The following is a 72,089-nucleotide window of genomic DNA, read 5'->3' as shown; positions in this document are numbered from 1 at the left end:
GGTAACTATGCACTAATGCCAATAGCAACAGGCCGCCTCCACGTCCTTGAACACATCTTGTTTTTGCTAACCCACATCATGTGCACTCTCAGAACTTTCTCAATGGCTATTCTTAGCTGTCTTTTCCAGCGGCCTGTCCAGTTACGCTGTTTTGCTTAAGCGGCCTAGTCGTGCTAACTCTCAAGCTACATTGACCCCAACATTGGCCCTTCTTCTGGTGGCTACCTTTAGGTTTCTGCAGCTTTCAGTGTAAATCCAACTCTGACTTTAATAAATGCAAGGACTTTTGGAGCCCACTCTCTCACCGGAGGCTTTATGTAAGCCTGAACTAGACACTTTATCTCTAAAAGTTAGCTTCCAGTTCATCAGATTTTATTCCTTTAATGTTATTAACCCTAACCTGTTGTTAATATTAATGTTACCAAGTAATAGTCACATTAAGTTGAAACTACTGCTCTGAGACTGTGGGAGGAGAAACAGAACTTGAAAGATCTCTGTTGCCAAAAAATGTAGTTAGCTCTCAGAGAGTGAAACAACAGCTATTGGTGTTCAGATCAGTGTTCTGCACTCTCTATAATTACTCTTAAAGGCCTTGGGAAACATTCAAATCAAATAATTAAATCTGAACCCCAGAATTCTGAATCATACTCTACCAGTACCAACAAAACAAGTCACAGGAAATTTGAATGCAATGGAAATAGTAGCTCCTGATTTATTCTTCAGTTATGATGGCCTTCTGCACAAAATGCCACTGCAGCTGTGCTGCTGTATGACATCTTGGTGAAAAAAGGGATTTTATAAAAGCCAAGGTAAAAGTACTATTTTAAATTTTCTTTGCAAGTGTATAAAGCTTTAATTAGCACTGCTCAGCTGGAAAGCTTATAAATATTGAAGAGCAGTAAGATGCAGTTTACTTTTACATACATCTTGACATAAATTGGGGTCACATGTGATTATCAAAATGACAGTATGCTCACTCTCTGAGATTGTTTTAAGAGAATCACATTTCCTGATCAGTGTTGCGAGTAACTAATTTTAATGAAAGCCACCGAACCTTTAATGTAGTGCCTTTTTATTCTTTTAAAGGGTTACTTCTGTTCAGAGCTTCATTCATATTGACATAGGCTGTTCCATATCATTTTTTGTGACAAGTACTAGAGTTCTGTTTTATTCTGTGGTTCCAAAGACAATTGGCAATGTTTAACTAAATATTAAATATGATTCCCCATGAAGGTTTTAAACCTGAATTTTGAGTGAGTATATAATGTGAGAGTTGTTTTGACTATTTTATTTGAGATGTTCTACACTACCGCTGAACACCATATTTACCTGTTGAAGTTGTCAGTTTGTCTTTAAATGCTACCGAGGTTAAAAGGTTTTCCCGTGGGAAATGTTTTCCAGTGGAAAACCATTAGCTATAATTAAAAAAAATAGAAAATATTGTAACTTATCACAATGCAGTCTTTCTGATTTGCTCAGGTTTCTTGCATACCAGACATCATTTAGAAGAATTTTGGGCTGAGTAAAACTCCTTTGTGACTGCATATGCACTAACTACAGGGGTTGTAAGGATTCCCTTAAAAATACTGTGTTATTCCCAGTTGCTGTGATGATTCATGTAAGACTCTTGTGCCATTATGACTCGCTAAAATTTAGTGTACCTCCAACTCCAGAGCCAGACAACATTACCACTGTGAACACACCAGTGGGGATCTCCTTCTGAAAAGAAATCAGGTGTTCCAGATTCTATTAATTTCATTCATAATTATCAAGGGATGAGATCCTCAACCTTGTATGTCTGTTAATAGCTTCTTGGACATTTCTCACTGTACTGTTTTGTACAGACTAATAGCTAGTCCAGCACAAGCTAAAGTGTTTTAATTGATGCCTGATTTCGAGTGAAAGGGGATCTCCAAATGCTGAAGATTTACTTGTATGAGCATGCTTTTCGCTGTAAGACACAGAGTAAAATAAATGTGAATTAAACTCAGCAGAATTCCCTGTCACTCAAGAGGGTATTTTAATTGACATTACTGTATTCCTGTTATGCCTTGGTATTGCTCTTATCAAGGTTTTGCATTTTGGTTGCATGAATTTCCTTATCAAGAATACTTTTTTAATTTGCTTCAGATCCCATGGCAACTATGGCAACAATAGGATGAGCAGTCAGGATTTCCAGTTCAAACTAAGCACCAAACACAGCCTCAAATTTGTTATACATCTGGAAGGTAGACATTTGAAACAAATGCTTCATGAAGAAGGACAATATCCTACACAGGACAATTTCCAACTTCTACTGAAGTAACACATCTGTTTTTTAAAGCATTCTAGAAAAAAATATTCAAGAAACACCAGACTGATCCAGCAGGAATTCACTGCACAAATGCTAAGATTTTATATCATCGGTCTAAAGAAACTACTGTAACAATAATTTCACTGTAGACATTAACATAATTGCATGTTACAGATACCTTCTCCTCCTGCTTTCTTTTCATTCTCACATACCCAACGTTGCAATGAAAGTCAGTCAAGTTCAGTAACTAAAAAACTACTCCAAATGCTCGGTTAGATCAGAATTTCTATGTTTCTAAGTAATGATAATTGTTGATATAAAAATAAACAGTTAGGAACTGTATATTAGATATATTAGAACTTGATTTATTAGAAGCCCTTCAAAATGGTGGATAAACGCCATACTACAGGAGTTTTTCACATCTCTTGGAAGGAGACAGTTAAATTAAAATGGAAGTAATACTGAAGCACAAACACAAGCCATTTACCCATTTTGGCAGCCGGAGATGTGCTTTTGACTCCAGTAGCTCCATAAGCCTTAGCTAAGCTCGCTATGTGTTGTCTTTCCTTTTTTTTTTTTTTTTCTTTTTTTGTTTCCAATGTGTGTTTTCCTGTTGGTGAAAAAGGAAAGGATTGGCATGTGATATGCTGCAACTTGTTGCCATCCTTCTGGGTTTAGGACAGAGGGTCTTGCACTGAGGAAGCATCTGTGCTGTGCTCTTAGCAGAGTGCAAGCTTTCTCACTTGGATTTTAACAGCATATTCCTCAATGTTACTTCAGGGTACAGTGTACTGTGAGCAGTGTCCTGAGAGTTCAAGACAAGTCCCAGTCTTGTAACACTTACTTTGCTGTAACTTCTGGTGCTGTTACATACACATATTTCCATTTCTATTGCATCCATACCAATATTAGTACTTCACTTACGAAACTCTACACCATGAAGTGTTACTGATTTAATTCCAGTCTGTTGGAAGCAGATCATTTCTATCAGTACCTCCTGTCGAGTCCTCCACTCCAAAACCACCACTTCCTACATGGTGCAATCCGGAAAGTAATTTACGAGACAGACACCAAATCTGGGGACAGAACCCCTCCTTCCAGCAGACAAGGGTTTTACTATTAGCTGAAGAGCTGTCACTCTTCCATGTGGCTCCCAGTGCTTAAATGAGACTCTATAGATTCCATTGGACTCTTATTCAGGATGGATTAATTTTACATTTTTCCTGTTTGTTTGATTTCTGTCACGGTAACCATGGTGATAAGCTCTGCAGGAATGAACAGAATCATTTCTAATATATTAAATAGATAATGTCACCCAATATCCATTTTAATGTGTACCATCCTTCAGATATTAGCTCAGAATACTGTCAGTGTTGAGGTCCAATGGACTTCTATAAATACTATTAAAGTAATTGATCCATCTACCAGTATCAAGAGACATTTGCTAAGTATAGTATTTTGCTTTTTTGGACCAGTTCCAAAATATAGCATCACATATGGGCAAGTCCCATAGCTTTCTATTTATTTATTTGAGATGAGAATTAAATCGTAGAACTAAAGCATTATCCATGGTTATTCGCAATCCACTTCTGCTGAAAAGGTTTTAAGGATTTATTCAGCATTATCAGTAGTAGTTCTACAGACTGATTCTCCATTTTATGTTCTTTGCATTACTGTACAGGGTAATTTTTTTTCATAATAACTGAACGCAAATAGCACAATGTAAGTAGGTGACTATCTGGTGAATTTTAAATACAAAGTTGTTCAACGAATGTATACATACCCTGCTATATTTGGAATGAAAAATGAGGAACAGAGTTTGCAAACAAGAAATTAAGTAAGCTAGATATATCATAAACAGAATACAGGAAAAAACATTCTTTAATCACAGGAACAAGACATGATTATCTTGGAGTTAAGGTTGCTAAGCAACATGACTGATACAAAACCTACAGAGCAAAAACATTACTGTTAATGAACTAGAAGTATGGTAATGTCCAAAGTAACACAGATTAAACTGATAATATTATATTTCATAGAACTCCTTTATCTGTACAAACCAGATAAGTCATAGCAAACGTATGTAATCTTACTACCATTTTTCATTATACTAATTTTTAATTTTGTTGAACCATTTATCATTGTGCAATAATACAGTATAGAAAATATAGTCCTAAAGACAATGCATAATGGATAGCAGAATAAATACCCATCGAGGGCAGAATTTTCAAGACACATTTTCACTTACTACACATACTATGGAAAGTGTCTTACCTGAAGACACCTCTTGCGTCCTGCTCCTTATTTCATTCATAAACATCCTGAAGCTGTAGAATTTGACAACCTTTTAGGAATTCTCATCTTTAGAAACAAAGCAAATCCTACTTTTCAATCCAGGTTCATCTAATTTGTCTTAGAGGAATAAAAATCACTCCAGAAAATATTAACAGAAAGACAAAACAAGCAGATTATAACAAATCTCCTTAAAACACTCTGTGGGAGTACTGAGTTTGTCCCAGTAATTACAAATTGTGTTCCATGTACTGACTAAATAAGCACTTGATGTGAAAAGAGCTAAATGCACCAAAATGATGACTAAAGAAGTTCATCATGTAGCTCTTATTTACAGTAAAAGAAGTCAGGATATGTAAATCACAGAACTAGAGTGGGAGAGAAAGGAGACTACGCTAATTCTATTTTTTTTTTTACAGGAGAGGCAAAAACTGAAACTGGCCTCATTTCCATCAAAACAAAATCCTGTAATTTCAGGAACTGCCTCCCTGGCTTCCTTCAGCATTGCCCACATCCTTGCACATGAAGTTTGTACAGAGCAGACACTGGCATCCCTAGACACCACCTGACTCACCACTCTGTGGAATCTTACCACTCAGAGGCTATGGCATTGAGCTCTTCTCAGTGAGAAAGCTGCGGAGACAACCATTACTTGTCCTGGAGCAGAGCTAGGTAGGTTGTGGCTGGACACGGCCTTTCTTGTACAACATGCTCCTCCTGCTTCTGTTCCTTACCTACATACTGTACTCTATGTTATTATTATCAGTCTTTCGGGGAAAATAAGACAAATTCAAGACAATGTTACCTAGTGCAGATTATGTCTCAAAGAATTCCAGAATTTCAAACAACGGCACTTGCAACTTCAGAATTCAATTGCTTTACCTGATAAAATATGAGGATTTCTTGGGTTAGTGTTCAGTTTCTTGCGCACTCTGTTCTGCAGTTCCGACTATGGGGATAAGTGTAAGAAAAGTAAGAATAAATGCATTTAAAGTTGATTTAGAATTGAAGTTAAACAAGTTATTTCCCTTATATCTTTGAACCATCATGACTGTAACAGTACTTACACTCCCTGTTAACTGTATGGCTATGATTACTTTTAAACTACAAACTATGTAAACTCTTCAGATTAATTTTTCTGGATCTTTGTTGCCTCAATATTCATCCCAAGGGCTTTTACTCTCGAGCATTTTTCCTTAGCTGGTCCACTGACCATAAAGCATCATAGCAAGACAGGGAGGGGAAGACATTAAACATCCACTGAAAGATTTCTGCTGACTTCAGTAAACATTAGATCAAGCAAATAACCATGCATCAAACTATGTTTTGATTAATGGGTTTGAATGAGAACATATTTCATAAGCAAAGCTTACAAAAAGAAAACATCCATTTTTGTTTCTCTGAACTATGTTTTAGCAGATGGAGCACGGACTTAGAGCTCCTTAGCAATGATCTTTTCTGTTGGTTACCAGCACATGACCATGAGCAAGAGAACTATTACACCAATTTCTCATATAGGAACCACAGAAGAGGTTGAATAACCAGGGAGCATGGGTTGTCTTTATAAAACCTGAAAGTGAACACAAGTCTTCTGCATCCCAGCTGAATGTCTAAGTGAACAGATTAGTCTTATCAACACAGGAACATCTCTCTCTTTTAATTGGTATCAACTGTCTGGCCTCTTTAACCTATCCTCTTTAATCAGGCAGCTTGGAATAATTTGCTTTGACTGTTGTCCCAGGCTGTGTCTCAGGCAGTTTGAACTTTCAGACTCCTTTGGCATGAGTCTGCTCCCTTGGATGACACCGATTTGAATGCCCATATTTCTTCTTCTTTTATTCCTATGCTCAAAGGAAAGACTATCAGTTTCTTGTGACATTACTCACTGAAATGGAGGAAGTTAGGCTATTTTGTACTAAGAACTTTCCCAACCCATGAGTGGAAATAATTTGTGTTAATAGCTGTAGACTGTCCTCTGTGGATTTTTTTCTTCTTCAGTACCATTTCTAAACACTACTCATAACCAAGCTCATTGTTCCACCTTATTTAAGAGCTATTTAATATAATGGCTTTCCCGTTTTGCTCTCTATATGCTCATGGAAGGGAAGGAAGGCCGTGAAAAGAAGTAAAAAAGAGAATCATCATTTTGATGGCTCTGCAGTAACGAATAGTTATTGCTACCTCTAGACTACTTAGGTAAATGACCCATGTAGTGATTACCACATCTCTGGAGCTGATTGAACCTGTGATCCCTGTGTGGTCACCCCTCAAGGGCATCTGTTTAACTTTCATGCAGAAGCAGTTATCCTTCTCTGATCAGAACCTGTTCTTTCTCTTCCTCATCAGGGTATTGACCTGAAGCTTCTTTGTAAACCATGGTGATCGTTCTCCACTGTTCTGAGTGCAGTTCAGCACCTGCAGAACTCTTCCCTCAGAGAATAACAGAAAAGCAGCTGATCACTGCCTCACTTCTGCAGAGCAAAATAACAAGTTTAGGACAAAGCCGACAAAAACACTAGTGAAAAAGCAGATAAATGACTGTAAATGACTCATACAGGTGCTAATCAAACCAAGATTTGTATCAACTTTGCCCACTCCTGGATTGAGCAAGAATTCCTTTTCCAAAACGAGGGGTCTCTCCCCACTCATTTTGCCTTTTTTTCTTCCTTCTTAAGATGCAAGAAACAAGTATTTGAGGCTGAACTGAATCCACCAAGCACCCTGGCAGGATCTCTGTTTGCTCTTCCCCATGAAGTCCGCATTTCAGAGGAGTGGGATACGGCACTTGGCACAGTTTGGTACCTACCCGGTGACTGCGTCCCACTCAGAGGAGTTGATGCAAACTGCCTTGGATGGCATCAGATGGAGAAAAGACAAGACACCTGTTGGCCCGGCACCATTTGCCTCCTTCCGTTGTCCCTACAAGTCTGCTCATTCCACTTTCTGTGTGCCAGTCTTTTTTTTTTTGGTAAAGCAATTTCACTCACCTACATTTCATTTGCTGCACCCCACAAACAGCCACCCAGGGCAGCTGCCCCTGCCAGGTTCATCCTGTCAGACCTCTGCCACTGGATGCCTTTTCCACTGTGCTGTGACACTTCTTTGCCGCACCAATCAGGGATTCACACCAGCTCCTTCAGTTTCTACAAGAAATCTGTCTTGTTCAACCAGGAAACAGAAGGTTTGTATAATGGTAATTCCCTGTTCCTCAGCTGCTCCACACTCCCATAGCATCTCACATAGCAAGGCTTCTTTTGAAACTTCTGCCTGGCAGCCTACTCCAGTGTCCCGCAGAGAACCTGAAAAATACGTTTCTTCTCCTTTAATTCCTTTGAGACATTTCCTGTAGTTTTACAGTAGACAAGATTAGAAAGAAACAAAATGTCATGACCAACACATAGTTCTGTACTAGGTAACAATTTAAGCTGGAGTTGCACAACAAAACATTGTTAGCATAGCAGTTTGTTACAGCTTTGAAAGAAACAGTGTGCCATGCTGCAGTCGTATTCAGATATTGTCACTCTTAACTATGATGCTTCCACTGCCTTGGTCAAGTCTCTCAAGTGCTCCAGCATGGTTTTCCTTTGTACTTAAGTAACATTTCAGAGTTCAAAGTGTGGAGAAGAAGTTCTATTTGTTCCTCATTTAACATCCCAGTATCTTCTTTTAAACCGTACAGGTGTGGGTTTTTCTTTTTTGTTGTTGTTTTTTTGTCCTCTGAACCTTCCCTCTTGTATGGAATGGTGGGCTGCAAATGGTACATGAATTGTGCATTCATCTTTCCCCTTCATCCATTTTAAAAGCTCTGAAGAACTGTTTCTTCCTTAAAAAAACCCATTATATACATAAAATGAAAATCAATTAAATCAAATTTAAAAAAATAATTTCTCTCAGAATATTTTACACATGGTACAGTACTATTTCCTTGGGTACATGAAAGGAGCTTTGCTCTATATCTGCAGGAGATGTTGTAGATTTTTATCCTTCTAATATCGTAATCATCATTAATGTTTTTAATTGCAGGTAGTAGCTACCGAAAAACTTGGAATACATGGCAAAAGCGACATACTCCAGATTCCATATCAGTTTCCATTACAGGCTTGTTCTGTCGGTTCCCAGCCTTTATGATTGTGTGGTTATGTCCATTTCTGAGCCATTGCCACCAGTTTACTGGACTATGCCCAGTTCTCAGTAGCCTACACAGGAAATAATGCCAATGAGATCTCAAAAAGATTTTTATTCTAGACTAAATCCAAAACTTTAGGTTTTTATATTTGGCTTTTGGTTGTTTGGTTGTTTGGTTTGGATTTTAATGAAAAAGATAACTTACACAGAGGGGAACTTGGATTTCACTACCACCCTCTTAATTCTTTTCCCATTCTTCATCAGAACTTCCAAAGTGTGACTATGAAATCTTTACTAAATCAAATGGGTGTACTTCTTCCTGAAAAATGCTTCTGGTTTCAGTAGCTGACATATTCTAAGAAAAAAAATTGCAGTTTCCACCAGATATAGTTTGTTGTATTTCGTGCCACTGTAGACTTGCATCTCAAATTTCAACAGCGCACTAGTGCTTTCAGCCAAGAAATTAATCTGACTGTAGAACTTTGCAGCTTTAATGGCTTCACACTTGATTATATTTACACCCTATTTAAAGCATGAGAGTTTAAGATTTCATAGAAATCAAGCTCAGCTAGCAGACCCATAGCTCATGAGACCTATACTATTTCACTGACATTATAAGCAAAATCTGCTCAGCCATTTGAGTTACAAGTTCCCCAAAATTCTTTTTTCTTTACAAATTACTGTACCCTACATTAACTGCAATAGTAGGTGTTAAGTTTTATCACACAATTCAAAAACATACTATTGCAATTTATTTAAGAGGTGACTAAGCTTCCCGTGGGAACTGATGATGAGCTCTGTTCTGCAAGTGGCAGGTGGGTAGAGATAGGAGCAACGTTGACCCTGATACTGAAGTATTAACTAGAAGTACTTTAAAAAAAAATGTAGCCATGTTGTACCTTAAGTCATATATTTTTACTTTTAACTTTGTTTCTAAAGTACAGTAAGCTTCATAAGAAATTGTATTTGTAATGGCTGAAACCATATTTTACCATTTGAAGTTAATATAATCAATTGGAGTTTTCTTATATCACTCTATTTTCGCAGAATATAATTTTAACCTCAATGCAACATCAGTAGAATGTCAAGTTTACACGAGTGACGGTAAAATGAAAGTATCTTATTTTGCAAACCAACAGTCTTGAAATAGTTCCATGAAGTGTAGCAACAGTAAATACAGAGCTCACAGAAACACCCTAGATTTTGGTAAACGTGATCATTATTTCTCACTTCTTATTGGCCTTGTATCTGCAGCCACATGAAATGCAAACTGTTGATAATTTCCAGTGTCCCTGGCACTGACTCTTTTTCCAACTTTTAATTCTTACCTTTTGCCTCATAGAGGGCAAAACATTGGAGGGTCTGTCTGCTGCTCTCATTCTTAGATACATCTCCTGTTGCGCCATTGGCAAAACAATCAGTACGATGATTTGTTGCAGGCTTTTTGGTAGCTTTTCACATTTCGTCAATATACTTGGGTACACGGGACCAGGAGGCAAATCAGTTATCCTAAATCATACAACAACTACAATAGTACAGGCAAGGCATTGCTTTTTAACAAAGAAACCTACCTCAGTATCTTCCTCCGTCTCCCCAAAACAACCCACTGTGCGCTGACTTGTTTGGGAATTTTGCCATTAGTAAAAAGTAATCTTACACGAAGATACTGTTCTTGCTCTTCTGAAGCATCCAATAATTATTGAAAGGCAAAATGAAGGGCATTGGAAATATTTTCTTGTGCATGTTTATTCTAGTTACTTGAAAAGTTTATGCACAGCATCATTAAGTTTAACTTAAGCTGGCTGTTTTGATATCTTTGTTTTACTGTATACTGCTATTTCACCTCAACTTTAGGTCTTATAGCTTACAAACAACTGCTTTTAGGTTAAAGATTGAAGAAATATCAGTTAAAGTTGAGCCTTTAACCACTAATCTATCTGTTGGGTAACAGAGGGTTTGGGGGACACTCTCAAATATTTTGTTAAAATTGTTTGGGGATGTGGGGCAAAAAGGGAGCAGCACAAACGTAAACACTGATTTGGGTATTTACGTGGACGTGTTTTAGCCCTCTGTTCTAACAGTGTTTCCCGAGTTTTGCTCTAGATAATCATTGCCACACACAAAGAACCTTTATTATTTCATAAGTCATTAGGGCCTGCGTTTTTGGCACAGAAAATAATAGAAACCAAGGATTTCCTGGAATGTATTAAGCCATTGATTCAACCGGATTCCATTCAGATATGTGGACTCATTAGGCACTCAGGATATGAACTTCTTGGATACAGATAAATGTGTTTGCACTATTATAACAGCATCTTTTGCACAAAAAGCCATGGGTGTGTTAATTTTGCTTAAGAATGCACTTTCAAAGTAAATCTCCTGATTGTCCCTACTTACCTGCTTTGGTTCACATTGTGAACCATTTTTGGTGTGCATTACCTACACTAGTTTTAGATGAAGCTAAATTGGAAGTGCACTTTGAACATAAGGGGCAATTAATTCACAGAATGAGATCTTAACTAGTCAGATGTAGCCCCCTCCCCTTCAAAACATATAGTGAGTACGCTGAGCCTGCAACGCCACCTATTTGTTTCTGCAGATTCACATCCACTGCTCCACACTATTTGCTAACACAGACACAGCCTACAGAACTGAAAAGCTCACTGAAGAGCAGATTGCATTTTAAGACTTCTTGGGGCAGGAGCCAGTTCTCGTGCTTGTTTTCACTGTGCCCAGAATAATGAGACTCCAGTCCAGATCCTAAGAATTGCTAATATTGCAATAGCTATAAACCCTAGAAATACGAGAAAAAGATGATAACCTGCAAATCTGGAAGGAATCCAAGTAGGTTCTAGGTCTCTCCCACTAAAGGGAGACTGAGGCTGCCAGGCAGAATGAAACCAGGAGAAAGCTGGTTCTCACTTCAGTGCTGTAGGAAAAGCAATGAAATTAGATAGTGAATCTCTTTTCTTTCTATTCCTATGTCGGAGGAGAAATGGAACACCTTCTGTCTTACAAGGTCAGCATAGTCCACAAGGCTTTGCAAAATAACAAAGATGCAAGTACTTTCTCATGCCTAAGGATTGCCCTCTCAAAAAGACATAAATATATATAGATTCCATTTTATACTTTGGTAAGCACTTTCAGATTATCATCAGCTGGGCAGAGCAGGGAATGTACTTTAAGCAATAATACTTATGAACACTAATGCATCTTTTCACAAAAAGTAATGTATCTTCCACATATACCAACTCACTGCACCAAGCATCAGATTGATGGTTTGTACGGTTCTAGCAGAGCTAACCTGACCTTTTTCTTTAGAGAAAAGTCTTTTCAGCTGAAATTTGCACGTGTTCTCATATGACCTCAAATTCAGCCACTTTCCACCTCCCACACTAAACCATGGCTATGTTTTCATCATTAATCTTTGTTCAGTGGGATTGCACATGCAATAACAACTTTGTGAGAAACTACAGATTAAGAACCTAATCAGGGAAACCCATTTTTATGCATTTTAATACTTTTCAATCCATATAAAACAGACAAAAATGTACACTGTATCAAGATTGTTTCAGCTTTTGGGGGTGGGTGGAAAGACTGTCTTACTTTAAAGAAAGCTTTCTACTATTTCATAAAGACAGCCAAAATAGGACATGCTAATGATACAGCATTTGGGAAAAAGTATGTATTATTTTAGGGCTAATTTATAAAAATTGACATAATTAAGGACTTCATAGTGACTGGGTCTAATGCAGCTGCTCAGGTAAATAGAAGATGTATGATACCTGCTCTTTGTTCTTTTTGAGAAAATACTGCAGCTTGGCTCATGCACTGGTGAGAGAATGGGCTGATTGCCACTGCATCACAACCATGTAGGATGGAAAAAGGTACAAAAGAGTAAAGGGCAGGGTGGAGCAGAACAGACCCAGCACGTATAATGGGAATTTTTTTCTTATATGTGTTAGTAAACTAGCCTTCTTCTCACCTCTACTTACCCTTAGAGGTGGGAAACAGAATTTAGCTCTTTGAAATCACATAATTAGCGACTCAGTTTGAAACCGGATGAGTTAGTGACAGTATTATCCAAAGAAATCTCTGTAGGACACAGATTGAGATAACTAATAACTTTCATTTAGTTTATACTTAAATCATACCCGAACGAAACTTGCAGAAATGCTGTATATTTGTCAACTACTTAACTCCAAAGGTGTAGGACCAAGTTACACTGAGCATTTTGGTTACATTGAGCTCAGTGGAGACCACTTGGCTTATATCCCCAACTTTAGGCATTAACAGGGGCACCTAGATCAGAAGCGTGGCTGCCTTGCACTGCCTTACGGTCAATAAAGGGAGAGAGGTGCTTTCAAGGGTGATGCCAGTCTTAGGTGGGATCAAATCTCTAGAACTAATCCCTCTCATTTCTATAAAGAGTCTTGACTGAAGAACCTTGGTTATGTGATTGATGTTACATGAGTTAAATTTAGATTTGGGACTCTGCAAGTTCATATGAAAAAAGGTTTGGGTCCACAATGCTTGTCTTGATCAAATTTTAAAACATGCAAGAGAATTTTTATAAGTAATTCTCATAGATTGATTTAACCCTAAGTAGCTAGTGCAAATAGAAATGATATTTTGTTATCAAATAAAACCAAATTAATTTTTAAAATGAGATTCAAGTTGGAAAGAACTGAGCATATTTCATCCGTGATATTTCTGACTTTACTATCACGTATATAAGGAGAAGATATACTTCTTATACGGACCAGATGTTTCTGGAAAAAACCATCAGCGTCAAGTAGCACTTCTGTCTTTAAGACTATCAAAATGGCAGCTGAAAAGATATAATATCTCATGTTTTTAATATAATAGTGCAATATAATATTTACTTAATTACAAGAGGAAACCATGGAATCCACTTAAGGAGACAGAGTTTAATAGAGCAGAAAGGGGCACTACAATATATAATGAATCTTGGCAGCTGCTTATATTTAGGGAAATAAATTCTATCCAAGAATTTGAAGAATTGAAAGAGGAAGCAAATTCCCATTGTATGCCTCAAGTCTGAAGGGCTATTCACCAGAGTACTAACAATCTTCAGAGCCAATAGCTCAAGATCTCATTAAATCATAGAACAGGTTATGCATATTAAAACATTAAGGTCTCGCTGATTGCTCAGATATGCTGCAGAACTGTAAAATCTCACTTAGTCCTACTGTTAGTTTTCTGTCCAGCTTGACTAAAGTGCTTCTGAACTGAAAAGTTGCTGTAAGAACTACTGTACTGCATATTTTCTTTCCCAAATTGGTGAAATCAATCCACATTTGGTTTGGTACTATGGACTGCAGTTATTCTATCATCAAAGAATTTATTCTTGCATCAGTTCACAAAATAAGATGTACTATAAAGCCTTAAGCATATTAAAAACAATAGACACAGAGTAGGTTTTCACATCCTCAGGTTGTACAACTGTACTACTCATTTCCATAATCATCATACATGAATATTCTTTACATCAAAAATTATCTATCATGTACAGTCTGCATATCTACAATCACTAAAGCTGTAAAAGAAAAAAAAAATGCTGTCTTTAGCTAAATGAATCTCTTCCAGAAAAAAATGTAAACTTGTTCTCTCATAAAAAAACTGAAGGAAATCAGGCACAAAAATTGAGGGAAACAGGTAAAAAGATGTTCCTTGTTGAATATATAGTACTAAGTTCTATTAAATACTATTTCCAGAACAGACAGTTCTAAAACCATTTACTTGATTCTTCATCCAAATGTGTTAAAATATAATTTTATCACCATCCACTCTCGGATAAGTTTTGACTCTGAAGGGCTAACAGTCTTATAAAGCAATCCATAATCAACTCAATAGCTGAAAACTCCAGATTTAAGGCTGAAGGCAAGGTTCACCTTTTTAAAAAGTGAAAATAATTAACCATTGCAAATAAGATCTGTGGTAGGTTCTCTGGCATTTGAGCTCTCAAATGAGGATTAAATGTCTTTTGGGTCCTTTACTGCAGGCATTCAGGCTTCTTCAGTATTATGAATGGTGCTCCTATGAGGTAATGGCACGAAGACAGATATTAAGCCCCTGAAGCAGTCAAGACCCTAGGCACAGTAAGGTTTACCAATCAACTTGAAAATCTCCAGGATATTTTCAAACAAACAAGACTCCACTGGAGATTTCAAAAACTAATGGACTGTATCACATGAAGCTGCCAACATGAAGCAAACACATATCCTTAAGTACTTCCTTACCTGTATCCTTAAATCAATTCATAACAACTCCTACTGCTGGACTTAACTCCTCCTTCTAGATAGTAAAATACTTACTTGGAAAACAGAAATGTACCTTGTCATCTGCCCATTAAAAACAGTTGATTTCGCTGTTGATGGCTTCTCAAGTGATTCCATCCCTGTGGGTGTCCTTACCTTTGTCTAACAATTTGTGTGACATCTTTCCTAATTTTTATTCAGTTATTAGCAAAGCAAACAATTACCTCATGGGTGGGAGGGGACAGGGGAGGAAAGAAAAGAAAATAACATTTCAGACCAATGGGATGGAAAAAGCATAACTGTCCTGGTTTTGGTTAAAACAGAACTGATTCCCTGTTAGTGAATCTTCCTTACAGCTGACTTCTGCTACGTCACTACATTTTTCTGAAGCTGGTTGCATATTTCACAGACAGTGTCCACTCCAAAGCTGCTAACACCTGATATTTATAGTTACACTGAGCTAACGGTAGGAAAGGAATGCAGAAAAAGGCCCCTGGTTATAATTATCACTATAGCAGCCAAGGTCACCAACAGACCTCTTAGGTCCCGCAAGTGAGGCGTCAGAAAGAGTGGCACTTGCAAGGAGGGGCGGACAGAACAGGTGACCCGATACTGACCAACGCAGTACTCCATGCCATGCATGTCATACTCAATTTAAAGCTGGGGGATCATGAGAATCTCGCTCTCTTCATGCTTGGCCAGCTGCTGAAGAGGACCTAGTGCCTTGTCCTGCCTGCGATCCTGATCCAGATTCTGAGCCATGCATTCCTGAGTCCAGTTCCTGTCTGCTGCTGAGGCAGACACTGGTGGGACACCAGCCCCTCAGGCACTCAGCTGTGGGAAACTCATTGTTGGTTTTGTGTATTTTGTTTTATTTCTCTTATTATTAGTAGTAAAACTTTTTTATATTCCATCTGTAAGTCTCTCTTCCTCCTTTTCCCTTCCTCTGGTGGGAGGGTGGGGGTTAATAGAGAGCATCTGCCACTCAGTTTATTGCCACCCTACTTGAAAGGGTGACAACAAGGTAAGATGAGGAGAACGGACTCACTAGTTCTTCACAGCAGTTGTCATGGCACCGTGACTTCTTTTCTACAATGGCTGCAGACTTACTCTCTCTCAGGCGGGTAGAAGCAGCCACAGGAGTCCCTTTTCATCCTCTCTGGGAGAAGAAATTGATTTTCCTATTACTTCTTAGGCATTAAAACTCAACCTTGTTCACAGTGCTGAGAAATACTGAGCTTCCCCTGAATATCACATACAATAGAGTTAGCCTACACCACACTGCACGCTGACCCTTCTCTCATTTTCAGCCTCCCAGCTTCACTACCAAACCTGTTCCAGTCAACCTCTCTCAATTTCAGTGTTTTGTACAGTGAAATAATTCCTGTTGCTCCACTAGTTCTAAACCTTTTGAATCTACAGCATACTTTTCCCTCCCTTCACTGATATTTGACTTATCCAAGTGACAAGGAAGACACTGACAAAATCCAAATCTTATCTTCACAATATTTTTTAAATCTTTTTGATGACTGCACCTATCAACCTATATAATGTCAAAGAAAAAAGCAGAAGTAATAACTCCTCCTCCAACTTAATCTCATTGAATAAACTAATGGAAGACAAAGTTCCTTTTCCTGCAGCCTCGAGGGAGCTCTTTTGGTGCACTTTCTCTTTCACCTAAATGACATCACCTAGTCTCAGTATTTCAAAAGTCATTTTTGCCTTTGAGTGATCTAAATCTCTGCTAGCTGTACTCCCAGCTCTCATTTTCAGCAGTAGAATCAAAGGTGTGCCTTCTCACCTCCAGCTAACAACAACAAAAGTTTCAAGTGTGTTAGATCTCTTTCCCTTCTGTCAAACTTTTTCTTTTCTTCCATCATCAGAACTCTCAAACCTATTCCTCCTTTAGCTAAGGTATTGCTAAATCTTATCTGCTTTTCTTTCACGTTGTTCTCTAAATCTGTTTTGTTTCTCTCTCTCTGATCCTGAAACCATACTAGATACTTTTGACATTACCCCTTTTCCTGCTTGTCACCCTGTGTTCTTTGGTTTATGGTGAACACAGCTGCTAACCACCCCCCACCCTTGGCACCTCATTTTGTCATTCCTTTATGTTTCACATCACATTCAGACTTTTAATTTTCAGCTTCAGAACTCTCTGACTCTTACCTAAACTGACACGTTGGGCTTTAGTTCAGCCTATGGTGCCACCCGAGTTCTCCACTCCAAATGCCCTGTTTCTGAGTCCTTTTCATAGTGCTCTCTGTCAGTACTTTCACCCTTTATCCAGTACTATTCTTCTGTTCGGAATAACCTCTATAGATTTCAGGTTAAGATTTTTTCTTTCTTTTTCTCTCCCCTATTGATTTTAAATGATAGGATTCCTATCACAGAAAGTGTAATTCATATATCTTCATTTTAACACCAGATAAAAGGAAAAAACTTTGCTAAATTCTGCTGAAAAAAATTTTAAAACTTTTCCTCAGAAATGCTTTCTAAATTTGAAATCAGCAATTATCACTCCTACATTTGCAGAACTGATAGCAGCACTCAATCCATGTTCAGTTTGGTATGTATCAATGAACATGGTTTATGTCCTTCCAGGAATAACATGGGACCATGGTGAAGCTGAACATATATAAAATTAACAAAGACAAAACCAGTAATTGATAATTTGAATTTTTACAGCTGATTTATTATTATGATTTAAAAGGCTGGGCGAAGCACAGTCTCCCATATGAGGGAAAATTAAAAAGAGAAGATAAAGTGGCTACAACAGAGAAGTACACACTGAAATACATGGCAAAAAGCAAAGTCAGTTGTGTCAAAGTCTTTTGGCTCTGGTTCTCTGATGCTGCATGGACTATCCTCTCCCTTTGTCAATTCTCCCTTAACATTTCCCTAAGAAATTATGTAATTGCTGCAGAGTCACTAGTATATAAAATGAGGCAAAAGGGGACTGGACGGTTTCAGAGTAACCCCTGTACCATCAGCTAAGTAAAATCTGGCATAGTTGCATTGCTCCAGGGAACACGGGGAAAATGGACATATCTTTATCATGTCTCAACCATCCATCCCTTCAAACTTTTATATTTGTCCACTTCCAAGACCTATTTGCAAGGGCAGAGAAGTCACTTTAAAACAGAACTGTAAAACCAGAAAATCTGAGTTCAGAGTGGTGCTCTGGATACATTTATAGTACGCTGGTTCTACCTACCATTCAGTGATGAAAGGGAATTTTCTGACTCCTCACTCCAGTTAGCTTTGTGGAATTCATGTAACTATGACAAATCGAGTGGGATTCCATCCACTTTTTTTCTCAGAGTTTTAAGTAGTTACACATGTGCAATTCCATTAAAGCAATACAGCTTCCCTGGTATAGCTGCAAATATTACTAGTTCAGTAACGCATTTTGGTAACATGAAGAGGAAGCAAAAACGCTATCTTGAGCCACGACCCAAAACAAAGGCTTTGCCCTCAGAAGTCCCTCTACTTCAAACTGAATACACAACTACAAGAAATATGCGGCTCTGGACAGCTACTTTCATTCCATTGGGGGTGAGGGGGCATGGGAAGGCAGCAGAAACTTTCAAGCCACTTTGCAAGCTTTGCACTTCAGAGGCTGAGCAACAAGGGGCAAACAGAAACTATGAGTAAGATTCATTGTTCACTTCTTTGTGTCCTGCTCTTCCTTTACCGAGGCACAGCCTGCTGCCTTAAACTGGCATTTCCAGCCCTGTAACTATCTAGGACTGCTTAGAACAATGACGTTATTTATATACTGGCCATAAATGCCAGCTTCGCTGTTTGCAGCTGTACCCTTTATTCCCTTTTAGAGTAGCACATGGTAATAATCACCAGTATTTTAAAAAAAGTAACAAATTCATGCAGCAAAGAAAAACAGATTGCAGTAACTCTGTAATCTGGAGGTCAAAGCTCCAGACCTGCTCCAGCCAGGCTCGTGTGTGACCTACTATCAGATTTTACATGCAACTGTGCAACTCATTTCTGCAGAATAAAACCCCTGAGCTCAAGCCAGCTACAGCTCATTTCCACGTTTAATCACATTCCAGTTCTGTAGCCACCCATCTTCAGTTTTTACCTCTTTTCTTGTCATTCTCCATTCATTTTTGAATTAAAACAACTAACACAGATCACAGGTGTGTTACCAGTTAGGGAATGTTGTTAGTTATAGCTGTTGCAGAAAGTACTGAAAAACCATCTACAGACTTGCATTTTTCAGTGGATTTGCTTTAGTCACACTGGGGAACCTCTTGCATTTACTTTCCATGAGTGCTCAAACGATTGAGTCTTCCTGACATAAACGCCTGTGGAGAGGGAATGAATGTCAAGGTCTTAAACCAAAGCATTTGTGGCAACGTAACTTATCATTCAATCCAGAAATGATGTGCACTCTTTAATTTAGTAAATGGAAAGAAACACACTACTGTGATTTATGACTGAGTACGTCTAAGGAACACAGCCTGAAAATGAAAAACTAGCAGAGAGTTGTATACAGCACATAAAAGGGAAGGCAGGGCATGAAAAGGTGAAAACACATATGGAAATCTAAATTGTTAAACTAGATTAAAAAAAATACTGCCTTTTACTTTTTTTTTTTAATCTTCAGTTGGTAATACCTTTAAGTCTTTGCCTTAAGTTTTGAATGTGAACTTCAAGTTGTGAGCCATCTTTCTTTCCTTGGTTTCCTTCTCTTGTCTTTGCTGTTCTGGTTCTTGGTAAGAGGCAAGTCTTCACGCTTATCACATTTATCTAGTACAGCTGTACTATGTTACATGTCTCTTCCATCACAAACTTCATTCTCCTGTGGCCCATTTATACTGCGCTGTTCAATAAATTTTACCAGAATAGGGATTTTAATTTTGTTTTATAAGTAATTATGCCTTTTTGCCTTTTGATACAAAAGTTAAGTACAAATAGTCAGCAACATACAGTTAGCTGTACTCCAGAGCTGGACAAGCTGCAAAACAGCTTAATGCAAGTGACAATAACTGCAAATATAGACACTAAATAAAGAGTAATCACATTGTATGTTTCTGAAAAATACATTACAAAAAAAGAAAGATGCGTGTTTTACTAAAATACAAACTGTACGTGGGCCATAGAATGCTAATTCTAATGCCCTCATTACTGTTAGATGATTTTCTTCTCAGGTATAACGTTTAGTAAAAATATTGTCAGTTGATGGCACTGTATTGGAGTTTAAATTATCTTTTTTTTAAATGAAGTATGATCACAAAGTCTGTTCCGTAAGAACACTGCTGCAAATACAATTACTAGGGAAATACTAAGATCAGATTTATGTGAGACTTTCAACTGGTAGCTGACGGGGGTCACTGTAGGACCCTATTGTGAATGCCGACTGTTCCATAAAGAGGGTTGCATACACGTACAGCAGTTGCTGGGGTTTATGTTGAAAATCGAGCCATAACTCACATGCAACCCAAAAATTGTGAGAATAACTCGACAGAAGAACGCTGACCTACTAAAGTTATACAAACTTAGATTATTTGAATATTCCCATCATTGAAACACTGAGGTATCTTTCCCAAGCAGTATCTCCTTAATCTCACATTCCCATTTTCACTTAAAGCTGTGTACGTGATGTAGTAACTTCCCCCTCCCCTAGTTGTAATTTCTCTGTTATGTAAGAGAAAGCAAGCAGAAGACAGTACTGACACAGCACAGACCTATGATGCATATTTCAAGAGATATTTACATTCATTACAGAGCACAAGTGCTCTACTTCCAATAGATGGTCAAAACCTGTGCCAAAAAAAAAAAAAATCATCACGGAAGAGAAAGATCGGGTATTGGAATACAACACAAATATTCTTAGAAAAAAATAATGTTGCTTCACTTACCTGGCCTTGCAGCTGGCTTTCAAACTTACCCATGTCTATTTTTCACATCTGAAACTTCCTGGGAAACAAGGCTTTGCTTCGTGCTTACATCTACTTCTATTTTGCCAGTCCCAAAGCATTTTACAGGAGGAATACAAATGTTCATACCCACTTTATTAAGATATTTACTTTTTAGCTACTAGTGAAGAGAGATGCACTGATTTACTGGATATTAATACACTCTCTAAAGAGATTTATTTAAAACTTTGACCTAACTTTTCAGTGATCATCTCTGAATGAAAGACCTAAGTACACTTCTCCTGTGTAAGAATTTCTATTTTAGAAGAGTACAGCTCGGTTTGACGGAGACCAGCAATGGATGCTTTTCTCCCCTCACTGAGGAGTTCACGAACTAAAACCAAAAAAATATTTTTATTTTAATACCTGTCTTTAATACTATTTCTTGAATAAAGTTAGAAGTCCCATAGGATTAAAATTCTTTGGGTCTAACTTGGAACACAGTTGTTAATCTGAGACCAGTATGAAAATCCAACATTACGTACTTAGGAAATGGAATGATCATATTTCTTCCTATAATGTATGCAAATGATACATTTTAATAAAATAATTTACATTGCCCTGAGTTAAATCCTAGAAATGTAAAGGCATATCTTTAAATGGACCGACAAACAAGTAAACGGAAAACACTGCCTGTTTTGTTTTGCAGGCTGCTAGCCAGAGTACACACAGTGGCCCACCAGTCGACAAAAGCAGCTCAAGATCAGCCACACTATTCCATTTGCTCAGTTAGCATTATAAGGCAAAAGAGGAAGGCAGGCAGGCGTGCTGTACAAAATTATCAGGTAGGAAAAAGCGTGGTAGAGCATAAATACCTAGGAAAGTCGGTGCCACTAGGTCAGAAGTAACTTGCTGCTACTTTCAGAGTCGCAGTTCTAATTTTATTCATTGTACTTAGCATAACAACATAATAAAAGTATTTTTAAAATAGATGCACTGTTGAAGGAATAAAAGCATTTACCACAGACTTCTCAATCGTGAAAAGTCTTTTACATTCATCCCATCCCTTTTTCCAGTCATGCCTGCTTGCATAGGAGAGGTGAAATCAAAAGTCCATCATGAAAACATACTTCAAAAAGCTTGGTTCGATTCTTGAAGCCTCAGGCTTTTTTTGTTTGTTTATTCACTCTCTAGGGAACAAGCAAAGCAAAAGAAACTTCATCTTTTACTAAAGATGTGTTCTCATGGCCCATAATTTTCACTTTAGTCTCAGCAACTTAGCTATGTCTTTCTCAGTTTTCTTTACTGTACCGTACAAAAATATGGTCACAAAGATAATTTCCCATCATAAACAAATCAGCTGTATAAGGGAGCCAAAAGTGTCCTTTGGGTTCTATCAGCTAGAAATTCTGAAGTGTCCCACAGCTGGTTACATCCAACAAACTGCACAGCTGCTGACACCCGTGTGCAGCAGCAGCTGCCTGAATTGTGGTTTGATAATCTCTGTATCCATTGTGGACTCCAGCACCCTCTTACCCTTTCAGTAGAGTATTAACATGTATTTTTTATCTTTATCATCCACGTATATATTCTACATTTAGAAGAATTGATCCAACTATTCTTATGAGGCTGCACATACAGAACTGGCCTGATATTAGCCACATCCTGACGTGTATTGCAAGTTTGAATCTACAGTCATGATATCATGTTAAAAAGGAAAAAAGCCTACTGCTAACCCTAATAAAAAGTGTACTTTTTTCCTTGAAGGAACTTTCAACTCTACTGCCATCCCTGTTTGAACCACTACTTTAACAGCTCCTAGTACTGAATCGATTTTATTGATATTTTACCACAATGCTTTTTGTTAAGAAAGCATCCAACGGGAGCAAGTTATTGTATAGACTCTAACAGGGCTTGCCACATTTTTGCTAGTGTTTTCAATGTCCACACAACAAGAAATTACCCATTAAATTTATAGACCAATTTTATGCTAACTGTACTCATTATAGTCTGTGACGAAACTAGGTAACTGGGTTTTTATACTTCTATCTTTAGAAATAAATTAGAATTACTGCCTAGTTAGAATAATTTAAAATGTCTGACTGTGCCTGTTCTAAGCATCCATTAACAAATGCTGGCTTCTCCTTCACTTCCCACTGCATTAAACAGGCCATTTCTCACCACAAGACAAAGCAGTTAATCAACTGGACGTTGAAAATAAATATGCAGGGAGCAGGCACACAAACCACAGTGCCAAGATTCATTTGTAAATTCATCTCAAGTGTTCTACTTACTAAGTCATGCTGAAGCGTTTTCAAGATGGCTAACTGCCACAAAACTAGTAATATTTACAGTACAGTTAAATGGAGTTATTCAGCAATACTCAAAAGCAGAATCTGTAAAGATAGGTGTACAGAAACATTTGTATGCTGCAGTACTCAGCACTGTAACATCTAAGTCTCAGATCCTTTTACAGCTAAGGGACTCTGACTTCCATGCTCAATATTTCTAAAATTATGCACAGTCTCTATGTGACTGTTCAGAGATCTAGGAAAGCTAGTATAACAGAGCCAGGTTGTCTGGCAGAAAATACCAGCAAGGAGTGCAGAGACAAAGTAATTTTGTATTTGTGAAGATGCACTGACCCTCTGCAGGGAGCTACAGGGTAACACTTCCATGCACTTATGAAGGCTTTGGGTTCATAAACCTGAATCCCTTCCCAAAATGGAACAGCTAAGTCTACTTCAAACACATCTCAGATGCCAATAAATAAACATACTATTATCTCTTAATTCTGTATCTTTGAGATAGCTAACCACAGAGTTATAGAAGCTATAAATTAAATTCCATATTCTGAATAAGGGATAATTAACACCCAGCTACCAAAAAGTACCAGCCATCATGCTGTAAAACGTCCTGAATATAGATGCAATCACCCAATCCATTCAGTGTTCAAAGATCCACTTTCCATACAATAAAGATTCACTGAGCCAGGAGAAAAAAAAACAAACACCACCAAACCCAAAACTGTAAGCTACTATTTGGAATGCTCACATGTAAGTAAAACAACAGATGTTTTAGTTTGTTTTGTGAAAGATGGTAATTGAAGATCAGTCATCCACACATCAAACAAGTGCTCTAAGTCTGCTGACTGAACAGTGCTGCGACAGCACCACAGCTCCTCCCGAGAATGCCTTCTAAGGTGACTCCCATAGGCAAAATACTCTAAGGATTGCTTTGTTTGACATGTGATTAACAAAACCTCTTGGCAGCAGCTACATCTCTGCTATTTTTTGGAATTCCAGAAATAACTATATGTAACTAAAGAAATTCACAGGCAAAAAATTAGGCACGAATAGGATGCTACACAAATGCATGTTACATGAATATTAAGCTATGACTGTAGTTTGTATTTTGAAACTGGCTACCTGTGAAGTTCAGCATTTGTTCACCAACTAAGTATTGCTACAGCCGCTGCCTTAGTGCGGCAACATTACTCCTGTAAGACTGCACATTCTGCTGTTGAGTCAGGAAAGATACTGACTGGGAACATCATCATCAAATCTAAAGTGGTTCTTTATAGGAATTAATTACAACAGTGAAAGCAACTCATATTAGGAAACAACATCAGAAGTCCTGTATCAAATGTCAGTAAGTTCTGCATCCAGTTAAAGCAGTGAATAATTCTAGAACCTGGATAAACTAATAGATCTTAACAAAAATAGAACACACAGTAGAAAAGAAGTGGGAAACTCAACAACGTCCCTAAAGTAGCTTTTGGTAAGAATGGCTGCACCTGCCACCTGGATGCTACAGCAGTATATACTTTGTAGAGATGATATGATGAAGGAGCTAGAAAAGGGGCATTGCATACACCCAGCAGTGGCTCAGTTCCGGGAGAAAACAGTACAGCAACAACATCAACAAAAATTTGAAGCTACTACCTATTAGATGTAACTACCTGTTAGCCATCAGATTCCCTCAGTAAATTGTTAATTTTGGAATAGTATTTCCACAGAATAACTAATATCTTAATATTAGGGCACTTCACCTCAGAATTTAAAAATTTAAGGTTAGAGCTTCAAACAATTTAAATGAATGCATGCACCTACTTTAGTAGGTCATTCATTTGGCTAAAAACGTGGTATTGTATACACCATCCTACACATTTCTGCCCTTGTAGTTTTGTCATCCATGAAACCAGAAATTATATTTGATCAGGAGTATGGAAATTTTCATGGTAAATAAATTTATTCACAATAGTAGTTTTATTGTTTTCTTAGTGTACTCACACAAACTCTGGGTGCAATAGTAAAAGAATAGGTCAATGATCAGAAGTCACAAATAACGCGCAGATCCCAAATTCGAATTGCACTTTTACTTGCACAAAGCGTAAGGAATCCCTACAGAATGCAGAAACACAAATACATGAATTGGGATTCATTAGTGTGGTAAAAATGAAGCCTCCTTATTTTACACATTATTGCTATGTTATGATACATTCTGGCCTATCATGAATGCTTTGAGGCCAAGTAAGATTGCCCAGTATTCATCATCACTTCTCCAATGTAAGCTTCCAAACAAACAATTTTTCCAAGAAGGACTTTGTCGCTTTTACTTTATGAATGTATCTTGTACCTCAAGAACCACCTCCAAATCATGGGGGAAAACCTACATGGCAAAAAAGCCTGGACCATATCAGCTGCTAGGCCAGAAATGTGAGTGCAATGTGTGTGAACAGAATATCCAAAACTGAGAAGGCGTTTGCTCAAAATCTGGTAAGGCTGCAAATGAAGACAATCATCAGCCACATTAAACACTAACCAGGCAGTTACCAAGAGACCCTTGGGGGAGGGGGAAGAGAGGCAATCTAAGATCAAGTACAAAAAGCACTAGAATTCCTAACACTGAGAAGAAAGGAGTAGTCAAAACCTGGTCCGACACTGAGAAGATGCCCCCCTGGCACCTCAAGCTTTGTTAAAGCCTGAGGGAGCATCCTCCCCAGCACGCAGGAGCAGCCTTCATGCCTGCCAGTGGGCTGACATTACAGTGTACAACAAGCAGTGACCACTGCTGGGGTGTCTGCACATCACCTTGTGGGGTGCTATCCCAGCAGGTGGGTGCCTTAGTGGACTGTAGGGAACACCACAGTTAGACATGCAGCTACAGCACCCACATCTCCAAAGACAATGGATGTAGATAGGGTAACGTACTCCTAAATGGCTGGGCTCTTATAATCCAAACCTCCTGTTAAACGTACAGAGGTAAGCATGTGACTGCAAACTTGTGGGATAATACCTGTAGAAGGGTGTTTAGGTATCTGCAGGTGTTTACTAAGGTGTTGTAAGGGTCTAGTACCGTCCTTTATCTGTTATATTCCTCCTATTAATCCTAAATGTATAGTTCACGGACCAACAGTTAATTACCAGTTATTAAATAAATCAACAAACCACTTTAATTCTAACTTGATTTAAGCCAAGAGTTGTTTTCCCCTACAATAAGCACATGCACTCTCCTGTGTTTTCTACTTCACACCAATACACAGCCTTCGGCTAAAACTTAACTGTCTCAGGTTGGCTTTTTTTTTTGTTTGTTTGTTTGTTTTTTTTTTTTTTTATTTAGTCTCTTTTTCCTTCACCTGAGTGCACCTAAGACATTCAGGAAAACCAACTAGCTACACAGGTCACATTTGCTTCAGTACTCAGACTAATCCCAATAAAACTACAATAACTGCATTCCCCTCAAACGATGGCTCCAGAACCTGGACAAAAATAGATTATGTCTTTGAAACGTGGATATTAAGTTATTGGGTTAAACAAATGAAAATTTAAAGGTTTAACATATATGCTAGCGTTCTTTTAGTGTGGCTTCTTGACCAAGATGCTTTAATGAATTTAATCCACTAAATCAGATCGTTGTGTCAGGAAATTCCAACTAAAGACTGTATAATAGATTGGTGTGTTTCACCCCCTGCAACTGACTAAGTTTAGTTTTAGCTCACTCCTTGAGCATCATTCATATTTATTTCTTTTTTAAGCAGAGTAAAAAAATACAGTTAAATTTAATTTTGCATGGTTTGCTTCTGCTAATGACATTCCTGTAAATTAGAAGTAACCAAGAATCCTTTCCCATGTTTTAACTTCACAGATTCTCAGTGTCTTTTGAAAGCACAGGAACTGCAAAATCTAATGCTTGGGTTACAAAATGTAGGGTCTCATTTTCAACCCTATATCCTAAGCAGACTTGCATAAAACTATACATTGACAGATCTTGTAATCAAGGACACTGAACAGGCATGCTTATTGATCTGTGACTTGGACCCTCAGAACCTTTTGAAGGCTCAAAAATACTAATGCTCATTAAGTGTAAATGTGCTTCTAAAATCTGTTTTTTGTTATTTATGGGTTCCTAACTTTTGATTAGTCAAAAGAATTATTTTTCCTTTCTTCTGTAATCAAGATTACAGCATTCTCTATTACGCATCAGGATTTTTAAAACTAAGCTTACAAGAGACATTATGTTACCTTAGCAACTACTTTTCAGAAGTCACTTAACTCTGCAAAAGCTGATATGCACTTAGAGTTTAAAATAATTTCTAGACTAACAACTGGCAACCACATTCTTCATTACAATTTCAGAAAGCCATAAAGACTTAAATTGGAAAAAGAGAATCAAAATATGAGTCTTATGTGACAAAAACATCTGTTCATAGTACACTAACTGTTTTCACAGCTATTCATAGAAGTGCCATACAAAGAAAGTGGCTAGTGGAAAACAGAGTAACCTAGAATTCCAAGAATACTACAGGGAAAAAAAAAAAAGCAGTTAAAAACACATATAAAAGGCAGTTATTAAAATGTAGTCACAGCCAGGGAAACAAACACCTTACCCGTCAGTCACATGCCCCCTAATTTCAACCAACACTGATCCAATGCGATATTTATTACTCCCCACTTCTGCTGAGTATCTATACTTCTTTTCTTCCACGTGCTAGGAAGAAAACTACTCTCCAGTTTCTCCTGTCCAGAAGGTACCTTGCCCCATTAACAACCAAATTCTTACCCACTTTACTGTTTATATACTCCATCCGTGGAACAGGGAATCAAAGAACTGGAAATCCTTCCTTTTCTCCATAACTTAACTGACTGCTTGAAACAGGCACAGCAAGATCACTTCTCCAATTAACATTTACCCAGAGCATTCCACCTCCTCATTTCCTTAACACATCTGAGTCACAACCACCAGCTCATGTGACTGGAAATTAATCTACTAAGGCAAAAACGCACGAAGTTACACAGTCATTTGACACATAACGTCACAGAAACCTACATATGGGAAAGCAGAGTTTCTCCTTGAAGTAAACTATTAAAGACAGAGAGGACCCATAGACAGATGCAGTGTCTTGTATTAAGTCCACAGATACACTATGAAAAAAATGAAGGCTTTCAGAGAGACAAGCTCTTCTTTTAGATTTAGTCTTAATGTGTTATAAATGTTACCAGGCCACTTATTGCCTCTCCCCCTTTTTCCAGGAGGGTTACTCTTCTAAAGAAAATGAAAGATGAACTCATTCTCCTTGAATAATTATAGATTAGGCTTGTAAGCAAAAGCAGGACAGAATATTCCTTCCCTCCTTATCAGGATGTTTTGTACCTTCTCTGCCCATTTCTTATTTAAAGTCAAAGCCTGGTAGATAAAATAAACCCCCAAATTAGGCCCTTAAATTGATTTCTTATCAGCTGAATACTGCTTGAATAGTTTCTCTTTAAACAGTACCTCTGTTATTTTGAAACCTGACTATCAGTTAAGCAGTAGTAGGTAACTTCAATATCTGTATTAGTCTTTTAATCACAATTCAATAATCCCTGACAGGATACGAAGGCTTCTGCCTACCTTGCCTATTTGGTTTGTGCCACACCGTTCTGTCAAACTCCACCTGCTGGATGATAATCTTTTTACAACAAGCCTAGAGCAGTTTTTGTTTCACCAGTGTTGATACAACACCTCGATATAATGATAAAACTGATTGAACAGTGTATCTGATTATATATTCTTCATGCTTTTCCTTTCTACCATTCTCTATCAGGACTACAATCAAGTGAAATCTCCGGGCAGATCATTTTTTCTAAACATCTCAGGTTAATTGGCCATACTCATAAGTAAAATAAATTTCTGGTAATGTAGTTACACACAGGAAAAGTCATAGTTGCATGTCACAGCTAAGGAGAAAAAAATTAGACTTCATGCTTTTCAACCTCTGATAGTAGAAACGCAGAAAGTAATGTGCAAATGTAAGTTTTAACTGAAGTACCACATTTAATTTTTCAAATGCTATGAGATAAAAGAACAGGTTAAAAAATGCCTTGGAACTCCAAAAGACTACCAACTCCAGAGAATGCAAATTCTAAGCTAATTAGTTAATTTGAAACATACACATCCATCTGAGTGCTAGATGACTCTTCTGCTTATTGCTCCTTTCAGTGAATTAAATCAAATCACAATAGTTACATTCTGTTAAAGGTACAATGAAGCCTTCAACTTTACTTACGGCTGAGCTCTACTATTCATGTTCAGAAATATCTCTGGCTTTGAGGGTGGAAGGAAAAGTAATTGAATTTGAGGGCTGCATATGAAAGGTAGCAACCTGAGATATTTTTATAATAGAGAACTTCACCACTTCCTTATACACAAGCCAAATATTCACATCTTGAGTAACTGATTAATTTTTTACCCATGATTTCCAACCCACAAAACCACATTAAGTTAGATCTATGTATTTGCTGATATTTTCTCGTATAGTAAGTCTTATAAATACACTTACTATCAAGTATTGTTCTTTATTATGAAATACCATCCTTTAGGAATAATTCAAAAGCTGGAAGAGGCATTACATTTGAAAACAGTAATTTCATCAGAAGTTGGGAAAGCGTATATTCACTTAGAAAACTGCTCATATATTTCTCTCAAAACAAAAAATGAACACCATTTTACACATCTGATGTTGTAGCATAGGCAATAAAAAAACACAAAAAAAGCCTGCTGCGTGCATTATTTCAGAATTTTGTCACAAAATAAGCATAAGACTATCTGCAAATGAGAAGTTTTACAGAAGTTAAGTCAACTATTATTTCTGATGAAGAACTATTTTTTTCCTCTTGAAAGAAGTCCATCTATTTTTGCCAGATCTCTAAATGAAACTGTTGCAGAACCTCTCTGGGCTGGTCTTGCCTAAGAAAAAAAGAGAAAAAAAAACACATAGGGCTAATTTTAAGTTAAAATCATTTGTGAAAAGCTTTTAAAGCCTCAATAATTTAAAAAGTACCTTCAAACAGAAAATAATTCAGCTTCACATTACCTGTGTTTCATGGAACTTCCAGCCAATCATGTAGTAGATCTGAAATGTGGCAGGTACTGAGCCATCGCTATTTCCATACATTTCTGTTAGTGTCAGAAGGGAGAGGCAAAAAGTTACACAGAACATCAGTTCTACGAAATACTTGGTTCTCAGAACACTAGAACTAAGTAAGACATGGTCATCACAATGACTCTTGGTGAAAGAATTGGGACAATAAAAATATCTCATACCAGTGCATCAACATAGTTCAAATACTCTCATTATAATTAACGTTAAAAATATCTGTACGATAATGGTATTTTGTTCTATTCCAAAATGTTTGTGTTTTTTTTTCCTACATACCGGTCAGAGAAAAAACATAGAAAATGCGTTCTTAAAGTCATTTCAGATTAACTCACTACCTCTCAAATACTTACCTTGGTATATTGCAGCAGCTGCCAACATTGTCTCCCTGTGTAGCAGAGGTTTTCTATTCCAAGCGCAATTACTCTCCCCCATACCTAAAAATATGTTTTAGCTTTAAGAAAAGAAGATATAGCATATGCCATGAGTTAAGTGTCATGCACTAATGACAGATTTTTATTAAACCAGAACATAGAATCCTCTGAATCTCACTGTAAGAGAGCGCAACATACCACAAATAATTAGGTGAGTTTCTTACCTATAAGAATCCAAGCCTTTTAATGCCAATGCTTTGCAATTTACAGATTGTATTGCTGGGAATGATTTCAAATTATTACTTCTTCAGCCTGAGTCTTCAAACATTTAGGTTTTCTGGTATAATTTACTTTAAGCACGAGTACACAATGTTTACCCAGACATGCCACTCATGTTTTTTTCTTAACAGATAAGCATCAAAATGAATATCCCAAGAGATTTTTAATAAAAAATAAGATAACCACAATTCTAATCTCTTAAATAACTTACTGCATCTGAATGTTTCTGCAGAGAATGAAAGTTTTATTTCCATTAAGGAATTACTCTAAACAGCAGCTGATCCAGAGTGAGAAGATGCCCTGAATTGCTCTGTAAGTAATACCTGACTGCATATGAAAGACTATATTACAATCCACAACAAATGCAATCAGAATACTAACTCAATTGTTAAGCATCTTAATTGTTTTTTGCATTCAGCTACTGGAGAGAGTCCAGCGGAGGGCTACGAGGATGATGAGGGGACTGGAACATCTCCCCTACGAGGAGAGGCTGAGGGAGCTGGGCTTGTTCAGCCTGAAGAAGAGAAGGCTGCGAGGGGACCTTAGAAATGCTTACAAATATCTGAAGGGTGGGTGTCAGGCGGATGGGGCCAAGCTCTTTTCAGTGGTGCCCAGTGACAGGACAAGGGGCAATGGGCACAAACTGAAGCATAGGAAGTTCCGTCTGAACATGAGGAAGAACTTCTTCACTCTGAGGGTGATGGAGCACTGGAACAGGCTGCCCAGGGAGGTTGTGGAGTCTCCTTCTCTGAAGATATTCAAGACCCGCCTGGACAAGGTCCTGTGCAGCCTGCTGTAGGTGACCCTGCTTCGGCAGGAGGGTTGGACTAGATGACCCACAGAGGTCCCTTCCAACCCCTACTATTCTGTGATTCTGTGATTCCTCAGACGACTCCAATTTGAGGGTCCATTTACTCTCATTCCAAATCAGTTTCCTGAATGTCCTGATACTCGCGGAGGCCGGCAAGAAAAGCTAGTGTGTGGGATACAGGCTTCTGTCTCCCTTTCAGGGCTTTTCAGCAGCTTACACTGAACAGACTCTCAAAGAATGGAACTACAAGGGAAGCAGAAAATTCATAGCAGACCACAAAGTAGCAAACCTTTGACTTCAGCTTCGCAACACAAATCTGCTGACAGGCATTATCTCCTGAATCACTAGGGATCAGGAAAAAAGTTCCCTGTTACAATAAGCTTTATTTATTATTTATTTATTTATTTTTTAAGTAAGAATTTTTTTTTACCATGAGGGTGGTGAAACACTGGAACAGGTTGCCCAGAGAAGTGCTAGATGCCCCATCCCTGGAAACATTCAAGGTCAGGTTGGATGGGGGTCTTAGGAACCTGATCTAGTGGTAGATATCCATGCTCATTGCAGGGGGGTTGGACTGGGTTCCTTACAACCCAAAACATTCTATGATTCGCAGTTAAGAAACACACAGGGAAACTCTTCTCTGTCTGCACTGCTGATACACAAAACATTCATGTTTCCAACAAAGTATATACTTGCCTTGCAAGTCCTCCATAACCTCAAACAACCCTGGGTAGTTGACCTGAATTTCGTCAGTATCCTAAAAGAATCGAGAAGCTTAGTTTTAGAGCATATCAAGTTAAAACAGTAACAGTATGCTAGCCTTCAGAGCTGCTAACGGACTATTCATCTGTCACTTCTGCTCAAACTGCTTATTTCTCAGCAGAATATACTGTTTTAACATGTCTAAAAAGTTTAGTAGCCCAAATGCAACAAAATTTTAATCAAAAGGACATTATTTTCTTCTTGGTTTTAGAAGAAACAGCAGAAGTGTCTGAAGTTTTTTCAAGCAGGTCCAACACACTCTGATGTTTTACCAAGAAAATCATCCAAATTCTCCTGCGCCACTACCTAAAGATACACTTCAGTTGGTTTCATTCATCACAGTAAATCCGAGAACAGAGACAGTTGAGGCTATTTCATAAACTTATTCAGCAAGGTGCACGACATGCAGAAGAAAGCACTACATTACTAGTACATTCCTAAATAGCTTTTTTTCTATACTAGCAGCTCTGATGTGCTGGATTGTTCTATCTGATTGTTCTTTTATTTATAACTACCACAGTCAGGGTGTTAAAGCCAGCTCTCGACAGCAGATGTCCCAAATCAGAGACAGCAGTGAATGGTGATACATGAGGAGAAAATCCCCCTTCTCTCTCCAATTCTGCTAGCTGCAAAGAGCAGCGAAGCTCATACAGAGTGTCTCCCCCGAACATTGCACCAATAAATACTCCATCTGGCTTAAGAACTTGGTGAATCTACAACAAAGAAATAAAGTTAGTTAATGTTTTTTGTTATTAAGCTTATGTAACTAAGAAGTTCTTAGGGCTTTTTTTTTTTTTAATTGAACTATAGCAATTGGTATAGTAGTTGTAACAGATTTTTAATACTGACTGTATTCCGCAAGGCAAGCTGTGCCAAAGCTTTTGGTAACACTGCAAGATAAATAACCTGTCTGAGAAGAGACTATTTGTTCTTAAGAAAGAATGAATACCCCGAAGTTACACTTATAAACAAGAAACACAAAATGCACTGTGGAAATCTAGGGTAGAATATTTTCAATGGGATACTCGTAAAACACTATCTTCAATTAATTTACTTTTGAAAATAAGGTAGACTACTTTTACTTTCTCAGATGAGGGCAGCAAAAATAGTTTTTAATGGCTTGACTGAAGGGAAATGGAGTCCTTAGTTTCCAGTAGGCATTTTTTGACTTCTGAACACACATTAGAGTAATGCAATTCTTACTATGTCTACCCCTACTTACTTTATCTAGCCAGAAGAGCAGTATCATGACTCAAACGCCAAGGCTGACAACTGCTTTCTTGCTTAGTAAGTCTTAGCCCCCTTCCTACTCAGAAGGCCAACAAATTTATATTTTCTTTTTTCCTTAAGAATTGGCAATGATCCCTGGTTTAGATATCCAGAAGAATCATATTACATACTTAGGCTAAGACAACAGCAAATCTTCAGTTTACCTTAAGGATTTGAAACAAAAATTTTTTAAACTGTTTTCTAATTAACTATTAATCAAGCTACCTTTTCTATGCTAATAAAAAAGCCTTTAATTGAAATTTAAGCAGTTAAAGGCAGTTTCCATTACTTAAAGCCAGTGGTCCCAAAGTAAGAAATGAGCATTCATGCTGAAAGCTGGGCAAGAACCCCAGTTCCCTTCCCTCTGTGGGACATTATAACACGTCAGTTATTTTTACTGTGAGGGTAAATACATTTGACACACCACATAACACTTAAATTCCAGAGAAAATGATATATTTCTTTCCAAGATTTTTTTAAGTACTGAAGGCATTCTGATTTCTATTTTTATTATTTCCATAATAGCAGGGTACTCCTATTCATACCAACAGGTGACAGAATAGCACTGTAATGTCTGCCGATTTGAAACAAATATAAAAACAGAGTTCTGGTTAAAATATTCCTTGCTGTTGCTCCAAGGTTAGCTAATTTGAAAAATGTTTTCACATGCAGAAAGGAGCTGAAATAATCCAAAATGACACTTTTCCCAGTATCAGTTTGTTTTCTCTCCTCAACAAATATTTGCTTCATTTCAAAATCAAAAAGCCTTTATCTGATTCAAGTTGTATTTCAAAATAAATAGCTGAGACATACAAATAATACAAGTTCCATACACGAGTTCTGGAGAAGTTAGATTTAGAAAACTCTTGTACTATAAGTAGTAAGAGCTAACACACAATAAAAATCAATAACATTGCCTTAGTTTACTTCAGTTACCATGATCTCAGCTGTTGAGACTATAAAATACTATACAGACATGTTGTTTCATCAATTTATTCCAAATTAAATTAATAGAAATATCAACTGATGCTCCTCAAACTGTCAAAAATACTGCAGAAAATACTTGTATGCAACATGAGCTATTTCTGTGCATATTTCTATTTAAAGAAGACCTGGAAATACAGAGCGCTCTGACTGCCAAGTAATGGCAAGTGTTAATTTTTAGTATTAAAAACAGCTTCTTACCTCTCTAAAAGCTCTCGGAAGGTCATTCACCCAATGTAAACTGAAATAACAGAAGCGTACGTTGCACATCAAATAAAGTTTAGGGAATACAAATAATTGTTACATTATTTAAGTATGTTTCAGAAGCCAAACAATAAACTAGTTTCTCAAGCTGCAAAAGTTCTGAAATGCCTGCCTAAAAGTGATACTAAATAAAAATGAAAGTTCATACAAATAGCTTCCAAATAGCTTTAAGTTGAGAAGATGCAAGTCCTGAAGACTCGTTTGTCAAAATGCAGGAAAGAGAGAAGCTACACGTGTTCTGAAGGAAAACAAGCAAAACAGTAAGAACCACCAGGAAAGCAGTTTTTCCTACTGTACATTCATATTAACTACGCAAGTACATTTATTATTGCTGTTTAATGGACCATTAATCTTTCTTTTCTTCCATGAAGTTACTCCAAAAAGAACTTTTAACATCGTTAACCAAAAAATAAAATGCAAATAAATGATTAACACGCACCTTAAGCTGCTAACAACAAGATCAAATGCATCTTCTTTGAAAGGAAGGAATTCCTCATCAGCTACAACACTGACCACAGGGATTTCAGATTCTACAGCATTTTTCTAATGTTGGGTTAGAAGAAAAACAGCATCAGAAACTCACTTCTTTTGTTTTCCTGTATTTTAAAATTGAAGTACATTAGCATTCAGAAAGCTACTTACTAAAGCATTCTCTGCAATATCAACCTGAATAAGTTTTTCAACGGTATCCTGAAATAAAATTTTAGAAGTGCATCAAATATTTATTTTACAAGTTAGCATTAGTCATTTTTTGGAACACTTACACATATTTAAAGTAAGTTAAAAGAAATCTCTTTAACACTTGATAAAACTTTACCTAAAGCAGAAAGCATTTGCCCTCCTAATGTAGTAATTAGTAATTGCTCCCAGGGAGAACAGCTGAGGTAGAAGCAGTAACAGAAAACACATTCTGCATTTTAGGTCTAAGTTCAGTCAGATGTAAACCATGGTTTAAAAGCCAATGAAGTACCTTTACTTTGGGCACAGTTCACGCAGGGTAAACTGTTCACCATTTAGAAGTCTCCATAAAGACACTTCTCTCTAACAGCTAAGTGCGCCCAGCAAAGACTGATCAAAAAGCCATGCGTATGCCTACTCAAGGCTGAAGGTTTACTGTCATACAACAGATCGCTTCCCTTGCACTACTCTCTGTCTAGTCTTTAGTGACAATAAGTGTACAATAACAGCCTGCACAACACACATCTTTGAACTGCAGCTACAGGTATGAGACTGAAAAAAAAAAAAAAAAGGAGTTGCCTCATCAAGAGTCAGAGGATTGTTTTAAGCTCATAACATAGTCCGATGTGAAAACAGAGGGATAAATGCGTACTTATTTTAAACACTTTTAAGGATGAAGAGACAGTACCTTGGTTAAATGTTGAGCTATGTAACCTCTTCCTGAGCCAACATCCAAAGCAAGAGGAAACGTCCTAAGGGATAAATTTAGCAACGTAAAATGTAATCAAAACTTCAGCTATTTTAAGTTTTACACTGTACTACTAAGTTTCCAGCCACCTTTTCGGACCAAGCGTACCGACCATCCTTCTGCGGTTACCGCTGCGAGACGGCTCGGAGAAAGGCGCTCCTAAGCCAGCGATTCGTCCCGCGGCCGCGACCCCGCAGGACACGGAGCGGGGCCCCGCGGCGAGGCTCACCTGGTGATGTCAAACACCCTGTCCGCTATCCTGCCGCCGACCTACGGGGAAAGCCCGCCCGTCAGCGGCGCGGCGTACCGCCCCCGGCCGCTCCCCCTCCAGCCGCTCTCCCGCCTTGCCGAGGGGGCCGCCCCGGACCGCCGCCCCCACCTCCTTCCGCAAGTAGTCGCACTTGGCGGGCTGGGCCTGCAGTGCCGCCCAGTTCTTCTGCTTCCGCTTCAGCCGCCGGTCGAAGGGGCTCAGCGCGCCCGAACCCGGCGAAGCGCCGGCGGCAGGAGAAGCGGCGGCGGCCGCTCCTGACAGGGCCCAGAGCCGCCGGCGGCAGCCGCCGCCCCAGCCCGCCGGCAGCACGGGGTGCCCGCGCCCCCTCAGGGCTCGCGCCCCGACGGCCGCGGCGCCCATGGCGTCGGGCGCGCGCGCAAGAAAGGACACCCCGCCCAGCCTGCCGGCTTGTCCCCGTCCCCCCCTCCGCGCCTGCCGCGCCGACTGATTGGTTGGGAACGGTTTGTCCTGCCGCGGCCGCCATAGCGCTGCCGGAAGTGGCCGTGTCACCGCGTGGTGGATTGTGGTGGTGGGCCTCTGCGTGGGGGAGTGCAGCCGGGCGGGGAGGCGGTGGCGGCATCATCAGCATCATCAGCAGCAGCAGCAGCAGTTAATGGTCGGTAGGCCGGGGCCGGCTGGGCAGGGCGGTGGGCCCGTCGGGGAGGCTCTGTCGCTGAGCCGCTGGCGGTGGTGGTGGCCTGAGCTCGCCAAAACGCTCGCGTGCTTGCTGACTGCGCTCCTAACTGGCGCTTTAAAACATGGGATGCCCTGGTTCTGTGGGAAGTACAGGGGTGAGGTGTGGCGGGCAGTGAACCTGTTCGGGGTTGACAGGGGATCCCTTCAGATTGTGTCTGCAGCCGGTGTGGCCTTCCTAGCTGCGTGTCCATTATCCAAGGAAGCCAAGGTTTTTGGCTAAGACTGTGGTATTTATATGATTATTTGTGAGTCATTTAAATTGCTGCATGTGCTTTTTTATGTGCAGGTTAGAAATCTCACTTTGCTTTTAATTTTTTTTCAGTTACATTTCTAAATCTATGCTAGTCTATTTTTTTTTTTTAATCACAAGTGGTTGTGGTTTTTTTCCCATAATATAGATGTCCAAGTCTTCAACAGCACCAAAAATGTCATCCCAAGAGGAAATATTGAGCGATGGGCGATTTAGCTGTGTTACAAGGGATCCCAGATTTTGGGAGATGCCAGAAAAAGAACGTAAAGTTAAGATTGACAAACGGTTCCGAGCGATGTTTCATGACAAGAAGTTTAAGCTGAAATATACAGTGGATAAAAGAGGTCGCCCTGTTAACTATACTACTACAGAGAACCTCAGGAAATTTTATACCCTGTCAGAATCTGACTCTGATCTTTCAGAAAATGATAGTAAAGAATATATGGAAAAGAAGAAAAAGAAAAAAAAAGCTAAACATAAAGGAGAAGCAGATTCTGCAAAATTTCTGTCTAGGAAGGAGAGCAAAATAAACAAACAAGGGGTGGACCAAACATGTGAAGTGGTGACCACAGCAACAGAAATTGATCTATTTCGGGGAAACAAAGGTGTTTTACACAAAGGGGAAGACAAGCAAGGAGGTACTTCAGGAGGAAGATCAATGTCAACTCAAAGCAATCAAAAGTCTTCACAACCGAGTGGTACTAAGTCAGTTAAAGCTCCCAGGAGGGATGGTTCCCTAGGAGGAAAAATAAAAGAATCAGGTTGGTTATTCAGATAACAACTAGAATTTGTCTGTGTTTGGATGTTGTTGCTTTTGTTTTATTTGTGGAAAATCTTTTTCTTGCAAGATCAGTTGTAAAATAGGTGACTGGCTTGGATTCAGTGTTGTTGAAGAATCAGATTTGGTCAGCTCTTTTGGTCAGTGCCGATTCTTCAGCAAGATTGTGAACATCCATGTTATTTTCATTGCTGGAGCTGAAATTGTTGTTTGGCTACAAAAGTAAAACGTGTAGTAGTGTGTTTATCAAAGTGAATAGCAAATATAAGGTCTGATACCATGAATGCTTCTGCATATCAATGCTTGTTGGCTGAAAGCATAAGGATGGCAGCATCAAACCATATGAGAGGGTATTAGAGAGAACAGGTGACTTGAGGAGCAACTTTATTTATATTGCTTGTGCATGCATATAGCCGACATTATTGAAATCTGATTTCTACTTGTTGATTCTATACATATAAATAGAATAACAGAATAGCGTTTTTTCAGAGTTTGAGATTGAGAATGCGGTTGTGGGCCTAAAGAGCAGTACAGTAGACAAGCTGAAGAGCCAAGACTGATGATTTATGTTTTTCACACTTCCCTGATGTAATTTGTTCCTGCGTCGTTATACAGTTCAGTTCTGTAAATCTGTATGAAGAAAACCTGTGTTCTTTTCCTCTTTGTAAAAGATCATATGTAATGACAATATAAAAATAGATACCTGATGCTTATCTTTCAGTGACTGTATGTACAGACACCTGTGAAAAACGTGACATCAGTAAAAGCCAATTAGAGGAAGAAATTTCTGCAAATGATGATTTTGAGTGTGCAGAATCAGAAGAAGAGGAGCCAGAAGATGATGGGGAAACAGGTGAGGAAGAGGAGCCAGAAGATGATGGGGAAACAGGTGAGGAAGAGGAGCCAGAAGATGATGGGGAAACAAGCGAAGACAACAGTGATTCAGAAGATGATGAAGAAAGTGATAGTGGGCCTGATCTAGCTAGAGGCATAGGGAACATTGAAACGAGCTCAGAGGATGACGAGGATTTAAATGAACTATTTCCAAAGGAGCCGGAGATAGAACATTCATGGCGCGAGCTAGATAAAGATGCCCCTCGTGGAGATGAGGTAATGATACTCCTACATGTGAAAAGTGGCTACATGACAAACTCAGAAATGTACACTGTTATGAGTTCATTGTAGGCCTTTGTCTGTGAAACAGTTTGTGAAAGAATTTTTTGTAAAGGTTTTTCAGCCTTTTAGTTGCAGAATGCAGGTGGTGGTGAAATTGGCTGAGAATGAAAGACTTGAGGTTTTCACTGGTGTCTCCCTTTCCGTCTAAGCAGAGGCTTACCTGTAGATAGATAAGTTATCTGTAAGTGAAAGAACAAACAGAACTGAGCTTTCCAGAAATTCTAGAATTTAAATATTACTGCTTTTGTTCACTACTGATTTCTTTCACTTTTTTTTGAACATAGTATTTTAATTTGCCTTTTAAGAAAGTAAGAAATCATTAGACAATCAAGTAGGACTTTAAAACAGCACCATTAGTGTGTAGTAAATCGCAGTACACTAGTGCGGTTCCAGTACTGTGATACTAGTTGCTATTGTATGATGATAACAAAATCCTAAGTGCTGATGTTGTAACTGTAGTCCTAAATCTGTGATTGGCGCAGTCCATTCTGCGGTACTTCAGTAGTTACGTGCTTTTTATCTGCTCAGGCGATGGCTGCGTCTGACCTTTGCTAGTTTAAGTGATACACAGTCTTGAGGAAAATGCTTCTTTTATTTTTTTCAGCAGGGTTTGTTGATGACTGATTTTTAGCAAGGATAGTTGCTAAAGAATTGTATATTCCTCATATCAGTCAGCAATTAAACTTAATGTCCTTTTTTTTTTTCCTCCTCTCTGTTCAGATTACAAGTAGATTGGCAGTTTGTAATATGGATTGGGATAGGTTGAAGGCTAAAGATTTGCTGGCTCTATTTAATTCTTTCATGCCCAAAGGAGGAACAATATTTTCTGTTAAGGTAAGACCTGATTTCTAAAATAAGAACGAAGGGAGACAGTTCTGTGGAGAAGCAAAAGAGATATTAACATGATGAATGAGAAACTGAGTTGCAATTTAACTTGCTGTATTAGAAACAAACGTGCTGCTTTTCAGCAATGGGCATGTATTTGGTAGAGTTACGTCCTGAAGCTGTTAACCTCTTGTGTTTATGAGCTTGGCTCTAAGTGCTGTTTTTCTGAGACCAGTATGAAGTTTTCAAGGTCTAGTAGGGTGGACACAATGTTTGCTTGGCTACTTTAATATTCATGGTTTTTGTGGTAGATAACCCATACTTAAATCTGTCTATTTCTAAATGCTTTCCCACCCCTTTTATCGTTGCGTGACACTTCTTGTTTTTCACCACTTTTGAGTTTATTAATAAACTTACTAAATTCTGATCAGTTGTTTTCCCTTTTTAGTATTTGCCTCCAGTTTTCTGAGAAATGTTAGTCAAATACCGCTTTCTGGAAAGGGCCACAGTGAAATGAACAAAGTCAGGGTTTCTTTTGTTCTTCATCCCTCCCAAAATATTCTCATTCTTAACAGGGAGTTTGTTTATTCTACTGTCTTTTCTGTAAATTAAAGTTAGGAGGGTATTTTTGTTTATGGATTTGTTTATGGAATTGTTTTATGGAATTGATCCCTTTACTGATTTTAGAGAAAAAAGAAAAAGTCTAAAAGGCTTGGTGAGATATTTTTGTTTAGTTGGTGTATATTATGCTGCTACAGTTAAAGATTTACTTTTATGTTGTTACATTTGTAGATATATCCTTCGAAATTTGGGAAAGAGAGATTGAAAGAGGAAGAACAAAAAGGACCCGTGGAACTATTCGATCTTCCAGAGAATACCACAGAAAAAGACAGGTATTAACTTTATCTTCAAATGAGAGATATAATATTTCTAATTCGTGGTGAAAATCCCAATCAGCTCGTGTTTCCAAAATTTCATATGTGGAAGTCTCCTGTGGATGCCTTAATTTTACAGCTTTTTCAAGGAATATTTTACATCTGGCCCTGGCTCATTGTCAATGCAATGAATATATGCATTATAATAAAACTAGAGAAAATTTTCTTGTTGATAATTGAGTTCAGAATTTTTATTATATAGCTCAATGGAATAATAAATGGAACAAATGTGTGGAGAGCTTAACATAGCATTTGTCCTCTACAAATTGCAATTCATGCAGTAAACTCCCATTGTTGCCTACTGTCAAAATTTTTATCTGTATACTCGGCAGGGACCTTAACTTAGGGACCAGACTGAGATTTCATGAATGCCACCAACAGCAGCCCTGGCTTACTAGGCTGAGCTCATCAGACCTAGCATTGTTCAGGCTTCTTCGGCATGTCTTTTTTTTTTTTTTTTTTTTTCCTTTTGTTCTGCTTTTAAGTCTTGTCTGTATGGAATTTAAGAAGTTCTGCTTGTATATTTTTCCAGAATTTCCAGATGTTTGGCAGCCTGACTGGGGCCGTTTTTGTATAATACATTCCACTGGACTGCCCTGTATTTGGAAAATCTGGATGCTTCTGAAATAAGTGCAGATCCCTTTGAAGAGAGTCTCTAGTGCATCAGGGAATTGTGTGATGAACTCGCAGGGCATGCTGAAATCAGCTTCGCTGGGTGCATCAAGGTGCATACTGAAGCATAGGATTTACCGCTTAGTAGGCTTCAGAAATTCTGGAATACAACAAGCAGATATCCAGATATCTCAGAGATACTCCAGTGATACCTGTGTATGTACCCTCTAAATTCATGGGACAGGACCTCAGCCCTGCAGTCTCTCTCCTGCATCCTTCCAACAATTCATCCACTTCTCAATCTTTTTTTCTGCTTTCTTTTTCTCTTGTGTCGTCTTCTATGACACCACCACCACCTGTGCTACTCAAGTTAGTATCTTGATTCCTTTCCTCAGCTGTACCACTTTTTTGCTCATCACTCCTGTGCTGCCTTTCTCTAGGATGAGGATCTGTCCTTACAGCTCCCAGTTTCTCTTACGTTCTTAATGTGTACCCTTACTTATGTATGAACATCTTCTTCATCAACCTTGTGAAGAGCCAGGATAATTGCAAACAACCTGAGAAGATCTATTAAATGCTACTTTTCGTGGCCTGCACAGAGCCATACAGAGATGCTACTCTGTGCCCTGCACAGGGACTCTAACCTTACAATGCCTGTGGGAAGCAGAGTCAGATACAGAAAGTGTATGCTTAATAAAACTGTGTGAATTAGTCTTTTTACTAGAGTAAAACTGAGTAGACACTCGTGGAACTTCATGCTGTTTTAACATCTACTCCTATTATAAAATCAGGAGAGTGTTCAAATGGTGCGTATCTTTAATGACTTGAATTAAAATATTTTGCAAATGAGAAGTTGTTAAAACCAGCTCATTTGATTGTGGTGTTTTCCACTTTTGCAGTCTTTACAGGGAAAAACTGCGGGAGTATCAATTTAAGAGACTGAAATACTTCTATGCAGTTGTAGAATGTGATTCTCCTGAAACAGCCAATAAAATTTATGAGGAATGTGATGGACTGGAATTTGAAAGTAGCTGTTCTTTCATAGACCTGAGGTAACTTCAGTGGTGGCTTTATTGTATGTTGGGCTGGGGCGGGGAGGAAGAATTAAAGCTTATTTAGAATAATTTGGAGTAAACTATGTTGTCTTTGTTCTGTAACCAAAATGAGACATGTAAACAAATTAGGCATCCAGTGAGTTGTTTGGTTTTTCTTTGATGCTTTTCTTTCTTATTTTTGAGCATTTTTACTGGACTATGAAAAGTTTGAGAGGATCTCTGCATAGAGAGATTATTCTCAGAGTAGTCAGGTAAAATGTTCTGGTTGCATCTTTAACCTTTTGGCACAATTAAGTGTTAGGATTTAGAAAACAGAACAACATAGTCTTCCCATTCCCATTTGCCCCCAGGGGTGCAGAAATCTTTTTCAGGGTCGCTTACTACAGGGCAAGAACGTTGCTGCTGTTGTCATGAAGCTGCAGTAGATTACTATGCTAGCGTCTATGAATGAGCTGGAAGCTCTAGTATTTCAGAAGTCATGTTAGGGAAAGAAAGATTTTTAAATTGTAGTTGTGCTTTATTGTTAGTATTTCCTTTTGTTACAAAAAAAAAAATAGCCTGAGCAGAAGAGAAGCTACTAAATCATAGCAAGTTTTGACAAAAGCTGGCTTTGTCTGCTGGGGCCTGTGTTATGGGCACTCTTGGAAGTCAGTGAAAAGGTTTTTTCTTTGAATCATTTTCTGGAGGAGCTGAATTTGTTTGCTTTGAACCATTCTGGAGAAGATGACCTCTGCCAAATGAACATGTAACTTTTCATGCTTTTAAAGTTAGAAGGGTAACGTTTTACAACAGACACAGCTGTTTGAATTTCTCCAATGCTTTTCCTAATCTTCTACTTGTTATATTTTACTGTTGAATAGTATTCATCATATTACATTTGCATTTTAAAAAAAGAAAAAAAAACACGAGTTATTTTTCATGTAATGCATAAAGGGTTTTTTAATCTATCTTACTCATGTTACACATGACTTCAGTCTTTTAAACATTTTTTCCATAGTAATTGTAATGTTAAAGATGTACTAGGCTTTCCTAAAATGTTTTGAATTTTTTATTTATTTGTTTCCAAATTCTATTTTATTCACACTTTCTTCTGAATTTTTAATATTAAGCTTTCTGAAAAAGATGATTCTTAAAACAAACAAACAAACACCCAAAAAACCACCACTGACTCTGCCAATACCAGACTGAAATTTGTTTAGTTTGCTTCCCCAACATGGTGGTGTTCTGCATCAAAAACCTGGGGAATAGCTGTGCAGAAGCTGGATGGTTAATGTTACATGTGTGGAGTACTTGTCCATTTCTTTTGTTTCCTTTTCAGACTTGTCAGCTTTTTCTTTTAGCAAATTCTTTTGTGCTGATGTACCACGCTCTTGAAAAGCTTAGAGTGTTTACACTTTGATTTCCCAGAGTATTTGAATAATAACATGTTTTATTTGCCTATAAGATTTATTCCAGATAATGTTACATTTGATGATAAGCCCAAAGATGTAGCCTCAGAAGTGAACATAGCTGTGTATAAGCCGAAGTACTTCACATCTGCTGCTATGGGAACTTCAAAGGTATCTTTACAATGTTTTTGTAGTGTTTTTCTAATTTGTTTAGTTTTCTTGTCAGCTTATAAATAATGTAAGTAGTAGGGTAAAGATTCCTGATTACCTTCACCATTTCGAAGTAAAGACATCAAACATATTTAAAGATGTAAGCATGTTACAGAGCCACAAGTTGCAACCCCATAAATAAGCTCAAGTTTTGGATTTTAAAAGAGATTTGTCTTCTTTGTTACAAATTAAATACTATGTTTTGACCTCATTATACCTCTATTACAAGTTGCCCATGGAATTACTTTGTTATTCACAAGTAAATCTTCTAATTTGCCTAAAATGGGTATTTGTGTGTAGCTCAACAAGAGCCTTTTCAGTGGTAGGGTCAGGCTTAAACAGTTGCTTCCCCTCCTTGTAGCTATTCATTCCTACTGTCTTATGTGACAGCCACAGCTTTTCATCTGGCCATGAAATAAGCCGGCTTAGAGAAGTTATTAGTTGAGAAATAAGTAATTTCTGATGGGTCATTTTTCAGTCAGATCTCTTTCATTTTCTGGTTGAGGGTGCAGTTGTGCAAACACTTTTCATTGTCCCCATTGCGATCCATGGGTCATTCCAGGAATGAGTTGCTGCTGGAAGAGGAAAGGAGAGGAGCTGGTGGCTGCTTTAACACCAGTATCTGCTGCCATGAAGGAAGTTGGCTTACAGAAATTTCGTGTTACAGAGCCCTTCTGTGCATGATGAGACTTCATTCTTTCAAGTAGTTGAAACTCCTTGAAACTCATTATAGAACAAATTCCAAAAACTTGTAATTAAATTTATTTTAGTAAATAGATATTATAGCTAACTGTTGAAATGGTGATTATAGCTAACGGTTGTAGAGAACATTAGTAACAGGGTTTACATTGCTTCCTAAATGGCAGGTATCAAATATTTTTCCCTAAAAAGACAGAGTTACAAAGCTTAATTTTAGTGTTTCAGCTTCTACAAGAAGTGGCATTCTTATTTTTCAGGTAGATATCACATGGGATGAGACAGATCATGAACGAGTAACGTCACTTAGCAGAACTTTTAAAAAAGACGAACTTCTTGACATGGATTTTCAAGCTTATTTGGCTTCATCTAGTGAAGAAGAGGAAGAACAGCAGCAAGGTATTTATATTAATAAATGTTATCCACAGAGTCATTAGCTGCAGTGTGTTGAATGGAAGTTATTGAAATATGTAAATTCCAAATCTTTAGAAAATGCTTTGAATGTCATCTTTTACAGGAACAATATTATTCTTGTTGTATAAGAGCTGTGGTCAGATTCTACTATGAAAATAACTTGCCTTTCCTCCAGAGCTAAACATCTCCGGAAGTGGCATATACTTTACTTTTTGTGTGTGTGACCTAAAGGTGGAGGGAAATTGGTGGTGAGCAGATTGGTATTTTTTGTTCGTTCTTTCCATTTAGGAAATAAATGGATTGATGACAGAATATTGATAGATGCTAGGCATATTAACATGGAAGCCGAGTTCTTTAAATTTACTGGAACTTGACATTCCTTTTTGCTTTTTTTTTTTTTTTGTTTGACTTAAATACACATTTCCAGTGTTCTTTATACATGTTAAGAAAACATGTACAAGTTTTTAAAATGGTATTTGTAAAGCCACAGTTGAGATTCATTATGCAAACCTGAGTCTGATTCTCCAAATGAATATCACTAGTATGACCCCAGAATTACTAGATTCTTTTTGAAGACAAAGTGTCTTAGCTGAATTTGGAGTTACAGCTGACTGAGAAGATTTGTTAGTGAGAGCTGGACTTAAGCATAATCACCCTAGCTTTAAAACAGCTTTTTGGTTTTCATTTCTGTACTGCAAAATCTCTTCACCTGGTGTAATTAATGTTTGATTAAGCAAAGTATAATCATTATAATTTGAGTGATTTCAATTAGCAAGATCACAGGTGATATAAATAATGGCTTTTTTTTTACTGATATGATAAATCTGTTAAAGAAATGTTGCTTTTCAACATATATTTGAATGATTTATGTACAGAGTGTGGTAGCTATTCTGTTCATTTAATGTTGAATGAAGATCTGCCTTTCTGTGAAGTCTAAGTAACACTGATCAAAAATTACCAAATTGTAGATGATTAGGAGTTGTCCTAATGACTGAGCCCCTCAATAGCTGTTTTCTGAATATAAGTTTGCACCTCTGAGTGTAAGATAATTTTTTCTCCCTTTTTTTTCCTCCTGCCACTCTCTTTATTTTATTTTTTCAGGGTACCTTAACATTTCTCTGTCAAGTTTGGCAATACCTACTTTAATCTCTTCATTTCTGAGATAAAATTATGTTCAATAGAACTGGAGGTGCTTTGTTTTCAGAGGAAAAGCCCTAGTTTGAAATGGGAAGTGGTTAATGACTAAATGAATTGGGTACAATGCTTGCTGTGGACATTTATTTACAGGTTAATACAGTGTTTTGTCCTTGTCATGGCTCTCTATACACATACGAAAGTCTCTGCAGGGCAAGGAGCTGCCCTAAGACTGTGCTTGTTGGGATGGCCTAGACAGGACATTGAATGCACTCTAGACCTCAGAAGGTCCTGAGGGAGATGTGGATTGTACAGAGCTTCTTCGCTCCAGCAGTAGCTCTTCTTGGGTAACCAGAGAAGTGTGAATGGCAGTGGAGAAAAGCTGTGCTACGAGGCTTCTGGTACTCCTAAGCTATAGGTCTTACATAGTGATGGGAAAGGTAAGCAGAAGAGCTTTTTAAGGGAGCTTTGTAGTGTAGTAGTAACATCTTTCAAATGCTTTTGGATTCACATAACTTCTGAAGAATATAACGAGAATGTCATCTAACTTTGTAAGGTACGTGTATCTTCTGTGTATGGTGGACCAACATGTAAATTCCTGAATTACCTTGCTCGTTTTCATTCTAAAATTCAGTCTGCTCTTAATTAATAATATATATAGCCTAAATTACAAGGCAATGAAAACATCGTTAAGCTTTAATCTGATCTTTCAAACAGCGGTTGAAATTTATTTTTACTGCATTAAAGCAGGTTGTTGCAATCAGAAGAGTTTGGAGCGTGCAAAAGAACATTACAGATTTTTCTGGTTACAGAGTTGGGAAATCTGTCAGAAAGCTCAGCTTGGCAATATCTTGGCAGGGTTAATGTCCATTTGTTTCTCATATTACATAAAAATGCATGTCTAAACTACGCCTCTGTGAGCTTTAGTTTCTCCAATAATGTGTAGTAAAGTATCTAAATGGGAGCAGTAGACGCAAAGGAAAGCATTTCCATCTTATTGTATACTGCCGCCATTGTAAAGAATAGTATTTGTAACAGGGTGGTGATGAAAGCAAACATCTATAGGTGAGCAACATTTCAGAAATTTTAAAAAATAAACTTCTGTTGCTGGGAAGGAAAATAAATTGACCTGAAGTAATCTTATCACACTCATAAATTTTAAACCTGGAAACGTCTAGATTTAGATGATGTTGTAAAAAGTAAATTATTAATGGAGAAATTATGTTGCTGTGTCGTCAGCATGTTCCTAACTTTTTATCCACTCAGTTATATGATACAAAACAGGATTCTATCTGACAGGATTCCATCCTGCAGAATTATGTGGAATGGGACACATTGGGAAATGCATAAATGGGAAAAATCAATGACAGCTGTTTGAATGGAAATGTAGGAGTGTGATAAGAAGGAAAAAAATGTTCTGAACTTTTATTCATATTTAACTTATTAAAATGTTTTATTTATAAACAGTTTTTTGTTGACCTATTCTAATCTGTTTTCTGTAGTAAATTTTTCAAGTTATAATATGTGTGTCATGAATTTAAGTATTACTATTATACAACAGTTTTGTAATGTCAGGTGTTTCAGTGACCTAGTATGTCGTGGTTTGTAGCACATCTCCTTTACATTGCTTCTGAATTTTCTGTGACTTGGATGCATTTGTTCAGGTTAGGAAGCATTTGTGGTGTGCATCAAATCCAGGCTGTAATTGCCATTTTGACCACGAGCACCAGTGACTTCGTGTGTGGCATTGTAAAAGATGCTTCAAATTAAGCGTTATGGAGTTTATGCCTAAGCTTTTGTTCTGTTTGTTTTGCAAGAACAACATCTTTTCTGCTGTTCTGCTTTGCACAGCCATACAGAATACCTGAATAGACCGTATGACATAATACTTTTATCAGTGTATTTTTAATTAGCTGTTCATAATGGTATAATCATAGAATATCCCGAGTTGGAAGTCATCCACAAGGATCATCAAGTCCAAGTCCTGACTCCACACAGGGCAACCTAAAAGTTAAACAATGTACCTAAGAGTTGTTGAAACACTTCTTGAACCTTGAGAGGCTTGTAGGGAACTCCCTATTGAGCCCTGCTCTCCACCGTTGGGGTTCTAGCAGGGAGTACAGTCTCTTGTGGTATTTGGCTTCCAATACAACACTACAAAGCCAGTAGATCTTTTGTTTTGTGCTGCTGCACCAATGCCAGAGGTGCGCAAGTGCAGAGAAAGAAAATGTAGATGTTGGGAAGGAGTTGCTGAGTGGTGTTTTACGTTTTTTGGTAATGCTGCTCTTCTTATTTTTAGTGATTAATGTTAAATAAAATCAGACCATTTATTAAATCTTTTTACAATTTTGAAATTATTTGGTGCAATAACTGTCACTAAATGTATAAATTTGAATTAATCTTTAACATTGCATCACACAATAGTGCAATCCTCCTTACTGTCGTAAAAATAAACAGTATTGATATGTGTTTATATTTGCTAGAACTATTATGGAAGGCTAAGAAGTGGAAGGTGATGGAAGTAGAACATGCAATTATTTAATGTTGTCCCTGAATCCAGTGGGTGTTTATAAAATGCATTGAATGGGATTTTTTTGGGGTTGGCTTCTGCCTGTTATTCCTGTGTAGCTGCTCTGGACACTCTCAGGTGTTACTGCTGCTTTGACAGTAACAAGGATCTGACATTTTAGAATATTTCTGTTGGGTTAGTTTTGATATATTGCTACAGTATTTCATAAGGAAATAAGCTAGCAAGAGGAGTTAGCAGTTTATGACTTAGCCAAACTTGAGTGGAATTTCACGGGACAGAATAGAAATACCACAGCCTATGTTTTTTTTATTTCTGTGAAGCATCAGGAGCTTGATACAACTGATGCAGGTGTTGGAGACTTCTCCAAAGCATGTTTATAGGAGCTTTTATGTTGCATTGGTTTGTTATTTAATAAAAAACAAAAGGTGCTTGGAAGGCCAGGAACAAGGCTCATCTTTCCTACTAAAAATTTCATACAAGCTGTTGGAGCTGTCCGGTAACTTAGAATCGAAGAACAGATCTGTGTGTGCTTTTGCAGGCACCGTGTCCCTATTGAGAAAGGGCTAGACAGGCTAGCTCTGATTGCAAGCTTGTTAATCTTGGCTTACATCTGACTGGCTCAGAAGCATGGCTCTAGGAGTGTCCAGTCACCTCTCATACACAGCCAGGTGCATAAAGGCTGAAAAAAAAGCCAGAATGTAATGCTTACCATTCATTTATTGTTATCTGTCTGTTTGAATTCTCCCAGTATCTGTCTTCTCCCTGAAAAATATTTTACAGAAAGATGTGTGATGTGATACACTTTGAATAAACTGATTTTGATTACTTTGAATTCTAAATTTGTTTTTTTTGAATTATAATTTAGATGAACTAATGGGATTTGCACAACTTTTTATTCAGAGTATGCTGAGAATGTGGGAAAGGGGGGTTAAAACCCAAAGTCTTTGTCACTGTTTTCTGGCTCAAGACTAAGGTCAATGCATTCAACTTCTCTTGGCACACTGTAGTACAATGCAATAACCTCTACCTCAGACTTGCTTCTTGAATGCTGGAGTGTAGAGCTTGTTATTTTTCATTCTGCAGATCTACATGCATTATAGGAAGTTTTTTGTGTCTGTCTGAATTTGGGTAACTGCCTTGGATAGAATTGAGACATTTAGTGCGTTTTTATGGTATGGCCATCAGCGTCCAGGTCAGTAGCTGAATTTTCTGGTGTGCCATTACATCACGAGGGGGAATTTTATCTTTCCATCCTTAAAAGAAACTCAGCTTTGCAACAGACTTCTTGTCAAGTGTTCCGTCTGCTGTAATTTTTCTACTCTCCTTAGTTTGTAAGGCTGAGTTAAAAAAAAAAAAAGGAATCATCTACTCGCCATTGCAAGATGATCTTAAACTAAAAATATGATCTCTTCAAAACATTGATTACAAGAATGTCATTTCAGCTAACACAGCTGCCAATCAGCATTTTAATATATTGAGCCTCTGCATTTGTTTATATTTTTGATTCGTTACAGCTTTTAAAAGCAAACAAAACCCCCTACAAACTATTGTATTGGAATGTTTCTGACCTGCCTCAGAATTTTAACTTTTTTCTTTTTAATTCTTTTAACACTTCTGTTACTACTCTGCTTTGAAAACAATAAGAATATACTTGTATTTTGTACTCTAAATTTCATCAGCTTTTGCTTTTTTTGCCGCCAACAGGTGAAGCTTTTTTCGGTTAATTGTACTTCTCTTGCCCTGCAGCTGTTAATGCACCAGAACTTTTTGTTTTGTTTGTGTGTTTTATTCAAAATGTCTTTGAACGAGCTGTTGGCAGAAAGCATTACTGCCTTAATATGCATCAGAAAGTGGTTCCTCGTGTTGTGTAATACAGCATGATACTTGAAAGCTAGTGACAAGGTTATTTGAACTCTGAACAAACCTTGAGAACATATTCAGCTCATTTTCCTTTCTTGCAGCTGTTGTCAAGAGTTCTTTATTTACTTACAGAATCAAAAGACTCTTAAGGGTTTTTTGAAGGCAATGATGAACATTTGACAAAAGAAATTCATGTTTTATCTAAATGAGAAAGTATGACAATATGCATTGCCACTTTAGTTTCACCTAGCAAAATTAGCAAAACCAGTCTTAAATACAAATCAGTAGCCCCTTACTTAACCAGTTTCAAGGGAGCTTTTCTTAGCTTAAAGATTTCTTCAGTTCCCATCCAATATAGCTTTATTTCGCATTTGTATATGATAGCAGGAAGAAGAAACAACAAAATGGCTTGTTTTCTTCTCAGTCTTCAAAACTGAATGCTTTTTGCTTGCTGTGTGAGTAGATGCTTTCTTATGAGATCCCAGCTACTGATGAGGAAAGTGGAAAAGCAACTGCAGTTAACTAAATAGTAAAGATTTCTGCTCCCCAACCAACAACCAGCTTCTTGCGGTGATTGGATGTGGAAGAGAACAATAGCGTCACACCTACGTTTTAGCCAAAGACCAGAGGTCACTCTGTTAACTTGCCACTGCAGTCTGTCTTTCTAGACACCAGTTACGCTGTTCATGAAACTTGATACTGTAGGAAGTGCAGCTTTACGGCTAAACCAGAGAAAAATCAAAAAAGGAGCCTGCTGCAAATCTAGTTTTCTACAGTTCAAGGCACTGCAGCATCTTTAAAGCCTTAAAAGCCGGTTCTCTCTGAAACATTTGTTTCAAAGCTTATTGTAAGTCACATCATAATTGTGCTTTTCTAAAAAAAGGAAGCAAAAAGCCTCTTTCCGTCTTCCTTCATTTGTTAATTCAGCAAGTTGCTGAAGATTAAGGCACTGAATAATTATCTCTTACAGATTCTTGCAAGGTTTGTTTGTTAAAATGTAGCACTCTCTTCAAAATGCTTTACACCACTATTTTTTGAGATTTAGGTACTATCGTGTTGTAAGGCATTCTAAAACTAATAATTGTTTTAAAATGCAGTAAAAGATATTGTGTCCAATGCGTGATTTCCTTTACTGGACAAATTTTCTTCTGTCTTGTCAGATATTATTTTTATTTCATCTAAGCAGAGGAATTCTAAAACTGATTACTCTTTGGAGGAATAATAGATGACAATATTTTAGATTGTTTTTTTAGAAACAATGTGTATGTCTTAGGTATGTTTCCTAAACATTAACTTCAACTGATCACTTTCCTGAGGCTGTCTGTGATAGGTTTACTCTCTCTCTCTAGGTGGTGATGTAGCTCATGAAATGGAAGATGACAAACCCAGGAAAAGCCAAAAAGATGATGAAGAGCAAATTGCTAAGTACAGAGAACTTTTGCAAAGTATCCAAGAAAAAGAGAAAAAACAGGAAGAAAAGGATATAGGAATGGAGATTAAATGGGTTCCAGGTAAGCTTGAAGTTTTCTTTTACTAACTTGGAGGATATGCAGTATTGGCCTGCTAATAGGGATATAGTGTAAGGTGTGTTGGATTTCTAGTAGTAGAAACTGACCTTTTTTTTTTCCCATACATTGAAATCCAGATGTATTAGAGTGAGGGAAACAGAAGAAATAATACAACTGAACTCAGTTCCTCAGCTGTAGGCTTCTCTTTATAGTTTATTGTTTCCCCAGGTTTTTTTGTGCTTACTTTTAAATTTATCGCTTTATAGATTTTCTTGAATAGAGTTCACGTGTTTGCCATAGAGTCATAAAACATACCTACATTTTTAAAAGATGAAAACCAGTATGATTTGGAAATATAGCATAAAATTAGAGGAGAATGGTTTGTAAATCTTACTAGCATAGTGCTGAAAACTTGGGGGAGCAGAAAAGGGAGAACCTGACTTTCCAGTCACACTGCTCTGTGGGAAAGCAAGCTATGAGGAAGGAAAGTTGGGGGATATTTGGTTGTATGTAATGACATCCAGATTTTCATCTGGAAATTAAAAAAGGTAACTTCACCGTATAGCATCCTGCTTCACCGTTTGGCATCCCAGCAGAACTCATCCTGAGATCTGAAATCCATTGTCTAGGTTTTTTTCCTTTATGATGCAAAGACATTCAGACTGGTTTTTATGTTTTGTTTATGGGTGTATGCTTTCCCTGAGATGTAATGAGCCAGTTCAACAACTCAGTACGTGCAAAAAGGGAAAGGTTTTCACTGTGGCCTCTCCGCCTTCATCCTGGCCCATAGCTCATTCTGACTGCGTGTATCAGCCCTGGGGCTTGTTAGATCTCTTTGCAAGCCTGATTTTGTTTGCTAAAATGACAGAACTACTCTAGAAAAGAAGAAATCTAGACCTTTTCCACTGAGTTTGTTTATCAGATAGGCAAATGGAAGCATTTGGTGAATGCTCAGAGGGTTGAATTATGCAGTCCAAAGACTAGGGAATTGTGACATTACCTTTTTGGGGGCAGCAAGGTGCTGTACTGTATGTGTAGGACTGCAGGCTATGTAAGGACACAGCCTAATCTATTAATGTAAATACTGAGACCAGAGATGTAGTAGAATACAGCCCCTTCACCTCAGATGTGTTAATTCCAGCTAGGAGTGCGTATCTAATTATCTGATTTACACTAATAATATTCTGAATTTACTCAAGTATCTTCTCTTGAATATAAATCCCCATTTTTTTAATCTTGTTCTGGTCTCTACGGAGTCAGTGAAATTGATTGAACTGAATGGCATAGTTTTATTCCTAGTTCTTGACGAGATCTGTATTCAAAAGTATAAACTGGCATTAAAAATAGTTGTGTTTCAGTTGTGCTTATATAATTACAATCATTGCTGGCATGAATTCTCCCAAAACTCTTTAAAGAAAGCACATATCATGCATGACAGGAAAGTGCTTGCTAATGCAGCTGTATCGTCATGTTTTGCTTCATCTGTCCACAGTGTGTCAGTATTTGCATTCTTCAAGCTGCTCACTTCATATTTTTAATTCATTGTGTCACTAAGCATTCAAGGCGAGTGAGTTTTCATACACAGATAGCTGTTCATAAGATTTTTACAATTTGTTGTTGCCACCTTTCAGACTGAAGATGGAAACCACAGTTGAAACAATTGCTGCTAGGAATGTGTTCTGTATTTATATAGGCCAGGCATTGTTTAAATGGTTAGAAACACTATCATTTTTTGTGTTGGTTTGGAAAATAAGTTTGGGGTTTTTTTGTTTGTTATACAGTCTGTCTTCCGAAGCATCTTGCACATTGCATGAATGAAGTTCTGTAATTAAAAAAGGCTAAGCAATTTAATGTGGTGCCATAGTTAGGAATCTAGAGCAAACCATTCATTGGAGGAGATGGAAAATTGTTTTAAGAGAGACTAAAGGAAATTTTTTTAGTCTCTCTTGCACAGGGAGAGCAAGAAGTTTTCTGAAAGGCTCTGCCCCTTAATTGTGACTTGCATGTTACAAGTAAATTATATTAACATTTAGGAGCTGTAGTAGAGATGTAATCCAGTTCCCTAATACAGGGGCTCCCTGTGTCTTTGCAGCTGAACTTGACTTCTGAAAAATATTGGATTTGTTTCGTATTACATCCGTATTACCCTTCCTTACCGCACCTTCTTGCGAGGCTCCTAGGACTTTTGCTATATCCTCATCTTTTTTGAGGGAAAGATGGAAAAAAAAAATCCAAAACAAACAAAAGCCCCCTATCCTGATAAATATGACTGACTTTTTCTAGAGTTGGTTGGATGTCTGTGCACTGGGTCAGATTTGTTCATATAATGATGGGTTGAATGTGCATGTGTGTACAATGAAGTTTACATTGGTAGTTTATAGTATTTTGTGTCAGTTTAGCATCTATGATTTTTGCAGTATTTGTTAGCGTTTCCTCATTTCTTACCCTGAAAAAGTGCAATGTATTATCAAAGAGGTTCTGGAAATCATAGATGCGTTCACTTGCCTTTGCTAGTTAGACTATTCACCTCCTGTGACATCAGTCAGTACTACTACTAGCTATTAGCCCCTGCAATATGGTTGTGTCCAAAACAAAAGTCCTAGAAGTGAAGGTGAGTGTCTTAACTTTGCTTTTGAGTGTAAGGCATGGGAACACTTTAGCTTTTACTGGTTTAAGGCATCATTTGAAGATGACGTCCTGCATACCTGAAAGGGAGATACTTAAATTTTTTTTTTAAGTTATTTATTTATTTTTACAGTGGAGTATAGTCAGCACATGCTGAACAGTAGTTTATACCTCTGGTAATATATATGCAGTTGAGGCTCTGCTTTATTACGGAAGAGAAGTATATTAGTTACTATGTTTTTTTTTTTTCCTTGAACAACTGTGCTTATTTAAATTCCAAAACAATTTAATTATGTTCAGTTGGAGCATACTGTGAATTCAAAAAATAGTTTTTTTTATAATCTCTTAAGACTGCTTAACTTTTTCAGAACTTGTTTATGCCTGCTGAAATGTTTTTATTATCAAGCTCTGCCTTAATCTGCTTGACTTATTGCAAAATCTTTTTCCTGCCCAAATGTTTAATATACAGAGAGTTCCAACAGCTAAATCTAGGGAGCTTTTCAATTGAAAGGCAGATATTTGAATTAACTTAAAAATTTCAGTTTTGGCACAAGTATTTACACATGGTTATAAGAAAGCATACTTTGTGAATGATTCAGTTATTCGTGAATCATAATAGTTTTAAATGACCACAGTGCCAACAAAAATAAATTAGATGTAGTTCCAACTCTCTTTAGTCTATTTCTTTTAGGCACAAAATCAGTGTTATATTTAAGCATCCATCTGTTTTCTGAATCATATCTGATTTGAGCAACAATTACTATGCATCCGTATCCAGCTTCCCAAGCTCCCTTTACAAGGTAAAGAGGGAGAAGACCACAACTGCATTTCTTGATGATATTCAGCCACTTTTTCATACAGTTGTTTTTTTGTTGTTGTTGTTTTTAATGGACTTAAAAATTCTTCATTTGGAAGAATGAGATGTAAATACTTAGCTAGGCTTAAAGGAAAATGTAAAATTTGTTTTCATCAGAAGTAGAATAGCGGGCATTCATGTCTCTGTGAAGTGTATAGTAAACCCCAACTGTATGTTGTTACAGATTATGTGGAGCACAAAAGTGCTCATATAGAGTAAATATCTCAATCTATATCATTGCTTAGCATGTCCTCTGACTGAAGCAGCCTTACCTCTTACAGCACGAAGCAGTGTGTGCTCAGCTGTGCATGGGCTCAGCACTACAGTTCTCCACAGTTGACATCTTGGCTGCTAAGTGTGGTGGGTTTTTTTCAGGCAGTTATACTATGTTAGGAAAACTGTCTGGACTTAAGATGTCTTATCTTCGGGGGTGACAAATTCTAATGTTCTCACAATATTTCTGTCTGCCATTCCTTTCACCTGCCTGCAACAAGGTGTTTCTTTTTTCTGGTTAGACATTGCATACAAGATGAACTTGCTCATTTAGATTTCCTGAGAACAGAGAAGTATCTTCTTAGCTTCTAGTAACTGTGACAGTTGCATGCTGTTAAACTTCCAAAAGTTTTCAAAGCTAAGTGTTCTGAGCAGTAAAAATTCTGGCCTGCCCACCCTCCTTCACTGTCCCACCAGTGTGAGAAGCCATATACTTAGGTTTGTTATAGTATTTATGACACTTTTAATCCTTTAGCTCCAGTAGGAATTAGTAATATGTTAATCTAAATTATCTTTCCCCCCTTTTTTCCGGGCCCTTATTTGTGAAGATTAAATAAGACTAGTGTGATTAATTTATTGTAAAAAAAATATGTAGATGAGGGTATAAATTAGCCTTTTCTATGGACAGTTAATAATTGTACCTAAAGTAGACAATTCCTTTCCCCTTCTGCATTCAAAAGCATCTTGACCACATAAATACACTCTTATTCTCAGGAAGTGGTCTGGACAGTAGCTTCTAAGCCATTCTAATCTGTGGAGAAACTCTAATGCCTTTCATGAGACTGCCAAATACCACAAGAAAGGGCTGCATTTTCCTCCAAGTCCTTCTGTGCCAGATGGATCTAATGATTAGATTTTCCAGGCAAATAAATCAGAAATCTTGTAACCTCCTTTGAGATTTTGGGTCTCTCTTTTTCTGGAGGTGTGACATATTTTTTAAATGAATTTTTTACTGTCTTTAGAGACAATCTGCAAGGTTGCTACCTGAGCAGTAATTTTTTTCCACAAAAGTACTGTAAATAGTATCCAAAGTAATAGTAGTTCAGTTTCTGGGAAGCTGATGACTCTCTTTAATTGACTTTGGAGATAAAGAGGTGTACAGTTGGAAATAACTAAATATTGTTCTTCTGGTATGAGAGTGTTTCTTAGTGGCACATCTCTAGTGAAATATCCTCTTTACAATATCCTTCCTTTGCTTTATCGTGGCTTAGCATTTGTTTGCTGGTTTAGTACCCTGTTTGTGTGGCTGTAACAGTTTGCCACTTACTGTTAATTCTGGCTTCTTTCCAGAATAGTAGAAGGATGCTTTTTTTTTTTTTTTTTTTTTTTTTTTTTTTTTTTGTTCTCCTCTCTTTTCTTCATATAAGGCATGGTTTAGCATGGTTTTAGGTCTTGTCCACAATTTGTGTTTCAGACATGTTGTAACCAGCTTTCCAGCCTTTGAATGATTTCTGGAGTGTAGACAAGCACAAGAACAGGAATTGATGTTTGCAGTTTTTCAGAAAAATGTTCTGCCTGCTTTTCTGAGGGTGGGTAGAACTGTCCTTGCAGGCTGCCCATTTTTTCCATGGATTCTATTTTCACTTCCTTGTTACTGAGGAGAACTGGAAGGAATGATGAGGAGCAGGGACTGGCCAAATGAGAAATCTGGGTGTTGGGAGAAAGAATGGCATCCACTCTAGGATATCTGAAAAGGTTCGAGTATGATTTCCGAGCAATAAAACTGGTATGAAGGGAAGGAGAGTAGGATTTGGTTAGGTGAGGGCTGGACTGGGATGGTAAGAAAGGGATGCTGAAGAGAGACAATTAGAACAAGCAGAATTGGGGAAGAGACCACAAATACGAGACTTGGAGGGAGAAGCAGAAACATGATTGCTACACGCTCCCAAGATCTATCAGTCATGTCATAGAAGAGGATGTTAACTATAGGATATCAGACTCACTTGTTACAGAAGTTTAAAAAAAAAAAAAAGTAGTGAATAAAGCAAGGAATTGCAGGCAGGAGAAAAATACTTCATTGCTCAGGCTGTTTCCTCCTGCCATGGAAGTGGATTCTGTCTTTCTGCCACTGAATTCTGCTCCAGTGTGTTGCAAAGCAAGTCAGTTAATCTCTTTACATCATAAAGTTTGGTTTTAGCAAGTGTCCGTCCTGTGAAGAAGGGGCTGAAATTGTATAAGCTGCATCTGAAATCAGTATTTGTCCTCATAGCATGCAAGTGCTGTGTGATTTAAAGTAACTTTTGGAAAAGCATTCCTGAAGTGTGTGGAATTTTTAACCAAAAAATGAAAATTGCTTTTAAATGAAGTGCTTATTCTGGATTTAAATAATTTAGGTGTCAAATGGGGATGCTGTAGTTACTTAATGGATTTTTTTTTAAGGTGATGTTTCTACACCATTGAATACTGTAATGATACTTATTATAGAAAACCCCAATCTCTTTCTAGAGTGGGGTTCAATTATGTTTAGTAATTTTGCTATCCATTATAGTGTTCAGTAACTTAGCTATACATTGAACAGTAGCACAGAATATTGAGTAGTTAAGTGTTCATGATCTATCGGTCAAACGGTTAAGATCCTCTGGAAAAGGTAAAATGTGGTCAGAAACTATCAGAATGCACATTTACAAAAAGACTAAATTAAAGGTTAGGACATACTTGTGCATGCAACTTCAAGTGCTAGGCTTTAAAACAGTAGCATTCTGTGCTAAATGATAGAATTTAATGTAAACCTAATTAACATCCAGACTTAACTGTGTCTCATCCTGTTATGCGAGAATTATTGAGAGTCAGGTATGTTGCACTTCTGTGGGGTTCACTTTTCTAGGACCCTCAGAAAACTTGTCATGCTCTGAAAGTAAAGAGGAAAACAAACCAAGCTGTTTACCTCAAGCATCAAATCTGAGTCCAGGTTTACTGTCCTACTAGGTGTGTACTGTTTTTTAATTGAAGATAGTTTTCTGTTGTTAGAGCAGACTGGTACCAAGTAGCTTAAAAAGACTAGATGACCTGAGAATAACTTGTCTAGTTTAACTTAATGCATGTCCTGTTATGACATTGGTACATGATCCAAAAGAACAGGCTGCATCAAAAGCAGCGTGGCCAGCAGGTCGAGGGAGGTGATTCTGCCCCTCTACTGTGCTGTGGTGAGACCCCACCTGGAGTCCTGCATCCAACTCTGGAGCCCCCAGCACAAGAAGGACATGGACCTGTTGGAGCGGGTCCAGAGGAGGGCCACAAAGATGGTCCGAGGGCTGAAGCACCTCTCCTACGAGGAAAGGCTGAGAGAGTTGGGGCTGTTCAGCCTGGAGAAGAGAAGGCTGCGGGGAGACCTGATTGCAGCCTTTCAGTACCTGAAGGGGGCCTGTAGGAAAGATGGGGAAAATCTTTTCAGCAGGGCTTGTTGTGACAGGACAAGGAGTAATAGCTTTAAACTAAGAGAGAGTAGATTTAGGCTGGATATAAGGAAGAAATTTTTTACCATGAGAGTGGTGAAACACTGGAACAGATTGCTCAGAGGTAGTGGAGGCCCCATCCCTGGAAACATTCAAGGCTGGTTTGGATGGGGTTCTGAGCAATCTGATCTAGTTGAAGATGTTCCTGCTCATGGCAGGGGGGTTGGGCTAGATGACCTCTAAAGGTCCCTTCCAACCCAAAGCGTTCTGTGATTCCATAATGCAAGAAATTTTTTGGGTTTTTATTTATTTTTTTCTGTGCTTTCTAGCTGTGGATTTATTTTTACTTCAGATTTATTGAAATAATAGTTTATTGTTCTCTTTTACAATGATGGATGAAAAATACACTGGTCATCAGAGTTACTGTAGCATTGTCATAGTATGATCACAGAGGCGGAGTTCACCAATGGAGATGCTATATATAGCAACTTTATTGTGTGAGTGAGGCATACTGATACAGCAACAACCAGATAATATCTCTGTGTGAAATGGAGAGCACCAGCTATAGAGGTTCAAGCCAGCTGTGAGATGACCCTGTACTCTGATAGTGATTTAACATTTCAGAATTGCCAACTCACTCAATCTTTTGTACTTTGTTTTGCTGTGCACAGAAAATGGGAATGACTGGACTGTATTCGTGGTCTTTTTGTCAATTTTAACTAACAGTAAGGTACATTAAATATAAGGGCTCTGTGTATGTCTGTTGTTATTTTTATTGTGTTACCTTCATCCTTAAAAAGTGACACCTGTAGACTGTCTAATGTCTGAAGAGGAGACCTTTCTGAGAAATAGCAAGGGTGTTGGGAATCAGGTATCACATAAGCAAGCTCTTCTTCTGACTCTTGTACAATTTATTACTGAAGAAAAGTTTTATTTGGAAAAACACATCCCGTAAACTGATCTTGTTTATAAAAATGTTACTTTAAGCAATATTCATATTGTTTTCACAGACTTATTAAAGAAAAACTAGATGATTCCTTGACAAAGGAGACCACAGTTGATATATTAAAAAAAAAAAAAAGTTCAGATTCATCTAATTTCTTTAACTTACTATGTTTTGTTCTAGGCCTCAAAGAAACTGCTGAAGAAATGGTCAAAAACAGGTTGGAAGGAAAGGATAACCTAACTCCGTGGCAAAAATATCTAGAGAAGAAGAAAGAAAAAAGAATTCTTAAAAAAAAGAGAAAGGTAATGTTTGCATTGGCCACTTGGGGGGGAGTTGTTGTTTGTTTTTCTTAACTTGCTGTTATTGTTTGTTTTGCATAAACTAAATAAAAATCTGTATAGCTTCCAGCACTATTGTAAGGTTTGAAAGTGCAGTGGTGACTCATGTGGAATGACCCAGTGCCTCATCTAACTTAGAGAGCAAAAGGATGTTCAGGATACTACTAATCATATGTAATATGCTTACACAAAATTTTGTTTATATGCTTGTGTTACTTAAAAGATAAATGAGTCATTATAAGAGTTGGTGTTTAATTTACATTTTTTAATGATTAGGAAGGGCCTTTTTGATACTGTATGCATATCAGTTCAAAGTTGTTACGATAATGATAATTGTGGTTTTGGAAATTTTTGGCCTACAGTAATACAGACTTGTTTCCCAAAGCTGTAACAGCAGAGAATTAATAGCTGTGAAGAACTACTCAAATTTCAAATTGCAAAAGCAAATTTGGTAAATAGTTCTGGGTATGAATAACAAAATGGTCTGATAGTAATGTGAAAATTGCTGTTGCTTCATCTTTCCACACACAGAAAGTAATTGTGAAGGAACTGACTCCTGTGGCAGTAATGTGCAGATAAATGAAATGTTTGTGCATATGCTATGAAAAAAAGCATGTGGCATACAGAATCTAGCTTCCCTAAATTCTTAAATTACTCTGACTATAATTCATGTTGCAGAACAATTTTTTTACGAGTAACTTCTCCAACATGAGTTATGGTGTGCATTACATTTAGTTTTAACTGGCATTTGATTAGTAACAAATGGATGCCCTCAAATCCGTGGACCCTGATGGAATGCACTCACGAATACTGAGGGCGCTGGCAGATGTCATTGCTGAGCCACTCTCCATCATCTTTGAAAGATCCTGGAGGACAGGAGAGGTGCCCGAGGACTGGAGAAAAAACAATGTCACCCCAATCTTCAGAAAGGGCAAGAAGGAGGATCCAGGGAACTACAGGCCAGTCAGCCTTACCTCCGTCCTGGGAAACTCATTCTAGAGGTCATCATTAAGCAAGTGGAGGACAAGAAGGTTATCAGGAGTAGTCAACATGGATTCACCAAGGGGAAATCATGCTTGACCAATCTGATAGCTTTCTATGATGGCATGACTGGCTGGGTAGATGAGGGGAGAGCAGTGGATGTTGTCTACCTCGACTTCAGCAAGGCTTTCGACAATGTCTCCCATAACATCCTCATAGGAAAGCTCAGGAAGAGTGGGCTGGATGAGTGGACAGCGAGGTGGGTTGAGAACTGGCTGAATGGCAAAGCTCAGAGGGTTGTCATCAGTGGCACTGAGTCTAGTTGGAGGCCTGTAACTAGTGATGTCCCTCAGGGGTCAGTACTCGGCCTTATTCAACTTCTTCATCAGTGACCTGGATGAAGGGACAGAGTGTACCCTCAGCAGGTTTGCTGATGATACAAAACTGGGAGGAGTGGTGGATACACCAGAAGGCTGTGCTGCCATTCAGCAAGACCTGGACAGACTGGAGAGTTGGGCAGAGAGGAACCTGATGAGGTTCAACAAAGGCAAGTGCAGGGTCCTGCACCTGGGGAGGAACAACCCCATGCACCAGTACAGGCTTGGGGCGGACCTGCTGGAGAGCAGATCTGTGGAGAGGGACCTGGGTGTCCTGGTGGATGACAAGTTGACCATGAGCCAGCAGTGTGTCCTGGCTGCCAAGAAGGCCAATGGCATTCTGGGGTGCATTAAGAAGAGTGTGGCCAGCAGGTTGAGGGAGGTTCTCCTTCCCCTCTGCTCTGCCCTAGTGAGGCCCCATCTGAAGTACTGCATCCAGTTCTGGGCTTCCCAGTTCAAGAAAGATGAGGAGCTACTGGAGAGTGTCCAGCGGAGGACTAGGAGGACGATGAGGTGACTGGAGCACCTCTCCTATGAGGAGAGGCTGAGGGAGCTGGGCTTGTTCAGCCTGAAGAAGAGAAGGCTGAGAGGGGACCTAATAAGTGCTTATAAGTATCTGAAGGGTGGGTGTCAAGAGGATGGGGCCAGGCTCTTTTCAGTGGTGCCCAGCGACAGAACAAGGGGCAATGGGCACAAACTGAAGCACAGGAAGTTCCATCTGAACATGAGGAAGAACTTCTTCCCTCTGAGGGTGACGGAGAACTGGAACAGGTTGCCCAGAGAGGTTGTGGATTCTCGTGTTCTTGAGATACTCAAGACCCGCCTGGACAAGGTCCTGTGCAGCCTGCTGTAGGTGACCCTGCTTTGGCAGGGGGGTTGGACTAGATGATCCCCAGAGGTCGTTTCCAACCCCTACCATTCTGTGATTCTGTGAACTTCTTAAACCTTACATAATATGAGTGCTCTGAATAGAGTAAGTAGCACCGTTGAGTAGTAGAGCAAATTTGCTAGCATAATATTCTTGTTCAGTCTGATAAATCAAGTCAAGGGGCAAGGTATATTGTTCTTTTAATTCCAAACTCAGTCTTTTTGAATTTCGGAGCACAAAATGGAGCTCATTGCTCAAGTTTTTCCCAAAGTAGAGTTTGTGTGGCACATAAGGTAAGGACATAACAATGCTGTGATCCTGTAATTTGTTGGTATGGTTAGCTAACGTGTCACAGTTTGTGGGTACATCTATTAAAGATCCTTGGAATATATAAATAGCCCTTCTTCAGGTACACAAAAAGCTTTCAATCTGTGAAATGTTTTAAATTGTTGATTTGCCTTTACGAGCTATTTTTAGTGTATTCTAGTATTATGATGTTATGTTAAGCATACAGTATTTCAGTTTTCATCTTTATAGTTACTAACAGAATGAATATCTAATTCCAGTGAAACTTTAGTAGTAGTTTATGCTGATATAATGTTTGTGCTTTGTTAAAGGCTACTGCTGAGGGACAACAGAGTGAAGATGAATTTCCATCTGGTGTTGATCTCAACGACCCATACTTTGCCGAAGAACTTGAGAAAACAGGTGGGTCAGGACAGTTTTGGAATAAATCTGCCTTTTCTTTAAATAATAGGCTTTAGAAACAAAGTTGGGCTAGACGAAATGCAGAGGTAGCGTGGTCGGAATGAAATAAAGTGGGTGTCATTTGCCAAAAATTGCAGATGCTGTTCTTGTAAAATGATACATATTGTGACATGAGGAATGGTAGGGAACATTGTTCTCTTAGCTTTCATCAGAGACCATTATTTAAACAATTTCTAGGGATGGCTATTAGAAACAGGCTGACCATCTGCTCCCCTAAATATTCCAGGGAAAAGAACTTGCCTTCAAAGCCTGTTTCCTTTTATGTAGGAGGAGCCAGATATGTATGGGTCTCCTTGAAGTTTGGGTAATTATGTAAATATCGACTGGTTTTGCATCATAAACGAAGTTGTCTTTCAGAAGAAATCAATTTTCTTTTTTCTTAGTCTGATACACATTTTTACTAGTGTACTCTGGCTGCCTAGAAACCCAAATAGTGAAATGTAGTATTTTAGGAAATAACTTGTCCAGTTTAGATTTTTAGGATACTTTTTTTTGTAAGCTTTTTAGTCTGATGTGAAAGTTAACTTTTGCTGTGTTAACAGCAAATTTATTTTGAGTATGATTTTGATGGTTAAAATTTTAAGGTAAGGATAATCAATAGGTGTGAGTTCCTGGTTTTCCATGCTTTTGGGAGCCAAAACCTAAGGGTGGCTCATACTATTGCATATTAAAAGAAGAAAAAAAGGCATGAAAAAAAGAAGTAGTAAGAAAACAAGCAAACAAAAATAAGATAGTGACAGATTTACAGATATCACCAGTCTGTTATTTTGGTTGGTTTTTTTAGTATAGCAGTGCAGATCGAAGTTGCATTTAAAAAGAGTAAACTGCTTTTAATTTGATACCAGCCAGCATAGCCTTCTGTCCTGATTGTTAGAAGTTTTAATTAGGAGAAAGTAAATCATTAAAACCTTGACTTCTTTGTGTCTTAATGTGCTTATGTATATGTCTTAATAGTCTAAAGTGTAGAACACTAGGGTAAGTCCTATCCGTATTTTGTAGAAAATACCACAATTTAAGGTGTCATGCAGTGATGTTTTCTGCCATGCTTTCCATCATGCAGTGATGTTTTCTGCAGTGTTTTCCTGGTGAGTTGTGTATAGGTTAGTTTAGGACTCACTGTAAAGATGCCATTCTTTCCACCACTTTTTTATTTTAATAGGAGGGTTATAAAGGTATTCTCATACTGATGTTTGATGTTTTGATGTTCTGTGTGAAATATCTGAAAAAAACTGTTTTCTCCTGTATTACGTACGAAACTCTTTGTGTCATGGTGGGGCTCAGCAGGGAACGATCGTATCTGCAGATTCCTAAACCTTCTTGTCCATAATATAGAGGACAGGCTTTTAGTGTGTATGGAGTCTTTGGGGACAGTAAAATAGAGATAAACGTTAAGAAAGTGAAGTTATTGCCTGCAAGATTACTGATAAGCTACTAAGAAAGAGGCAGAAGACAGAATGCTTCTAGCCCTGGAGAAGTTTTAAAGGGAGAGTACAGTGGTTGGCTGAAAGCCAGATGACATTTTAACGATGATTACACAGCACAACTTTGTCTGCCTTTCACCAAGTTTACCCAGAACAGCCTCTGTCTCATAGCTGGGATAGGTTTTAAGCACAGCTAGCTTATTCAGTTGGGGAAAATGGGTTACAGTCTTCTTTGAACTAGACTGTAGCTCTGCCAACTTTGTATTTAGGGTACAGGCAGTAGTAACTTGAATGATCATAATTTTTCATAAGCCTTCCACAATTTCCCTGAAAGATTGAAATTTCTCCCTTAAACTGTCAGAGGACCTTAGATTATGCTGATAAAGCATATGACAGGATATGTCTACAGACTCAGGTGGACCAGTGCAGAAACTGTGAGGGTGCAGTAGTGCTTGTTAGGGTTTTGCAGTGGTGTATTTGCTACCATGCTGGATTCGCTTGTTGACTGTAATCTGGGTCTTGTAGAAGTCAGTTTTTGACAAGATGAGGCAACTGAAGGAAAGCAGGAGTGTAAGGAGCTGTCAGACAAACAGCCTAACAAATCTTACTGTGAAAGGAAAACTGGAAATTATGGGAAGTCTACTCAAGCCTATATTCATCAGGTTTCTCTTTGTTCCTGAAAGCTGTTTGTAAAGCAGGCAGTGATTCTTACACTGTGGATGCCTCATCATGGGAGAGGCAAAGTAGTGCAAATTCTTTGTGCCTGCTGTACCCGAAGAGTGTCTGTGCAGGATGCAGGTGTGTGCATATTAGCACTCCTGAAATTCATGACAGTGCTTGCCTTGCACAAAGTTCTCATATATGCATGATCCCTATGTGGCTTTTCAATAGTACCACGGGCTAAAATGTAAAATGCTGCATATATATGAGCCTTAATGTTGTATTTCAGAAGCTTGATTCTAGTTAGATATTGTCAAGAAAAAAATCATTTGTCACTTCTGTTTTACATTGATGCACATGTTTTTTCAAAAGGTGTTGTAAAACTTTCATTTAGCTCAGCCAGTTTCAGTCTTACTGCATCTGTTTCTGTGAGGTCTTAGAAAAGGTTCACATAGGACAGAATGATTTTTGTGGCTTTTACTGTTGGAAGATTAGTAGCTGAATAGTGTAATTGCTCATTAACATGAGAGCAGTGTCCTGTTTTGGAGATCATTGAATAGTTTCAGAACGCTGTAGACTATTAAACGTAGTTTCTATTGATCCTCTGAGGAAAAGGGCTGCATGCCTTTACACGTTATTGTAACTCCTATAGGTTCTCATGATCTAATTTACTATCTGTGTAGGAACTGATGACTTTTTAATACTGCAAGGTAGCAGCAGTATGACTGCAGGGATGTAAGAGGTTAACAGCAAAATCTGAATATAATTGTAGAACCTGTACTTGAAAGATAAAGATCTTGGCTGTATTTATGATTCATTTACTTTGTGTCTTTGCAAGGCTTTTGAGACTAACTTTCAAGCTGAAGTGGTCTTGTGAGAGGAGTTTTTGGGCTGAGGTTAGTCTCTGTATTTGAAGCCTCAGATTTATCATTAGCCTTCTACTGTTAGCACTGGAAAGTTGTTGATGTGCAAAATGAATGTTGCTGACTAAATTCTTGAGCTGAGAAGGAGCCAAACGGCAGCCTGAGGGGGTCTTGCAGCCAAGACTAGAAGCTTTTCTCACTGGCTGGTGGCAGTTGTCAGTTCTACATGGTGTTGAAGACAAGTATCGGCTGCTGTAGGGTGGAACAAATCAGATTAAAAGATGGCAATGGGAAGTAGGTGCTAGGAAAAGTCTGAGGTTTTTGGAATCGGTTTGGAAAAAACTCTTACCATAGGTTTTACATTTGTAAGTGTGCAAAATGGAGAAGGGCTTCCAGAATGCATGTGGGAAGAGGGACTGTGTCAGGAATATGTTGTAAAGACAGAAAAATGATGCATTTGTGAATTCTGAAACCAAACTGTTTTCAGTGTGATGCAAAATTTTTAGTGTGAAGAGTGACTTCAGGTCCCAAGCTGGTTTTATTAGTTGTACAGTGTCATAGTAAGAAGTAAAGATAGATAGATAGATAGATTGATTGATTGCTTGATTGATTTTGATGGAAAATAGCTTTGTTTGATAGTAGCTCCTGGTTCATCCCCATGTGCGGCATCCGAAATCTCTCAAATCATGAAGATAAGCTATGTTCGCTTCTGTGATTCTACTTACAGTGAAAGACAAGGGAGGATGACTTGAGGAGCCCTTCTTTCAGGGGATGGATGAAAAGGCTAAGAGATTTTCTGATTTAACTTCTAGAATAATTGTCTCCTATTTGTATCGCTGTGACCTGTTTCCTTTTCTGTAGTTTAGCCAGTTCTGGGAAGATACAAAAAACTTCATAGTTGTTGAAGTTCTACATAAGACATTTATTTCTCCCTTCTGCATATAATCATAAATTACGTAGGTTACGTCAATATTGTATCTGAATCTGATTTTCCTGCACATTTTCTGGAGCTACTAAATGAACAGTTTAGTTTTTGAGCTGATGACATTGTGCATCTAGATAGTTTATTTTCTGGTGGTGGTGGTTTGTTTCTTCTAGAAATCCATTTCCAGCTTGGAATCCATTTAGAAATAGTTAAGAGAATAGTCAAGGGACAAAAAATGTTGTTTAAGAAATGTCTCCTATTCCAGAGTATACTTAGTGATACAACTTGACATTTTTCTGGCATGTTTCTATTTCTAGTCTGACTACAAATCTGGTTTAACAAAAGGGGGCCAAATATCTTCTTTAAGAATATCCTCAGTGGACTGTAATAAATTGCCTGGGAATGTAATTCCAAGCTCAAAGGTCAGAGTATGTGGTTCAGGTCAGGAAACCTTCTGCTTTTCCTGCTCCTTCTTGATCGAGGTCTACAGGCGCTCCAAAGAGAATAATTTGATTTTGTAGGATTTATAAACAGGTCTGTTTTCATTAGAAGCTATGTTTGACAAATGTCTTATGCTGTTACTATTCATTATGCCTGTCTAATCAGCACTGTGTATCTACAGTAAATTCTAAGACAGTAAGAGAGCTTCATCAGAAGAATATTCTGTCTGTTCAGAGTCAATCATATTTACATTCCTGTGATTCGGTTCAGGTCTTTTGTGCAAGGGTTTTTTGCGCTAGCATGACTAACAGCACAATATGGTCTTTTAGCCTTGCACATAAATTTAAAAAACTGTTTCTCTTTCTTTTAACTGATGAACTCTTATTCAGCTGGCAGGCATTTGTTCTGGATACAGAGAAGAGATGCACACTTACTATTTATTCTAAAGTCTTTACTACATTGTCTACTTAAGGAGAACGAGTGAACAATTTGAGAACTGCAGGACACTTCAATTACATTTATGAGTATATAAACTAATTTCTCTTTAAAACGCCCCGGGAGTAATGTCATATGTTTGATTGCACTGTTGTGATACCTCTCTCTACTGCTCTATGAAAAAGACAGTAAAATAATTTTTTTCTAACTGTTCTTTTTTGTTGACTTGTTTATGCTATTTGAATATTGGTGCCTCCTTAAATTGAACAAATATTCAGTGGATTTTTAATGCTTTAAGTCTAGCTATTTTTTCTTAACTTTTCAGCCTTTTTCCATACCTGGCATTTAAGTATTTCTAACAAGAAAATGAGATGCACTTAGAAGTTCTATTCATAGGTAAATTACACTCTCACACATAAGCTTTAATAAACGTGTGCACATCTTGTATTTGCACTTAGGTTTAAAGAAGCAGCCAGAATCGGTTGAAAGTACCTCAGAAGATGAAGATGAAGTTGAAAAACACAAGGTAAAGTGGTTTAAAATGTTAAGAATTACAGATGTTGCATTGCCTGAATTCTGCAACTATTTATGTTATGTGTTTGTGAGTCGTAGAATAAAACTGTATAATGTTAATAGCGAGAGCTTTTGGAACGAAAACTACCCAAGAAGAATGGTCGATGGTCCATGCCTTGATGTGTTAAGATTTTGCCAGGATATCTTTCTGGAAGATTATACTTGAACACAGCTCAGAAGGGTTAGGTAACACCGAAATGTAAGGGCACAGAAGCCATACCAGTTGAGCTGACAGTCCCTCTAGCTTTAAAGCTATCCCAGTATGTTTGCCTGTTGGGCGGTGCTGGATATTGACTTGTAACATCAGCATTGTATGAAAAACATCTGTGTATTCAACTTTGTCCTGTAGACTTTTATCTTTGAAGATCGAATTGTTTGCTATTGCATGTTTGCTTTTCATTCTTTCTCAGAACAAGTTACCTAAATAAATTTATTAAATTCATATATGTTTATTTCTATTTTGTTATATAAATAGCAATATAAAATTGTATAATAGCTTGCTAGTATATTTGAAAGTTGAATGTGGGCATTTGCATTTATTTTATATATAATAGAAAGGAAATCAATGATTGTATTTAATATTACACCTCAAAATGTTAAAAGAACGTTTTTATGGATGAAATAATACTGCCCTGACAAGTCTATTTCAACTCATTTATATGTATGTAGACTCATACATAGTTTATTAACAAGATGCTATATTTTTCATAGAAAACTTAATTTCATTGTGCACATGGACTTTCTTATTTTGTAGCAGGCTGAAATGGCCCTACTTATGATGGATGATGAGGATGACACCAGAAAACATTTTAATTATAAGAAGATTGTAGAACAACAGAATTTGAGCAAGAAGAAAAAGAAACTTTTAATGAAAAAGAAAGAATTACTAGAAGATGACTTCCAGGTAATGATGTACTTCTGATTTTGAGGCTCAGCTAGAACCTTTGTTAATATCAATTCTTTTCAGGACAGATTTAGTGCTTTCATATCCTTCTCCTCCCTTACTCCATCTGAAGGAGAAGAACTAGGTCTACCTTTTTAGGGAGCTACAGACTGTTTTCAAAAAGCAAGAAATATTCTGATACAGTGTTGAAGGGGGCAGACTCAAACTCTGTGTAAGATAACAAGACAGTGTTTGTGCAAGGGCTTATACAACTCATTGCCTAAAATACTCATTGGTATGTTTGTTCTCGTTGATATCCACTGCTGCTTTTGTCCTCGTCAGTTCTCAACAACAAACCTTTCCTTGGTCTGCCACTAAAGGCATCTACAGGATTTGTACGAGCATTCACTTGTCTGTTTTACCAATAGTATCTTCAGTCTCTCTACCTCACAGTCACTAGGATTTTGAGACTGGAGCAGTCCCAGGAATGGTGAACAACCTCATGAGCTATGACTCCTTCAGCAGCTCATATTTTATTGTGTTTAAAAGCTTTGCTATCGTGGGTAAAGGTTCCCTAAAAGAAACACTCCTTTTCTGCCTTCAGGTAAATGTTGCCGATACAAGATTCCAAGCCATGTTTACTTCTCCCCTGTTTAATTTGGATCCTTCAGATCCAAATTTCAAGAAGACAAAAGCAGTAGAAAAGATCTTAGAAGAGAAAGCTCGCCGAAGAGAAGAAAAGGAGCAAGATCTTAAGGAGGCAAGCAAGGCGCAGGAGAACAAGATGGCAAAGAAAGGAGAGGTTGCTAAGAAAGCCATAGATCCTGCCTTATCAATGCTAATAAAATCTGTCAAAAATAAAACAGAAGAGTTTCAGGCAAGGAAAAAGCAGAAATTCAAATAACTGAGCTTTGTTTTTACTCAGACTTTACTTTAGTCTTAGTTCTTCTAACTGGCAACATCTATTAAAGTTACTGTTGCCTGGTCTGAAAGTTTCCTGAAAAGTCACTTAAATATGATGGTGAGTTTTGAAGTAATTGAATTAATAATCACTCTTCTGCCACAAGAAATACTGTTTTGTACTATTACTGAAAATCTACACCTTGAAAACATGTTATGTAAGGAATTGATGGTTTTGGGGTGGTTTGTTTTGTATCATTCCGTGTCTTAATAATAGATAACAGAAGTGCTGAAGATGGCTATGAAAAGTAGTCATAATTATGGTTGTATTTATAAATAAGAAAAACACTTCTGGACACGTTTATTGCTGAGACTAAGCGGTCTGAATGTTTTTAATTCCACAGGAGTCTGTAAAGCATATCTCTGTTGATAAAGAAGGTAGTTATATAACTAAAAAATTGAAGAAATTTTGTATGTGGGTTTTTTGTATATTTTTAAAAGATTACATATGCTTCACTAATTTCTCCTTTTGAATACTTGAAGACTTCCTGGATAATAGAACTAATTAATGGAAATACTGTCATTTAGAAGTGTTTCAAGAATATATATTGGAAATAAATGGTTTAAATTAGCCTGAAGGTGTTTTGGGCACTTAGCTGTGTTTTTTTTTTTCTTCTGTGCCTAAAGGAAATTATATAAAAATTAAACTTTTTGCTATAAATATTGCATTCCCATTAATATAGTTACTCTTGTACAAAGTCTTCCA

General features: G+C 37.9%; 2 protein-coding genes across 2 annotated transcripts; one reads left to right on the top strand and one right to left on the bottom strand.

Annotated features, from left to right (window-relative positions):
- Nucleotides 1-29,169: 29,169 nt before the first annotated feature.
- Nucleotides 29,170-37,119, bottom strand: NDUFAF5 (NADH:ubiquinone oxidoreductase complex assembly factor 5). Its single transcript, XM_075413502.1, has 11 exons — nt 36,840-37,119; nt 36,690-36,730; nt 36,401-36,464; nt 35,677-35,724; nt 35,474-35,577; nt 34,972-35,011; nt 33,033-33,230; nt 32,452-32,512; nt 30,645-30,728; nt 30,229-30,311; nt 29,170-30,101 (listed from the first exon to the last, which is right to left on the bottom strand). The coding sequence occupies exons 1-11, from the start codon at nt 37,089-37,091 to the stop codon at nt 30,015-30,017; spliced, it is 1,062 nt and encodes a 353-aa protein (XP_075269617.1). The 5' UTR covers nt 37,092-37,119; the 3' UTR covers nt 29,170-30,014.
- On the top strand, nt 37,068-71,790 carry ESF1 (ESF1 nucleolar pre-rRNA processing protein). Its single transcript, XM_075413500.1, has 14 exons — nt 37,068-37,347; nt 37,826-38,438; nt 39,177-39,565; nt 40,352-40,465; nt 41,249-41,349; nt 42,903-43,055; nt 44,503-44,617; nt 45,613-45,751; nt 52,640-52,801; nt 61,071-61,192; nt 64,072-64,162; nt 69,426-69,493; nt 70,295-70,444; nt 71,028-71,790. Exons 1-14 carry the CDS (start codon nt 37,345-37,347, stop codon nt 71,325-71,327), a joined length of 2,520 nt encoding a protein of 839 aa, XP_075269615.1. The 5' UTR covers nt 37,068-37,344; the 3' UTR covers nt 71,328-71,790.
- The last annotated feature ends 299 nt before the right edge of the window (nt 71,791-72,089 follow it).

The sequence above is a fragment of the Opisthocomus hoazin genome, chromosome 2 (assembly GCF_030867145.1).
Source record: "Opisthocomus hoazin isolate bOpiHoa1 chromosome 2, bOpiHoa1.hap1, whole genome shotgun sequence".
Taxonomy (NCBI): Eukaryota; Metazoa; Chordata; class Aves; order Opisthocomiformes; family Opisthocomidae; genus Opisthocomus; species Opisthocomus hoazin.
Note: the sequence above shows the minus strand (reverse complement) of the source record. Positions and strands in the feature narration are given on the sequence as shown.

Coding starts and splice junctions, on each gene's coding strand:
- ESF1 (XM_075413500.1), top strand. Junction 41,350..42,902: donor AATACCACAGAAAAAGACAG/GTATTAACTTTA, acceptor CCACTTTTGCAG/TCTTTACAGGGAAAAACTGC. Junction 61,193..64,071: donor TTCTTAAAAAAAAGAGAAAG/GTAATGTTTGCA, acceptor GCTTTGTTAAAG/GCTACTGCTGAGGGACAACA.
- NDUFAF5 (XM_075413502.1), bottom strand. CDS start 37,091: ATGGGCGCCGCGGCCGTCGGGGCGCGAGCCCTGAGGGGGCGCGGGCAC. Junction 35,725..36,400: donor TAGCTCAACATTTAACCAAG/GTACTGTCTCTT, acceptor ATTTTATTTCAG/GATACCGTTGAAAAACTTAT. Junction 33,231..34,971: donor TTCCGAGAGCTTTTAGAGAG/GTAAGAAGCTGT, acceptor TCTTTGTTGTAG/ATTCACCAAGTTCTTAAGCC.